Source organism: Papaver somniferum, chromosome 3 (genome assembly GCF_003573695.1).
Source record: "Papaver somniferum cultivar HN1 chromosome 3, ASM357369v1, whole genome shotgun sequence".
Lineage (NCBI taxonomy): Eukaryota > Viridiplantae > Streptophyta > Magnoliopsida > Ranunculales > Papaveraceae > Papaver > Papaver somniferum.
Window position 1 is genome coordinate 66,681,979 of NC_039360.1, and position 72,089 is coordinate 66,754,067.

Sequence of the window (72,089 nt, forward strand, 5' to 3'; positions counted from 1 at the left end):
TTATGGAGTTTTCGTGTGGAATCACCCAGATTATTTCTTCCATAAGTTTTTTGGTCTTCTGTAGAGACAAAATCCATTGCAGACAGATTTTTTACCTCTTTGATTGCAAAGTTAAGCAATTTTTGAAAATTAGAAATTTGTTTCTTTATAGAATAACAATTCAGAGCAATATGATTCTTCTTTCCACAGTGTGAACAAAGTTATAGAATAGAAATCTTTGTTGCATTGTTCTTACAAACGGATTCATTAGATGTTGGCAGGTTACATAAACGTTTTACCAGACATCTCCTCAGAAGTAACTTTCCCAATGCACAATGGTGTCACAGGAACTGTAACAACATGCAATGAGCTAATTTTACTTTTTAAAAAACAGAGTTTTCTTCTTTTAAAGTGTGGCACTGCTTCTAAGACAATAGAAGATCTGCACCAAGTTTCTCTTTTTCCACACGAAGAATGTCTGTTTCCAATTTATGAGACTTGAGCAAACATTCTTCTCTAGTTAGACTTTCTCTAAAGGTATCTTCAAGCATACTAATCTTTTCATTTTGATTAGTAATTTCTTGTTCAAATCTGCGCATATCCTTGGAGAAATTGTCAATATAACCAGAGAGTTCACACTCCCTTTTAAGGGACTTATCAAGCTCATCTGAAAACTGAGTACATTTTTCTTCAAGAACTCTAGTTCTAGAGGTTTGGAGGTCAATGAACTCAACGGCTTTTTTTAAACTTCTGGTAAGTTCCAACTCAGATTCTGATATTAACCCATTAGTAATTAAGGGAATCATATCATCAGATACTGATAACATGGTATATTTTCGTCTGGATTCAGAAGAATCAACTAAGGAGTTATCCTTTGAGGTAAGTCCCAAACACTTGATATAATCAAAACCGTCTGGCGACATGTTTGTACATGAATACAGATTCTACGATATTTCCAAACACAAACTTATTAGATATTAACGTGTTTGCCTGCTCTGATACCAACTAAAAACACTGGGGGTACCAAAATATACCACCAACTTTTTCGTAGGAAATATAAATGGACAAACTAAACATAACTCCGAGAGTAAAAACTCAATCAAGGAAAGTGCCTAGAGTTATCTCTCTCTCTCTCTCTTATCGTTAGAACGGTTAATTAAAGAACTGAATCCGTGAACCTAACTACAAAGAGAGTTCTTGGACGGTACCAAAGACCAATGTCCAAGGATCAATCAAGTCTTATCAAACGATCAAACGCACAACCTGTGATATTTCAATTATAAATATAAACAATATAATGCGGAAAAAGAAATAACACAGACACCAGAAATTTTGTTAACGAGGAAACCACAAATGCAGAAAAACCCCGGGACATTGTCCAGATTGAACACCAAATTGTATTAAGCCGCTAAAGACACTATCCTACTACCAATTAACTTCGGTCTAGACTGTAGTTGATCCCGAACTCAGTCTCCCACTGATTCAGGTACAATTACGCTCCTTACGCCTCTTGAATCCCAGCAGGACTCGGCGCAATTGATTCTCTTAGAAGGAGTCACGCCAACTAAGAGTTTCTTCAACTCAGTTGAAAACTTTAAACCAAATATTCCTCCTACAGGTTAAGCCTATAATTGGTTTCCTGATTTATGATCTAAACGGATGATCAGATCAATCGAAAGATCTAAGTGATGGAAATCGATAGCAACTTTGACCGAAGTCTGGATATCCTCAAAATGCGGAATTATGCAACCCTAAGTGCATCCTAGATTATTATTCCCTCACATATATAAAACTTGTGGAATCACAAAGTCTAAGACGAAGAGAACTTTGTGATTACTATCTATCTTGATTGATGGAGCAAGGCTCTACAAACAATCAAGATCAGGATACTCGAGTTATCGAGATAAAAGATAACTGGACCTAGCTTCACGACTCCCAATGAAGTCTTTGTAGTCTCTAAACCCTAAAAGGGTTTATGGAGAGGACGACTCTAGATACAACTAGGATACACCAAAAAGTAGTGTTAGGATTCAAAGATCCTAGTTGCTAAGAGTTACCCTTATATAGACTTCAAGCCTAGGTTGCTTTAGGTTTACGCTAAGATAGCTTTGTAACCAAGCAAACAATATTCAACGTTAGATGAAAGCTTTGAATCTTATTCACATATACAAGATATACACTATGTTTAGGTAAACCGTAACCGAACCGTGTATAAATACTATGTTCAACATGGTTAGCCGAAACTAGCTGATTTGAACTTTAAAAGCTTAATACTCATTTTCATGTTCACAAAGACATAAATATTGAGTCACAATAATGTGATCAAATGAGTCTTGTGTTAATTAGAGAATTGATCAAATGCAAATCATCTCATAGAAATAATTTAATCGCAATTGAATCAAAATCGACATAGTTTGTAAATGTACAAGGTACAAATACTTGAACCGTTCGTGAGTCGACTGAGTCACAGTACGCGGACCGGTTTGAAGACTTATACGCAACTACCGAGTTCTGGAGTCCACAGAACTTCTCAGTTCACGTACCGGTTTGTAAACTTTGATGCAACTCAAAGTTCTGGAGTCTATATAACTTTTCAGTTCACGTACCGGTTTGCAAACTTAAGACTTTTACCGGTTCCGGAGTTCACATAATATTTCAGTTTGCGTACCGGTTTGGGTACTAAACTTGTTCTAGAACGTAGAACTGTATTGCCTCGCATACCGGTTTGATACTTTAACCCGGTTTCTTTACCACAGTTTCAAAATGGTTTGTATATGAATATACATACCTATCTGGATCACGAAACAATTAGATTTTCCCATGATATGCGTATCACACAAATCTGAAAGTCGATAGATAGCTACTCCGCTACGTGTACAAGTACATGTAATAAGGCTTCAGACATATAACAATTTTCCTAGTTTGTAAGACTGATAAAACTTTCTTGTATTCCGAATATAGTAGTTTTATATTTCTCTAAATCATTTCAAAACATTCCTGAATAACATCAATGACACATACCATTATTCCATGCTATTTTTGAATGATTAACTTGAATCATGATTTGTTCCGAACAATAAATTGTTCTCCACTGAAATTGATCAAATATGAACAAATGTTCATTAAGCTTAGTCATTATATTTCGAGAAATTCGTAAACTAAATAATTAGTTCTCAACTCGAAATTCTTGTCTGTGCAAGCTAGTCTAATTAGTTACGCGACAATCTTCTCAAGGATATAAAAGTGAATATAACTTTAGAAATAGGTGGTTCAATCTTCACTTACCTTTTGTTGATAAAGTTCTCCAAAAGCTTCGGTTGATATTCTCCTTCAAACGGTATAACGCAAATGATGACTGGCTCGTTTCTCAACTACACTATCCTAGACCGAGACTTAACTAATTGTAGACTAGAAATCAAGATATAGTTTTGACAACTAAATTTGACAACAAGCTTGATATAGCAACATTTGTGATTTCGACCGAGCAATGTTCTAACATGCTGTATCTGAACCACTACATGTTTTCACAAAAGGTTGTTTCTGGACGACTATAATATTTTTTTGATCCCTCCAAAGTGAATGACTTGATATACCTAATTATTTTTCTGTTTTTGTTATATGTCTTTCAGAATCAATTAACCGGTCATTCTCAACTTTAATCAATTGAAATAAATTATATGTGATGAAGAAAAAGTGAAAGAGGTCGTTTTAGATTTCTTGGACCAACATAATATGGAGGAATCTGAACCTGTCAATGTTGTCAGCTTCAACTTTCCACTTCGATTCCATACACCAACTATGTATCTTCCACTCGAAACAAAATACTTAAACTTCCCGAAGATTTTGACGACATCTATGAGATTAATAAAGAGAAGGAGGCACATGGAATTTCTACCTCACAGAGATAAACCTAATGTGATCTTAACAGTTTTAGATAACTTAAATATCAATAGTTGTAAGTTAATGCTTTAATTAACTTTTTATCTTGTGTTATTCAGATTCTTAGACAAGGAAGCTATCCAAACATCACCAAACTTCAAAGATTCAATGTCAGCCTACCCATTGAAACTCTGCATGGTCACCCAAGTACATAATGCAAAAATTAATCTTAGGAATGATTCCAATATTTGTTGTACCATTATAATGAGTACTTATTTAGCTCAAATTCAAACCTCTTCAATTCAACAAGGAATAACAATGGACATAACCATTTCCCATAACTTTCACATACCACCTGCATCACTACCAATTATTCCTATCGGAATCATGATCGTAATAATTTCTCTTTACGATCAAACCATTGTCTCATTCATAAGAAAATACATTGGTCATCCAACAGGAATAATCCATTTACCAAGAATTGGTGTTTCTTTAGTTCTGTTTTTTGTTTCCATCGGTATCGCTGCATTAATCGAAGTTAAGTGGAAAAACGTAGCTCAAGCTCAAACACTCGTGCAAACAGAATTAACTTTTTGCCAAAACAACTAAGGAATGCATCTTTAGAGATACCAAAAAAGAGAAAGGGTGTTGTAGGGTCATCGTCCACTATCACTGCAGATGCGGAAGAATGGTCTCATGCAATCTTAGGAAAGCTCATGTATAAAGAAAAGATTCTGATGAGGGTAATCAGAGAATAAATCAACTCACTGTGGAGAAAGTACATAAATAATGAGATTCGTATTATGGGTTATAAACTGATGTTGGTCAGGTTAAATAATGAAGCAGAATAAGATGAAGTTATCAGAGATGGTCCCTGGATTATTGGAGAAGCTTTATTCGCAATCAAAAAGTTTGTAGCTGAACTTCTGCTAAAGACTATGACTTTACGCATCAAGTCTTCACTATTAAGTTCAAGTATCTCAGGTCAGAACATCTGAATGTTAAAGTTATTAATGAAGCTATTGGTTTTATGGGGAAGAAAATTTCAACTACGCCAGAAAACTGCAGGCCGAGAACTGGAATACTGTGAAAGCTAGAATAGAAATGGATCTCAAAAAACCATTACATTGTGGTGGCTGGTGGAAAACTGTAGGTGATGAGGATGTCTGGATTCGTTATCACTGGGAATTACAACCTAAGAAAATATGTGACAAATGTTGGGTTATCGATCACCAAAATGAAAAGTGCGCAGAATGGAATTGGCTATTATATCTGGACAGCCTAACAACAGCTGAATATGAGGAGATATTACAAAATGAAGGACATGTTTATGAAGGCAATGATGAAAAAAGTATGTCTACTTCGATGGCTGAAGAGTTAGCTGATGCTGAAGAAAGTGAAGATCATAGACAAAACAAGAGAATGGGAAACTCTACACTCGATAACGAATCCTCTATGAACCCACATAACATCCATGTCCACCCACCAGATACTCTAGGAATTAAAGCAACTACTAGTATGAACAATATTGCATCTCAAGAGATGACTTATAACAATCCAGAGGCAATGCATTCTGAATCCACAAATGGTTATCAAGGAGACATAGATCAGGTATCTTTCACTGTCTTACACTTAAGTGTTTTTAATAAGCATTTATTTTGGTATTCTATTGGTTTTTCTTCTAGATTAAAAATGAAAATAATTGCATGGAACTGCAATGGTTTTGCAAATAAAAATACTAGAAATTATATCTCTGTTTTGAATAGGATGCTTAGTCCAGACATAATATTTTTGCAAGAAACAAAAATTTGTAGTAATAAAATCCTCAGGTTCATAAGACCTTTAAAATTTCCAAACTCTTTTTATGTTCCTTCTATAGGATGATCAATAGGAATTTTCCTTATGTGGAAAGATGACTTCGATCTAGATATCATATACCATGATCGAAACTTGATACACTGCTCAGTGCATAGTGACCCTTCTAAGCCAGGATAGATGTTGTCTTATGTGTATGGATCCCCATACCCCCAGGAAAGGAATTATCAATGGAACTTTAAAAGAGATATTTGCATAACCTATGAAATTACTGCCCCATGGATTATTATTGGTGACTTAAATATCACCTTACATGAAGATGAAAGAATTAATAATAGTGGATCTTCATTTTTGTCTTCTAAAGCTAAAAATATCATTAATGAGGCTGGTTTGAGTAACCTAGGTTATCATGGAAATTCATTTACATGGGCAAGTAATAAACATGGTACATGGGGAAAAAATCAAGACTAGATAGAGCTTTAATGAACTCTAATTTGTTATTAATTTTTCCTGATACTTGTCTGAAGCATTTACCTTTCTTATCTTTTGACCATTGCCCTATACTGCTAGATTTGTTTGCTAACAATGTTTGTAGTGCAAAGAACTGAAAGTTGTTTGAATGTTGGTTAAGGGATGCTATCTGCAAACTTCAAATCCAATCTTCTTGGTCCAAACATCATAGAGGTTCACAGGCTATGTACTTGACAAGAAGTTAACAGAAATAGGAAGAGATATTTCACTCTGGAACAGAAGCAAGTTTGGTAATATACATGAAAAACTCAAAGAACTTCAGCAACAATTATCAAAGCTTCAAAAACCTGGTTTACGTGGCGTGGACAATACTAAAGTTGTGCAAGAAGTGGAAAAGGAAATTGAAGAGTGGCATTAGCGTGAAGAGATCTTCTATAAGCAGAAATCTAGAGGCATTTTCTTCCATGAAGTAGATCAAAATAAAAAGCATTTTCACCTCCAAGCCAATAGGAGAAGATCGAGAAATAGAATTGAAACTTTAAAGAAGCAAGATGGAACGTGGTGTAGTGGCAAAGAAAAACTTGAATCCTTATTAGCTGACCACTTTAAGAAGATAATGATTGCATGTAATCCAGACATAGATGATCAGCTGCTAACTCTCTTGCCACCCTGTATCACTGAAGAAGATAATGTTTTTCTCACAAGAATGCCAGATGAAAATGAAATCTACGGCACCCTGAAGCAGATGCATCCTTGGAAAGCGCCGGGACCGGATGGTTTTCCACCGGGTTTCTTTCAAGCAAATTGAAGCACGATAAAAGATGACGTCATCAATATGATACAGAGTTTTTTCCGTGAATGAAGATTGCTAAAAAGATGAACAGAACAAACCTTTGCCTTATACCACAATGAAAGCTACCTCAAACCCTGGAGATTATCGACCAATAGCTTTATGTAATTCAACATATAAGCTTATTTCGAAGATTTTGGCAAATACACTAAAGCAACATCTAGAGAAAATTATTTCCCCTGTGCAGGCAGCATACGTACCTGGCAGACAGATTAGAGATAACATCACATTAGCTCATGATCTTATTCATTGCATGAAGAGGAAGAAGACAAAAACAGGGTTATATGGCACTTAAACTCGACATGTCCAAGGATTTTGATCGTGTCGAGTGGACTTTTCTCAACAAGGTTATGACGCATCTAGGGTTTAACAGTAAATGGTGTGGTTTCATTTAGGAATGTGTGAGCACTATTGAAATACAAATTCTTCTAAATGGTTCACCGTGCAAACCTTTCAAGCCAACAAGAGGAATACGGCAGTGTGATCCCATCTCACCGTACTTATTTTTACTCACCATGAAAGTTTTCACACGTGCTTTGGCCAAAGTTGAAATAGATGGTAAGATTCAAGGTATTAAGATATCAAGAAAAGCCCCTCAATTCACTCACTTGATTTTTGCAGATGACTGCCTTGCTTTTGACAGAGCTGACATCCATAATGTAACAAACCTACTTCAGGTGATAAAATCTTTCAGCAATATGTCGGGAAAACAAATTAACTTTCAGAAATCTGATATCTTTTTCTCAAAAAAAATGCATCAAAGGCACTGCAGAATCTTACTCAGAAGCTTGAAAATGAAGGAAATGAGTCTTGAATAAAAGTATCTTGGAATCCCATTATTTCTTAATAGGAAAAAAACTACTTCTTTTTCAAACCTTGTTGTCAATACAAAAAGTAGACTAACAAAATGAAAAGGAAAGTTCATTAATCAATCAGGAAGATCAATTCTCGTGAAGCATGTTCTCAATGTCATGACATCACATCACATGGGCATTTTCAAAGTTCCAGATGCTACCATAAAAGAACTGGATAGTATACAAAGGAATTTTTGGTGGAGGAAACAGGATTCTAGAGGTTTCTTTCTCACTGGCTGGGCAATCATCAATAAACATAAGCAAAATGGAGGAATGGGTTTTAGAGACTTAAAATGTTTCAGCAGAGATCTTCCAGCCAAAGTTGATTGGAGATTACTAAAGAATGAAGACAAGTTTTGGGAAAAGGCCTTAAAAGAAAGATATTTCCCAACTACATCAGGACTGCATGAAAGGAAAAAGAAGAATTCAACTTGGTCCTGGCAAAGCATTCAAGGGAGTATGCAGTTCATCTTCAAGTTCAGTCTCTGGCTACTTGGTGATGGAAGAAAAATATCCATTTGGTCTGGCATATGGATTCAAGGCACACAAGCACCTCATATTCCAGTTGTGGAGTTGGAGATTGCATATACTTACAACGAAGTTTCTGACCTAATTATCAAGATACCAATACATGTAAGGTGACATTGATCCAAGAATTATTCAACCAACAGGATGCTCTAAAGATCATGCAAATGAGAATACCACAAAGAGAGGAGGATAAACTTATCTGGACACTGACAAGGAATGGTGACTATACTGTAAAGTCAGCTTGCAGGAAATTGGTTTAGATGAAAAATGGAAATACTGTTATAGATGCTGCAGCTGCAAGAATATTGAAATGTATATGGAATTTCCCAACCTTACCAAGAATAAAACATTTCTTGTTGAAGTGTATGGTAGACATTGTACCTTCTAATGAACGAATGACAAGAGTTCTGAGCTATGTGGGTGAGCAGTGAAAAGTGTGCAGGCAACGCATTGAAACTACAAAACATATACTATGGGAGTGCTCTTTTGCAAGAGCCATTTGGTCTACAACTCCAGGAGCTAGAAGAAGCATGCCCAACACCGATTCAACAGTTCAGGAATGTATCTAAAGTTGGTTTTCTAATGAGTTCAATTATGTAATTGAGGACTGGACAATGCTTATGGAAAATACACTATGGGAAATTTGGAAAGCAAGATGCAGATGTTTCTTTGAGGATGTCAAACCAAATCCTGTAGAAGTAATCAGATTAATTCAGATGTTGAACGTATCAACGGGAAAACAAATGTTGAAACAGAATCAAACCAACCATAATAGGATGCATGATACTATAATGATATGGAAACCTCCACAAGATCCATATTTCTCCTTTTGTTATGATGCATCTTTTAAGATTGTTAATCATATTGCTTACTCATGATGGGGACTAATTTGTCGTTCTTATGCAGGAGAATTCATCCAAGCAAGATGCGATCATGTCGATGGACTCTTGAGTGCAAAAACAACAGAATGCAGGGGATTTCTGCAGGCTATGTGGTAGGCTTCTAAAAAAGACCTACAAACTAATACCGCAAGTGCACGATGTCGAGGTGTAGAACAATGCAAATACGGGTCGATCCACAGGGACAAGGTGTGTGTAGTTGAAGCTTAAGGTTTCACTAAAACTGAGTTGTAACAAAGAGTCTTGGTTGTGTTAAAACACACTTGAAATGATGGCAGTGACTGAACTAAAAAAAACAGTAGAATGTAAAGCAAGTAAACAGGAACATGCTAGGGCTTTTGAATCCACTTCTTGATCCTAAACTAAGGCAGATCCTAATCAAATCATGTTCTTGCTTCATCTCAGGGAAGATTATGGATGATTTACTTAACTAATCTTACTAACTTACCCCTAGCATCAACTGTCTTCTCACAGTACAGCTGATCACAGGCTTGTTTGCTCAACCAGTTATCTAGCAATCCGCATTGGTGGAAGGTTAATCCCCTAAGTTCTCTAGTTCACCCCTAGCATTGAGTGTCTTCTTACAGCACACTCAATCACAGGTGCATTTGATCACTAAGTTTACTAACTTCCCTACTTCAATTAAGCATAGTCCTTCAAATGGACTGAATCCTTAGCTACTCTCACTCTTACACCCCTAGAATCAGCTGTCTTCTTACAGCACAGCTGATCACAGGTGCATTCACTCAACTAGCCAATTATCAATCCTACTTAGTTTCAGCACTACAAGAACAGTGACATGAACAAGGACTATCCTAGCTTACAATTCAAGAGTATCATCTAACCCCTAGCAAATGGAGTTAGAACATAATGAAATTAAATGACAATGGAATTGAAATTGTTTAAAACATTGAACTGAACTTGAACTGAAATTGAAACAACATTAACAGTTGAGATCCTAGCTATTCCAGGCCTCTTGGTGGTGCTCTGGCTAATCCAGGCATATCCCATTACAACACCCAAAGACCCCTATTTATACATACAATGGAAATCCCAAAAAATCCCCAATTAACAGCAAAATTAGGGTTTGTAAAAAAATACAATTAAACCCAAAATTGGTTCACCTAACCTACTGATAACAACCCAATCAACCAACCCATGCTTCAATTAGACGTACAATCATGTTCCCCCAATTATCCCCAAATTATGAAATTAGGGTTTATAAGAAATAGAAATTAGGTTTACCTAATCACTGCAAACTCTTGATAGCTCTCACCCATGCTTCCTTACGGTCTTCTGATGCTTCCCACGCCTCCAATTGATCTATATCATCAACTAATTTCACCAACTCACTCCTAGGGTTCAGAGGTGAGAAAATAGGCGAAATTAGTTGTTTGAGAGAGATTAGAACGTGATATTGGTGACGGGTCGAGTGTGTATGATGATTTGAGAAGAGATGGTGGTGGTTGTGGTGGTTGAGAAGGAGTTGGTGGGAGCAGGTGGTGGTCGTGGAGTTGCAGAGGAGAAGAAAGGGGGAGAAGAAGGAGAAGCCGATAGTTTTAGGGTTAGGGTGTGTTTGGGTTAGGGTATAGGTATTGGGTACTCGGGTGTTGAGCGGGTGTAGCAAATGTTGATGCGCAGCAAGGATGAGACATTGGATGCGAAGATGATGGATCGATCTAACGGCGAGACGGAGGCAGATCTTGAGCGACCGTTGGATTCTAGATGCAACAATTCTGACGTTCCAGATGAGAGTTAGGTGCTATGATGTTTGACAGGAGCTTCAGAATTTGATGCACTGTGATGAAGCGACCGTTGGATGCATCTGTGGATCCAATCTGACGGCTACGAGCTTAGGCAGGCTTTGGGCTTGGGCTTGGACTTAGGTTAGAGTTTGGGCTTAGACAATTCTGAGCCCGCTTCTTCTTTAAGAACAAATTCTTCCTTCCAAGCCCACTTCTAGTTGGTCCGGCTCTTGCAAACATCATTCTTCGCTGCCTTTTTACGGGAGTCTTTGTCGTTTCTTTGCTCTTTTCACTCCGTGAGTTAACCAGGCTTTATTTAGTACCTAAAAATGCAAAATTAATTAAGAAAAGTATTTATTCTTGAAAACAATGAAAATACAGAATATGGGTTAAAATGGAGAATTAGAACACAAAAGATGAGTTAATTGCCAAGAAAAATATATATAAATATGCACTTTTAGCACTCATCAAATACCCCCAAACCTGAATTTTACTTGTCCTCAAGTAAAACAAAACTAAGGAAATCCTACCTATACCACTGTCGCTGGTTTCTCGAATGCATTTAGCGTATGCACTAAGCCTTTTAAACCACTAAGTGTCCCTAGTGGACGAGTGAAGTCTCGTGAAGGTTTGCTTAGAACGTACCTACAAAGTTCTAGGCCAAAATATAAGCTCAGATTCCATGAAATGTGACATGTGCAAGACAGTTTTAGCTCACAGCAAAATGGAGATGTCAATCTAGCTATCAAAGGCACAATCCTAGCACTGATAACAAATAAAGACACGTGATAAGAGTGTAAAGTGTATCTACACATGTTTCTAGAATGACCTGAAGTTATGACTACTAATCACCAAGAGATAGTTTTTAGGCTAAGAACCGAATTCTAAGCCAAGCTAGTTGTCCGGCTTTACGAGAATTGTGAATGTTCACCCAATGAGTTGGTGATATTTCAGTTTACCCGCGTTATACATCGATGGATGCACCCTCCTTGCTTATTACAAGACTATTTACAACAAAAAGATAACTCTTTACATGACTCTTATTTACATTGATTACTCTCTTTTATTTTTGGACAAGAGAGAATGGAATTGATAAATACTTGATTTTTTTTTTTCATTTTTTTCATTCTTTTTTTTTTTTGACTTTTTTTTCTGAATATATACATCATTTTTTTTTTGAAATAACTTTGATCTTTACAACATAGTGACACTTTTGATACATGAACAAAAAAAACATAATTACATGACTCTTAGCAAGAGGTGGCCCTTATCGAATGCATCCGGTCAAATTCTATGGTTGCTTTTCTAATTAACGTATCCTCCAACTTCTATCCCAGCCAACCAAAGAACAAGCTAGTCAAGCTCATTCAGTATTAAAGTGATTGGCAATCTAACTTCCTATCAAACACCTTGAAGATCGAGGCTATACATGTATTGGTAGATCGTGCGTGTGCAAGTTTCTTATCACTATGTGAATTGTGCTAGAATCAGGGTGCCTAAATATCTAGACTAAGAATCCTTATGTTTACATACATGCACAAGAGTCAACATTTCAAGGTAAATGAGCTCCATTTTTGATTTTTTCATTTTTTATTTTTTTTTTTTTTTTTTTTTTTTTTCATTTTTTTTTTCAAAAAGAAAGAGTTCTGTTTTAATTATAACATGTTATCGTGGTGTATACTCTATACCCCCAAACCTAAACTAAACATTGTCCTCAATGTTTCAAATGAAAGAATTATAACATACGAAGAGATTATGCTGAGTAGAGAAAAAGGAAAGAGAATACCCGATTTGACGGCGAAAGCAAATTAGAACTCCGTTATTCAAGGCAAAAATCCAACATATTTTTAGAGTCACATTGGATTAGCAAATATGTACAAAAGAAACAAAAGATTTAACTAAGAAACTATCTACTAGATTCTACAAGAAAATTTGGTTTTTAATGGGATTGGACTTTTAGGGAAAAGTTTGGTTTTGTCGGGAGACATTTGGTTTTGGCGGGAGACATTTGGAAACTTTTGGTTTTTTAAAGGGAGCAAAGAGCTTTGTGTTTCTTGGGAATTTTGGAAAAGAAATTTGGTTTTTTATGGGATGAGGAAAAATTTTTTTTAAAGGGAGCAAAGCCTTTTGGTTTTTAATGGGTTAAAGAAAAAACTTTTGGTTTAAATGGGATGAAGAAACCTTGGTTTCTATTCGGGAAAAAGCCCAATAATGGGTAGATCTTTTAGTGCTTTTGGAGAGGCCCAGCTGTGAGTTTTGAAGAAGAAGCCCAGATGACGTTTTTGAAATAGGCCCACTGCTCGCGTGTAAAGCCCAGCTGTGAGTTTTGAAGAAGAAGCCCACCGCTCGTGAGTAAGGCTCACTGTTGGTTTGTGGGAATTTGCACGGCCCAGCTGAGAAATTTGGACGAAGCCCAGCTGGTTTTTTGAAAAACAGGCCCAGCGTTTGAGGGTTTTAAGTTCGTTTTGGCCCAGTTAGTTAAGGTCCAGAGTTTGTTAGGAACTGAGCCCAGTATTTGTTCAATAGGGCCTAAGGTTCAGTTCTGTTAAAACTACAAGCCCATAAACAAGTTAGATAAGCCCACAGATGGTTACCAGTTCAGCTGAGTTTAAGCCCAGATTTCAAAAACACAAACTTATTACAAACCCAACAAAATGGATAAGCCCAGTGTCTAAAAAAAAAAAACAGTTGTTGGGTTTAGGCTTACACTCTTAGCACAGCCCAGCTGCTCAGAAATTTCAGTTGCACAGCCCAGTTGGGCTTGGTTTTCAGCAGCAACAAGCTTGGCCTGGCTCACAGCAGCGGCAACAGGACAGCAAGGGAAGGAAAGACAGCAGCAGCAGGGGACCAGCAACACAGGCTCAGCTCAACAACAGCAGCTGTAGCAGCTCAAGGCAAGTTGCACAGCACATCAGCCTTTGAACAGCAGCACAGCAAGGTACCTGGACAGCTCAAGGAGAAGATTAGTTTCTTGCTAGAAGCTAAGAAGTTCAGCTGCACTACACAGCAGCTACTAAAACAGCAAGTTACACTAAAATGCAAGAATGCAATGCATGATGAGTATGCTAGAATGAAACAATATGCAAAAGAGTATGCAATGATGCAAATGAACTAACATGCAAAAACAGCCAAGAAAAATTCAACACAACACAACCAAGTCCCCGGCAGCGGCGCCAAAAACTTGGTAGGCTTCTAAAAAAGACCTACAAACTAATACCGCAAGTGCACGGTGTCGAGGTGTAGAACAATGCAAATACGGGTCGATCCACAGGGACAAGGTGTGTGTAGTTGAAGCTTAAGGTTTCACTAAAACTGAGTTGTAACAAAGAGTCTTGGTTGTGTTAAAACACACTTGAAATGATGGCAGTGACTGAACTAAAAAAAACAGTAGAATGTAAAGCAAGTAAACAGGAACATGCTAGGGCTTTTGAATCCACTTCTTGATCCTAAACTAAGGCAGATCCTAATCAAATCATGTTCTAGCTTCATCTCAGGGAAGATTATGGATGATTTACTTAACTAATCTTACTAACTTACCCCTAGCATCAACTGTCTTCTCACAGTACAGCTGATCACAGGCTTGTTTGCTCAACCAGTTATCTAGCAATCCGCATTGGTGGAAGGTTAATCCCCTAAGTTCTCTAGTTCACCCCTAGCATTGAGTGTCTTCTTACAGCACACTCAATCACAGGTGCATTTGATCACTAAGTTTACTAACTTCCCTACTTCAATTAAGCACAGTCCTTCAAATGGACTGAATCCTTAGCTACTCTCACTCTTACACCCCTAGAATCAGCTGTCTTCTTACAGCACAGCTGATCACAGGTGCATTCACTCAACTAGCCAATTATCAATCCTACTTAGTTTCAGCACTACAAGAACAGTGACATGAACAAGGACTATCCTAGCTTACAATTCAAGAGTATCATCTAACCCCTAGCAAATGGAGTTAGAACATAATGAAATTAAATGACAATGGAATTGAAATTGTTTAAAACATCGAACTGAACTTGAACTGAAATTGAAACAACATTAACAGTTGAGGTCCTGGCTATTCCAGGCCTCTTGGTGGTGCTCTGGCTAATCCAGGCATATCCCATTACAACACCCAAAGACCCCTATTTATACATACAATGGAAATCCCAAAAAATCCCCAATTAACAGCAAAATTAGGGTTTGTAAAAAAATACAATTAAACCCAAAATTGGTTCACCTAACCTACTGATAACAACCCAATCAACCAACCCATGTTTCAATTAGACGTACAATCATGTTCCCCCAATTATCCCCAAATTATGAAATTAGGGTTTATAAGAAATAGAAATTAGGTTTACCTAATCACTGCAAACTCTTGATAGCTCTCACCCATGCTTCCTTACGGTCTTCTGATGCTTCCCACGCCTCCAATTGATCTATATCATCAACTAATTTCACCAACTCACTCCTAGGGTTCAGAGGTGAGAGAATAGGCGAAATTAGTTGTTTGAGAGAGATTAGAACGTGATATTGGTGATGGGTCGAGTGTGTATGATGATTTGAGAAGAGATGGTGGTGGTTGTGGTGGTTGAGAAGGAGTTGGTGGGAGCAGGTGGTGGTCGTGGAGTTGCATAGGAGAAGAAATGGGGAGAAGAAAGAGAAGCCGATAGTTTTAGGGTTAGGGTGTGTTTGGGTTAGGGTATAGGTATTGGGTACTCGGGTGTTGAGCGGGTGTAGCAAATGTTGATGCGCAGCAAGGATGAGACGTTGGATGCGAAGATGATGGATCGATCTAACGGCGAGACGGAGGCAGATCTTGAGTGACCGTTGGATTCTAGATGCAACAATTCTGACGTTCCAGATGAGAGTTAGGTGCTATGATGTTTGACAGGAGCTTCAGAATTTGATGCACTGTGATGAAGCGACCGTTGGATGCATTTGTGGATCCAATCTGACGGCTACGAGCTTAGGCAGGCTTTGGGCTTGGGCTTGGACTTAGGTTAGAGTTTGGGCTTAGACAATTCTGAGCCCGCTTCTTCTTTAAGAACAAATTCTTCCTTCCAAGCCCACTTCTAGTTGGTCCGGCTCTTGCAAACATCATTCTTCGCTGCCTTTCTGCGGGAGTCTTTGTCGTTTCTTTGCTCTTTTCACTCTGTGAGTTAACCAGGCTTTATTTAGTACCTAAAAATGCAAAATTAATTAAGAAAAGTATTTATTCTTGAAAACAATGAAAATACAGAATATGGGTTAAAATGGAGAATTAGAACACAAAAGATGAGTTAATTGCCAAGAAATATATATAGAAATATGCACTTTTTAGCACTCATCACTATGCAGTATGCAGAAGATTTAGACGTACAATTTGCAAGTTTTGAAATGAATGCAGACTTGGTAATCAAGGCAGTTAATGGAGGAATTCATCATGCTGCATGGGAGAATCATACTATGATACAAGACATTAAAACTAAGCTAGAAAATCATCATTTTTGGATATGCAAATGTATAAGTAGGAAAATAAACAAGCCAACAGATAGGTTGGCTAAACATGCTAGAATTCATAACATTTCACAAACTCGGTATGAATATCCTCCAAGTTTTATTGCAAGTGCAATATTTGAGGATATGAATCTTTTTGTTCCAGATATCAGTACAGTCATCAAACTACCATTGCCAATAAGGAGATGAAGGAAGTCGTTAAAGATTAGATATCGATACTAGAAAATAAACTATGAAAGAAGTTCATATACACATGTTGTTGTTTACTTGTTTTTTGGTTGTTGTTTCATTCCTTCATGTTGTAAAATTAGTAGAATGCGGAGACTGATGTGGTAGTTTCTTGTACTTACGGTAAATTTATGGTTTAATACGTCCTCTTTCTCTCCTTCGTAAGAAAGGTAACCCACGAATCCAACTGTGATACTACAGATAGGATTTGCACTCAATTTGCTGGCAATCGTTGTGGAAACATAAATTTAGAATTTGCGGATCAAAATTTTGTGCAAAGATAATTTTTGGGACGAGTTTTTCCCGCTCAAATGCCTTTAGCAATATTAAGAATGGCTTCTTTATGGAATCAGTTTGATTTTGGTATCCTATTATGTGGCGTATAAATACCAAATGTTGAAGCTAATACCGAAAGTTAGAAACAAATTGCATTCCAAAACAAATTTGATTGTTTGCTTCTCAAAGTCATTTTCAAATTGCATTCCAAAACCAACCTCTAGTTTTTTAGTGAAGTCGATAGGTTACTTCTCAAAATGAATCCAAACACAGGAAGCTTGTTTCGGTATCAAGTAGAATCAATCTTAGAAGTAAGAAGTAAAAACAATTTGCTTCATGAAATGTTAGAGGGTGTTTGGATACACCTTGAGAAGTTGCTTTTTGACTTCTGGAAGCGAAAAAGTCAGAATTGTTTGAATACCAAAGGTAGAAGGGCTTATGCTTTTCCAGAAGCAGAAATCAATCTCAGAAGTCAAAATCAAAATATTTTGCTTCACAGTTATTATTTTTCTTTAAAAAATTATTTTGAAATTATGTACCCAAACTATTTTCGATTTATTTATTTCTAAAAATCAAAAAGTACCTACTGAAATAACATTTCAAACGCTAAACTGGTCAAATTTCAGGATGACTTCTAGAAGCAAAAATTGCTTTTGACTTCGCGAATTAATTTTTTTTCTTCTATAAGTCATTTCAAAACGTGTTCCCTTCCTAACCTAATTTATTTCTGGGTTTTCGACTTCTAGAAATCGAAAAGTCGGAAGTCAGCTTGGCTGTCTAATTTCAAAATGGCTTCTAGAAGTCGAAAAATTAACTTTTTATAAAGCAAAATAGTTCTGCTTATGACTTCGACTTGTGGAGAAGCGGAAATCAGAAGCAGATTTGTATCCAAGCGGGTTGTATCCCAAACCCATATTAGGGTTAGCCCGAGTATATATAAAACTTTCTTGGTTACGGTATCTCTCGTCTACTACTTGGTCGCCTTAGGTAAAAACTAGATTGAAACTCACAATTCACAAACCAGTTTAGAGAAGTTCTCGTTGATAATTTAATTGCTCGGATTTCAAACTACACAAGGAAAGATGATGAAGGCTTCAGCAAAAGGGAGTTACGACACTAGCATCGTTGGTACGGTCGCCTTTAACGCCGGTGATGTTAATCTTAGAGCTTCTTTGGATAATTTTACTGTTGCTAATGGACACTTAGATGGTTCAACTCTTCTTACTGTTGAAAAGCCTGGATGCTTCTCCATCGATTACGATGTTCCTAAAATGGATGCGACGTTTAGATTCATGAATACAGTTAGGGTTATGGAAAAACCATTGAGTTTGACATATGTACATGAGCACGGAGAAAACATGACATCGTTAGATGGGACAATCGCACTTAATCAAGAAAATAAGGTTTCAGCTAATTATATGTTTGGTACTGGGAATTGTAAATTGAAGTACAGTTATGTTCATGCTGGAGCAATGATTTTTGAACCGTGTTATGATATATCAAGAAATACTTGGGATTTAGCTATGTCTCAAAAGGTTTATGAGGATAATGTTTTGAAGGCTACTTATCAGACTTCAAGTAAGGATTTAGGATTGGAGTGGTCGAGGGATTCAGAGATTAATGGTTTCAAGATTTCGTCATTAGTTAATTTGGCGGATGAAACAAAAATGCCTAAATTGAGAGTTGAGACAATTTGGAATCTTTAGATGTGTGATAATGATTCTTCCTTCTCTGCACTTTAGAAATTTCTGATAAATTTGTTTAAGCAATTGTAATCTTTTCACATTGATTCTTAAAGGTTTAATGTTTCTTGAGCCTCTTGTTGCAGTTGTATTTTACATTTGGAACAGCTGGGAATATTATTTTTTTTGATGCAAAGGACTAATATATTAAAACATAACAGAGTACATACTTCATAACTTCTTAGTTATCTTCCTTTATTCCCTTACTAGATCAACTATGTCTATGGGAATGTTACTAGCAAAATCAAAGGAAGATTTACATGCTCTAGATTTGTTAGCTATTACATGAGCCACATTATTTGCCGTTCTTTTTACATGATTAACATTAAAGGAAGAGAAATCCAATAACAACTGCTTTATTTCATCTACATGACTCTGATTTATCCAGTGGACTGCAGAGTTAGCTTTGCTGATAGAACTAGTGACATTTATACAGTCTGCTTCAAAAAGTAAGTTGCTAGAGTGAAGATTGAGTTCTTTTGCCCACATGATTGCTTGTTTCATAGCCAAGCACTCTGCGTTTTCTGGATCTATTCCTCCATGGTAGTACCTGCCTCTGATTCCTTTAGTTGTTCCTGCAGAGTCACAAATAATTAATCCAATTCCAATCTCCTTTGTGTACAGCTAGGAATATGACAGTTCTCATTATGCTTAGACCCCGCACCACTAGTTTTAGGAGCAGCAATGAAATCCTAAGACTTAAGAAGGATTCCCTAGCCATAGAATGCACAAATTCTAGTCTTTATAGTGGCCGCCTTTCATTAAGTTTTGGGAAAAGAACGGTTTAGTCCAAAAACGCATCAAAAAGTACGGATCAGTCCATCTCGAGTTAACTAGGTACAATTTAGTCCAAAAGTTATTTAAAATATGAAAAATACACATATACCCTTCTTGATTTACAATTTAATCCAAATATTTACGGTTTAGTCCAAAATGACTCATGATGATGTCAGCAATTTTAAATAATAAAAAAATATTTAAAAACAATTTATCTTTTGAGCCGTTGGCCCAAAATTCACAAACTTTATATATTCGGAAAGCTCTTTCCGAGAGCTACAAAAAGAGTACACATATGACTATATAATTCTCATTTTTTAAAAATCTTAGTTTACATGAGTAACACATCTACAAAAATCCAAAAAATCCTAAGACAAAACAAGGTACACCAGTTTGTACACTGCATATACAACTTGAATCGTGCATCTAAGAACCAGTAACACTATCCATATTCAATAAACATAACATGGAAACTCAAATGGATTTGAACCATCAACCTCCGAAAACCTTGTGATAGGCTTGGGCGCTCTACCATTTTGAGCTTATGAGTCCCTGAAATAAACAACAAAAAGAATCGACATGCGCACAATAACAAATAACATGTATACCCATGTGTACAAGTCCGTATCCAAAGATATTATCGACTAACATGTGTACAACTATATATGTGCACATTAACAATTACCAAGAACAATTATAGTATACAATAATTTACATAGGATTTTGCTAGATATCATAAGAAACAAAAGTAGAATAAGGTTCTACCAATAACGAAGATGTTTTATCTCAAAATAAACTTTTTGCAGGCATTGTCCAACCCCCCTGAATCTAATAATCTACTACTTCATGAACTCACGATTCTATCAAAGTGATTACTTGGAACTCACGATTCTAACAAAGTGATTACTTGCACAAATACGTATGTAATATTCAAATAAGTATTATGCATGACCAATAATTTAGAAACACATACATGCCACTATGTATAAATCTGACATAAATATGTGGCTTGTCCTTCTTGTGACATGAGAGCTACTTTAGGTGCACTGCTGTCAAGCAGATTACACGTGACATTTCACAAGTTTTTCTAGGAATTACCATGGTGTACAACTATGTACACACCTACAAAAATAAACTGAAGTTCGGAATGAATTTACTAACCAAATGAAGAAGTTCTTTTGCTTTAAAACCAACTGATATAATCTATCGCCTACAGTCCTTTAAGCAATAATATATCACATCACCTCGTTTAAACCCTGCAAAATCATTATAACAATAAATACTAGGCATACATAAAGGACCACGATGACTATAGATATGCTCCGGTTCATAGTATGATACAGTTTTAGCAACTCATTACTATAAATATCGGGCACACGTAAAGGGCCACAATGACTCACAACATTCTTATAAAAGCTTAACCATGATGACGAAGAATCAACCAAAATCAATATGCTGCAAATTATTTTAGCATTAATGAGAGAAGCTAATCTTTTATAAGATTGCTTTATATGAAAGAGACTAAATTGCAACCTTGTGACTGGGAAATTACCTTCATGTGTGTGGACATCGAATAGGAAACACAAAAAGAATCAACAACGCACTGCATATAACTGGTGTACAAGCATATACACCTCGTATAACAAGCACAAAAAAACAATACACTTTTATGTACATGACGTGAAAATACACCTGCATATGCACCTGTATATAACTGGTGTACTTGAAAATACACCAGTTAATTCCTACTATTAAGATTAAGCATAATATTGACGTGAAAGATAACAAGCAATCAGTTGATTAAGGGATGTTATGCCATGGTTATTTATAAATGTAACATTTTCACTAGTGTGAGAAGTCCTCCATAGACTTTTGACAACCATTTCAGTATCATCTTGCAATCAGAGTTCAAGCAGCTTCAGCATTTGGGATGGACTGTTTTGTTTTGTGATGACGTCGAAGACCTGATGACAACCACACTGGCCTTTTCCTTCTTAAGAAGCTCAGTTACTTCAAATCTTATCCACGGTCTGATTTTCACCTATATCTTATGCTGTAAAATATCATGTCCAAAAGGTAAAATAATGCAATTAAGTTATGGATGGAGTATGACATGCAACCCCGATAAGCATCATTTGTTGTTAATAATGAATACTACTGATAACAGTATAACAACTATGTATACATTAACAGTAAACAGTTGTACAACTATGTACACATTGACAAATAAATATGTGTACGATCATGTAAACATTAATATTCAGCATGTGTTCAACTATGTACACATATGCAATATGCATCGACTGTTTCTAGTTTGAGTAAGACATTTCAATACGAAACCTTAACCAAAGAACTAAAGCATTTTCAAAATTCTTACTTTAGTTTAGTTTCCCTGCATTTAGTTTATTCTCAAATTGTATACTAGAAATAATTTTTCATTTCCTATTGTTGTCATTTGTGAAAATCGTTTTTTTTTATCAAGATGAGAATCAACTTTAAACATCACAAGTGCCTCAGTAAGATGTGACCAATAATCATTACAAATTAAACTTAACATATAAACTATATACATAGATAGGAAAGACATACCATGTGAGCATTCAATTCCTAAAAAGCATCTTGCAAGCTTTTATCAATACTTTCCCAAGTCTGTTGTTTTTTCCACAAAATTGCAAGTTTTTATTAGTACTATCCCAAGCTTTTATCAGTACTTTCTCAAGTATCCTGTACTTTCCCAAGTCTCTTGTTCTTTCCTCAAAATTCCAAATACTCCAGTCATTCTCAATCCACTCGAACTTTCCACAGATCCAAAATCTCTTGAAACTCAATACTTCCCATGATCTAGGTCTCCAAGCTTCCCAAAATTTAGTTAAAAATGTATCAGGATCTGATTTTGATCCTCTCAAAACAAGAGTAATCACCATTGATCTCGAACCTTTTTCTTCATCCTATAAAGAAGCATGAAGATCAAAAATTCTTAATGTGTAAAACTATGTATACATCAACAATAAATAAGTGTACAACTATGTACACATTAACAATAAACATGTGTATAATTATGTACACATTAATAATCAGCATGTGTACAACTATGTACACTTGTATTACAGGTTCACTACTGTATATCATTTTAGAGAACCACTCATTTATACATAATTAATCACAAAGACGCAACCTCCAAACCCAGATTACAAACTATGATAAAAATGGAATTTATCAAACTAAAACACGAGTTGTAAATGCTTAAATATGTATTGATATATACACGCAAACATAATGTATTAAAATTTCCATGCATCCACTAAGCACCTGAATTACATAGCCATGCCATCCACAAATCCTAATAGAATATATTCCTTCATTGTGAACTTGGCCTTTTAGCACCATAAGCTAAGATCATTGCGAAGAAATCAACTGCCACAGGTTAATTAATTCTGTAACCCAACATCATTGTACGCAAACTAAAATAAAATCGATGAAACCAACAATAGATTTAGCAAAAAATAAACACACATTTCCCAAAATTATGCTTCAATTTATCATTGTACACCAGTTTGTACGCCCTTGTTGTTTACGCAAGCATAAGCATAAGTTCGGATTTAATACTTTAAATATTATGGGTACTTTGTTTTCATTGAGACTTAATCGAATAAAAGTAGTTTAGGGCGTCTTTATTTTTGCAATGCTTAGAAATTAGTTAAGGTTGTGATGCTAAAAGTAGATAAGCACAATTAGTTGAAACATTACACTGTAATCGGTGAAATCAAAATAATTTGTCAAATAATAAGATGTAATCACATATACCCAATCTACTGAAAGTGGTTGATGAAAAAATCTATATTAGCAGGTGTACCAAGTCATCTATATACCATAAACCAAAAAGGTAAAACATTTCAAGGGAATAACATTGGACAAGATGTGTGTAATTGAATACACTATCTACAGTTAGGAATTATAGAGTCAAGATATATAGATTCTATCCTCGCTGTTTTGGGAAAAATGGCCGTGGGCATTGACTAGAGTCAAGATACCAAAATCTCATATCAACACAGTTTTTGCTTTTGTGAATTGAAGAACTGGGTAATCCAACTATACGAACCACTTAATAGATCCTTACAAGTATCTGTAAGTTATTGGAATCACAACTGGGACCGTATTTTTCTTCTCCAGGCAACTTTGTGGATGAATTACTGGATTTGTTTATCACGTTTCTGTTCCCACCGTCCTCCTTCTACAATGAATTCTCAAGCACCGCCCTCACCCACCAATACAGCTTCAAGCTCCTCGACAAACTCACTGTATCAACCAATTTTACACAACTGCTATGAAAAGTCGCTTCGTAAACACCATCAAACCCCATGCGATACCCCTCATGCAGTTTTTTCTTCTGATTCCCCAATGAAGGAATTAAAAAATCCTTCTGCCTCTGAAGATTCAAACCCAACCTTTTATTCCTTCTCCTCCGCATCTGTCTCGAGCAAAAACAACACTTTTATAAAGAAGGATTCTCCCACTCAAACCCCTCTTGAAAAGCCATCAGTTCAACAACAGAAGAAGAAAAAAGGTTACAAATCTATCCACCCAAAAGGTATTTCTGAAAAAACCAATCCATCAACTTTCCCCCAAAAGAAAAAAGAAGCTCAAACACCAATCTTCCAGCTAACGGAAAGAATGTAGAGCCTTATGAAATCTCATAACGAACACAACTTGGCGGTTAAAGTGATAGGAGGTCATAATGATTTTGCTCAACTGAAAAAGGCGCTATCAGGTAGACTCTTTCCAATCCAGATACATCACATCGAGACAAGGTCATCGTTGAATATCATCCAAATGTCACTAGAATATAAGAATGATAAGGATTTTATCATGGCTAACCAACCATGGGTCGCAGGACAACATGTTATTTTGTTAGAAGACTGGAATTTTTTTCTTCAACACCCCAGAGACTGTTTCAAATTTGCTCCTTTTTGGCTTCAAGTTATACACCTACCTAGATTCTTTGCGGAGGAAAAATCCATTTATGAGCTCATAGAAGATTCAAAAACAGGGACGGTACTTCAGATTGACCTTGATAGCTCGCCTCCCAGAGTCTATGTTATAATAGATCTTTCAAAACCCTTCACACCAGGAGTCATGCTAAACATAGGAAAAGGTGTGTGGGTTCAGTTTGCTTATGAGAACATCCATGTTTTATGTTTTCTATGTGGATTTCCAGGGCATGTTTTCAAAGAATGTACAAAATTTCCGAGCCTTGATCAACGCGCAGCAGCAAACAATTCCCCGACTTCCCTTATGGCATGATCAATTCTAAGATCAGAGCTCCTTCATCCAAAATACCAAGGATAAATTACATGCACCAAGCCAGGACTTTGAACACACACATGGATACTGGAGAATCATCAACAACTCGACTTGACAAAGGTAAGGAAGCCATTCAAGAACAGCAACCACCACAACAACAACAACCAAAGGTGGATGATACTGTTCAGGAGGTTCATGTTTTACAGCAAGGTCATCCTGGTGGTAAGGCTAACGATCCAAAAAAACCAACCTACCCAACACAGTGTCCGACTCATCTTTCGCCTGAAATGACTCGGAGAGGTTTAGTTTGGAACCCGGTTTCGAGCCAACAGAAACCTGACAGAGATACTGCAACAAACCAGCCATTACAGCCGCAAAACCTGGGCGTTAAAAGCTGTGCCCATGCAAAATCACCTATCTTTAATTCTTCGGGTACAGGGAATGTCGGAATGACAGCATAATAAAGGGTCCCACCTACAGACAAGTCATCAATGCCATCTCAAAACCCTAGCCGAGTCACTGCACTGGTGAAAACCCAACACAACAAATCCAATCAGGCCCATCATAGAGAGGAAGAAAAATGTAAAGGGAAGGCCCATATTAAGGAAGCCCAGACAAACAATTCAAGGACCCGCGGACCATACTGCAAACCCGAAACCACCAGCACCACTGCAACCAAGAGCAGACCCAGGTGTAAATAGAATGCTTGCATTTTTTATACCTGAATATACTAAAACCTTGTTGAATGTGTTACATAAGAAGGATGCAAAGGTGACCCTATTTGTTCATAATGTTAACGGAAAGCCGGAGGTTATTGTCACCACCAATACAACGCCGGACAAACACTATGATGTCATGAAACCACTCTCCACCTAAAAGAGAAGAACAGTCAAAACTCCGACGAAACTGCCGGAACATCTTATGCTGCCAAACACACCTGACTTTGCGGCGCAACCTCCACCACTAAAAGAAACAAAATATCTGTCTTTGGAACAGTTAGAAACACAACAGGCCACCAAACCAAAAGCTTTGGCGTTTGAGGTACCAACCACAAGAGCTAGGAAGTCGAGAAGCACCAGAAGCTACAACAAACTGCCACATGACCATACAATCATTGTTGGTTTACCTGCTTCAAAGAACATTGCCTCTACCTCAGCTCCAAGAGAGGAAGGATGAGACCGATCCAATGCACCGGCTAGACCAGCTTGGAAGCTGTCACTGGATCAAGAGCTTGAACAAGAAGAGACTCATCCCGTTTTGCGAGGTGTTGGTTTGAACCAACACCCGCGCAAACAATGAGTTATTTATCCTGGAACTGTCAAGGTATACACAATGCCTTGATAGTCTCTAAACTGCGAGAGTACACTCGCAGATTTAGACCTAATTTACTTTTTTTGTCAGAAACGCTTGCTACTTCTTATCATACGTCTTTTTTAGAAACTTCTCTAGCCTTTAATGGATCTTGTATTGTACCTAGTGTATGAAATAAAGGTGGCCTCTGCTTGATGTGGACATCCCACCTTAATGTCTCTATTTTAGTAGCAAATCAAAATGTTATTCATGCTTACATTAGGCCAGCAACTCTACATACTACTCAGCAATGGATGTTCATTGGAATCAATGGACCTCCACAACCAGCACCAAGGAAAGCTTTTTGGAAATCGTTTGATGACTTCATACCAACTCCTACAGTCCCATGGCTACTCATGGGTGACTTCAATAATGTTGTAGCTCAACATGAAAAGAAAGGAGGCAGACCTGTGATGAACAGTCAGGTCAGATTTTTCAACCAATTCATTAATAATAATGGCCTCATTGACCTAGGATTCCAGGGAGATGAATACACTTGGTACAACAACCAAACTGATGAAGGATTCATCATGGAAAGACTAGATAGGGGATTGGCGACTCAGTCTTGGCTGGACAAACAATCCCACTGCTCTACTCCGATATCTCCCAAGAATAGGATCGGACCATGCTCCAATACTGATGATGGAACAAGCCATGCAGAGAAGAAAAGCTAAACTTTTACGTATAGAGCACCTTTGGTTCCTACATCCTCAAATGAAAGAAATTGTCATCACAACTTGGCAGCAGCATCAGGCAACAAAGGTGGCACAAAACCTTCTCCTAAGAATGACGGAAACAACAAAAGCTCTGCTACATTGGCATAAACAGACGTTTGGCCATCTTCTAGAACTAATCCGTGAAGCGGAATTCCAGATACAACTGGCACAAGCGAAGTGTGCTACAACTGTAGGAAATGAACTTCTGTTCTGGCTTAAACACGAAAACGAAACAAGAAATTCTCATCTCATGTTACTACACTGTCACGACAACTATTGGAAGCAAAGATCTAGGGTGGAATGGATTCAAAATGGTGACCTTAACACAAGGTTCTTCCACGCAAAAGCAACGATTAATGCAAGAATAAACTATATCTACCAACTACAAGATACCAACAACAGGTGGATATATAACCAAAGACAAATTGCTTTGATGCTGATACAACACTATGAGCACCAGTATATAGCCAACCCAACTCAAGTGGACATGCAATTGTTCACTCACATCACTCCAAGAATCTCTAACTTCCACTGCATGGAATTAATAAAGCAACCCATAGTGGATGAAATACGTGCAACTTTGTCTAGCATCGGATCGGAAAAAGCTCCGGGACCCGATGGGTACACAAGTAAGTTTTTCAAGGTTTACTAGGATACCACTCATACTCAAATCATTGATCTAGTGGTAAATTTCTTTGATAAGGTAGAACTAGCAAGTCAGTTCAACCATACCAATATTACCCTCATTCCGAAAAATGAAAACCCTTCAAACCCTAATGACTTTCGACCCATTGGGCTGTGCAATGTAGTGTACAAAATTATTTCGAAAATTCTAGTGGATAAAATTCGTCCGATTCTATAATTCATGATAAACCCATTTCAAAGCGCATTTATCCCCAATAGTGCCATTCATGACAACATTGCAATTGCAACTGAGATCTTCCATCACATTCAATCGACCAAACCCACTCAAAAACCAAAAATAGCCCTAAAACTAGACATCAAGAAGGCTTATGACAATATAGACTGGGGTTTCATTAGACAAACCCTCAAATCTCTAGGGTTCCCAACAAAGTTTGTTGAGTATCTGATGCTCTGTATAATATCAGTTACATATTCCATCAATATTAATGGATCTCCACAGGGACACATCAAGCCATGCAGGGGGCTACGATAGGGTGATCTGTTGTCACCATATATTTTCATTATGCGTGTTGAGATACTATCAACTAATTTGGCCATTTTGGATAATGATGGAAAGATGAAGGGACTGAACATCTCGTCAACCACACCGCCAATCTTGCACCTCATGTATGCTGATGACTTGCTCATTACATGCTTCGCTGATCAGAACACCTACGACAACCTCAAACAAATTTTACACACTTATTCAACGTCAGCAGGTCAAGAAATAAACAGGCACAAATCGATCATTATACACCATCCACATACAAGCCAGTCTACAAGAGATTGGCTCTCGAGCACCTTTGACATTCCTACCACTCACAAACCGCCTAAATATTTAGGAGTTGAATTCAAACAGGAAAGAAATTCTTCTCCCATATTTGCTCAACTGCTGCAAAGACTAGAGAGGAAGGTCAAAGGCTGGATGGCAAAATGGCTCAATCAAGAAGGACGCTGGCAACTTATCAACTCGAGCGTCAACCATGTAATGCAAACCCAACTGTTGCCAGCACATGTACATCAAAAGATTGACAAGATTGCGAGAAATTTCTTTTGGGGCCATGACAAAAACACGAGGAAACTACACATGATTGGAAAAGAGAAACTCAATCTACCAATCAAGCAAGGAGGTTTGCGAATCCTGAATTCAAGGAAACATAATTTTGCACTTTTATGTAAGAGGATCTGGCAAATACACGCCAACCCAAATACTATCTGCAACACTATGTACATGACAAAATATATGCAACAGGAGCATACACTGAAAAGCATCCCAAAACCACCAGTGGCAGGAGTCCGGCTCGGAAAAATCTTTCCAAAGTGGCGCCTTTTGTGCAGGCCAATCATGGAATCCAAATAGGTGACGGCGCTTCAACCACAATTAATGAGAAGTGGATACCCATGCAAACAAACACGGTTTCATATGGCATCACAGGAGACAATCTGGTTAGTACATTAATTGAACCTCACTCTTATACTTGGAACATTAATTTTCTCAACCAGATTTTCACACCCACAGTGAGAGATGTTATCATAGGCATACACATTTCAAACCCCCCGACCCCAGATAAACCAATTTGGCCTCACGCCAAAAAGGGACAATACACAGCCAAAAGTGGCGATGAGGTGCTAATTAAAATACAACCCAACAACATCAATGCACAACCTCAGGTCAACCACATGCTTCATGAAGAGTTTTCCAAAACGATTTGGAAAACAGACTGTCCCCAAAAAATCAGACTTTTCTTATGGAAAGTCAGCCATGATGGACTATCCACCTTGTCAGCACTGCAACATAGGAACATCACCGACAATGATTATTTCCCTATTTGTAACCTCCAAGCGGAGACAATCCAACATTGCCTTTTCACCTATCCTAGAGCCAAGCAGGTGTGGGAACTTTGGTGTACTCAGTACAACTCCAACAATGCGACTCACAACCCATGTGATGGCTTAGTACTTCCACCACACCCAGTACCAGATATTATTGTCAACAACAACAACAATGGCACTGCCCATAACACGACTTAACATCGTCATCGTGTCGTTGTGCAAGCACCATCAAACTTCAGCGAGTTCTTGAATCTGAAATCCACAAGACAACACTTCACAACGTGTTGCTTCATGATATGGAACATATGGCTAGCAAGAAATGCGAAGGTCTACAACAACATCACCCAAACTCCAAATCAGATCTTCCACATCTCGACCCTGTTAGCACAAGAGTACAAATGGGCAATTAAACACAAACTACTCAACCAGCCAAGAATACAGCAACCACTTGACCAACAAACAAGAAGAACAAGTATCATAGTTATCTGGGTTCGATGGGTAGCACCAACTACGGGATGGATTAAGATCAATACGTATGGAGCGAGTAAAAGCCAACCAGGAGGCCAGCCAGAAACTGCAAGTGCAGGATGGATATGCAGAAATTCACAAGGAGAGGTCGTAATGGCTATGGCAGCACCAATTGGGAAAACATCAGCATTGGTGGCAGAAACGTGGGCCCTACTGATGGCCACTAGAATGGCTCATGAAAAGAATGGAAGAATATCCTTTTTGAATCAGATTCCACGGTGCTGGTGGCGATGATCAGTCAGGACAACTCACAAGCCCCTTGGATCATTCAGACAATGTTGAAGGAAATCCACTACCACCTTCGTCAAATTCATAGGTACGTAATCGCGCACGCGTATAGAGAATCAAACCAGGCGGCAGATGGATTGGCAAACTACGCAACATTGAAACAGTTGCAAACAGGAAACAACAACAACACAAACTTGACCACTAATATATGGGATCACACATGCCCAAATTTCCTCAATGTAATTGTAATGAATGACTCGATGGGGACCTTGTAACCCAGAGAAATAATCTCTTAATAAAGTAGCTACTTCTTTCAAAAAAAAAAGTTAGGAATTATAGACAGTACATGGTTAAAGCATGTAATTTCATGAAAATATATATCCTACATGGTAATAATATTTTAATTAACTCATCTTTCCTCCATTCCAAACTAAAACTGTATCCTAAGATCAACCACAATATCACTTTTTCTACATCTCAGTTCATCTTTGTCCCTCAAGTAAAAATACTAATTACGATAAGATTAGATGAATTAACATATAGGAAAAACTGAATTTTCAACTATCTTTAGGTAATTCAATCTAAATCGAAAATTGAGCCATAATTTTGTCATCTGCAGAACTAAAACTCAGCTAAATTAGATGGATTATGAATCAAAAGAAAAGTAATAGCATCTTACCATTTTAAGAACTAGGATGCACAAATCCAACGCAAATTAAAAAAAATCCCTCCAAAATGTTATAATCTTTAACAACGAATCAGCCTATCTTCGATAATTTATGTGATACAGATTCTAAAAACTTCATTGATCCCCAAACTGAAAAAACTAACCCTAAATCATATGTATAACAACATAAAATTGTAAAAGCAATTTGGTGAATCAAGTAACAAAGTAAATTGAAAAGGTTCAAGCGAAACGAGATGAACCTAATAGTATCGCCTTCAACAACAGTAGATGGAAGCTTTGTTCGAATAGGAAATGAAGAAATAAAAACTGAACCACAGATAAACATTTGAGCTTGTGGGCAGTTTTGTCATGAAAAAAAGAAAATTTGGACTAAATCGTTTACAAATGGATTAAATCGTTTAAGATTTGGTATATTTGGATCTTCTTGTACCGGACTTGAGAGGGCAGGACTAAACTGTCTAAAGCCCAACAACTTTGGGACTGAACCTCAATTTCTACTTAAGTTTTCCTCTTTTTCAAATCGTATGTCCGCAATTTCATTCGAGTTGGGAAGGGCGGTTTCATGCCACGGCTTTTTAAACTTTGGAACGAGCTTGGGCAACTCCACAGCTCAACACCTAGTTCAACAAAATAAAATTTGAGACAAAAAGAAATCAATATTATGGTTCACAATTCTTAGATTTAAGATTCAAATTGAGTAGGCCTCCTAGTGTAATTTGGGGTGTGATTCTGGGGCAGAAAGTGCTTCTTGTAAGTGCCTCAGGCGAGTCAGACCAGCAATGGCGCCATTTTCTGTTTTCTGGAAAAAAACGAATATCAAATAACAGAACCAACAGCAACAGGCTCTTTGTGCCTTAATTGCTTTATATTCTCTCCTCTCTCTCTCTCTCTCTCTCTCTCTCTGTTTTCTTCTTTCTTGTTTTCGATCGATAAATCATTTTCTAGAGGTCTCCGTCCGCCTCTCCCTAAAGACTAAAAACCTCACCTACTTTTCTATTACTCTCTACAGATTTGTTAACAATGTCTAAAATCTTTGACGATTTCCAGCCAATATTTGGTAAACTAAACGCTGAATGGGAAAACCCTTCTAGTTCTCTCCCTTCACTTGAGTTACCCTTTCTTTTTCATATCCATGCTCTTAATTCTTCCACTCTTAGAATCCATCTCACTGATTTTCATTCTTACACTTGGGAGTCCACCAAATCCATTCGACAGCTTGAAGACCTGGTAACTAATCTCTCCTCCTTCTTTTCTTTAAATATTTTTTTTTGTATGGGTTTATTTGCAGAAAAACGAAACCCTAGAATTTGACTGTTGATTTTTTTTATTTTTTTTTGTCTTCTTCTTAGTTCTGTGTATTTGTGGAAGATTCAACAACTGAAGATCTTTTGTTGGGGTTAATTAAAGTCCGTTTGACTCTAGTTTTTTATAGTTGTGATGATGATTGATAAGAGTAATAGTTGAAATATTCGAAGTTTTAACTTCTGGTTTTTGTTTTTCAAGTGTCTAATAACAATTGATAAATGTACTGTTTTGATGGTTTCTTTATGGATTTCTGGAAACAAAGTTAGTGATCAATAATGGAGTACAAGTATAGTGGGAAACTGAAAGCAAAAAAAAAAAAATGTGATAATGCTAGTTATCAGAACTGATTTGCTGATGGACATTTCCCTTGCTTGTTGTTAAGTCAAACACCCAAGGGTTCATCCTCACAGCACCTTGATTTTGTTAGGAATCGAATGTCTGTAGTTGCTGGAATGTGTTCACTATTGGGTTTATGTGAATCCGTTAGGTATAATGAAAATGCATTTGTAGAATTGCTTACAGAATGCATTTATGTCACTTATTTTTCAACTGACACACCACTTGACCATTAGAGAGTTATACGAAGGATTTTAGGCTTTACCCTGCAACTTTAATTGCAGATTAGATGAAAGATGTATTGTTAATTATTGAGACAACTTACAAAGTGGGTGTACTAGATGGCAGTCCTGTTAGAAACATAGATGTAACCAGGGTTTCTAAGGTTATCTAACCGGGAATCTTCTATGCCTACCTAAGAATATCAGTATGAAACAAATGTTAGCCCTCCGCCATTTGCTAGGTGTAATAATATTACTAATCTTTATAAATGATATGAACAGGAGAAAAAGCTTGTTATTGCACCACCTGCAGCGCAGAGTTCCAAATTGTCGCTACCAAATACATTATTGATTTTCGATTATTTACTTCATCTCAACATATGCATGTTTAAAAGAACTGTTATCCACTTACTCAAAATTCCTAATCTAATCGATGAAACGGATTCTAGTTCTTCCCATGAATGAATTTCTGCAAACCTAATCCTGATGGATAAGTCTCATGATGATAGACTATTTTTCTATTTTAATTAGCACGTACTATCTGGTAGACCTGACTACTTGGGATTTTTGTTGCAGAGAGATGATGTTGGCATAGGTGGTTCATTGTCTGAGTTTGTAGATTATCTCATCACATCACTCAAGTCTGATAATGTTAAGCTTGTTCTTGGAGGCTATGCCACGTCTTCTAGATCTGAAGCTGATCATGGTGAGTGAGTTGCTTTTTAGTTTTTCCATTTATCATTTTTATCTGAATGATGCTTAGCAAGCATTAAGTATAAGATTGCCAAGGAATATTGAAAAATGCCAGGATGAATAAATATGAGGCTGAGGCACAGCCTGAGGCCTGAGTGAAATCGGTCTAAAAACTGTGGATTAGGGGGTATGGACAGTTTGCCCTCTAAATGTTGTATTACCTGCTGTTTCAGAGTTAGTATCTTAGAAGTTGTGATTATGGGAAGTCTAGTCATGGATGTTGTTAAAATAGAAAAAACCAATTAATATTGAATAAGGCTCTGCTCACAATGTAATTTTATAGCGTGGTTACATTGGCCCGTGGGATGCACATAGAGTTAAAGACTTATGTTGAGGTTGCTGTCCTAGCCATCTTGATCCTCCTAAAACAAATCAGTATTTAACACTTGTAATCTTATCATCCATTGATTGCAATTGATGGAGTAATGAATGAGTTAACACCATCAATTAGCAATCACTAAATGATAGGGATACAATTCTTGAATATATTGATTTGTGATGAGGAGAGTTAATGGTGACAAAGAGCTCATCTAATAATCAACTCTTTATCATCTCTGAGAGGGCCCTACATGTCTCATTTTAACCACGTCTTAGGAGTAACATTGGATGAGGATCCTTGATTAAGATTATTTATAATTCTTTAAGTAACAATTAACTATGCTTTTCATTGTTTCTTTCCTTTGTCGTGGTGAACACTTTGCAGCTACATTAAATGCTGAGACAGTCATCTACCTCTTTGTGATACAGTTCTAATATTTATCTAGAACAATATGGATTGCAAAGTTTAAATATAATATGGGCAAACCAATACATTTTTATTATAAATTTTAGTTATTCTATTATTCATACTTGATCTCATTTCTCTGTAGAAAGGTTGACCATGACTTTATGTTTCTCCAACTGCGGTTGTGATTTCTTGGTTTTTAATTTAGTTGTAATTACGAAGTGTGAATTTGAGACCTCAAGTTTTGTACTAACATGTAGTTGCGCAGTCGGTGAATGTTGAAAGAGGTAGGTCTTGACATCCATAAAAACCCAGAAAGTGATCCGTTCTCGTCATACTGACGCTTCCTAATTCTGCTTCTTCATCAAAGCACTTCTAGTAGATTTCAGATTGAGATATCTGTGTGGCTACTGGTTTCTGATTTAATTCTTTAACACCCATGTCTTTTTGGCTGCATTCTCATTCATGTTTTGTTGCTGTAAATACAAGTAATGCATTGAGTTTCACATCCATTGCATCAGTTGAATAACAATTTTCAGTCTTTTCATGCTCAATATATCTTGTTTCAGTCCTTGCCTAGAAATTGATACGATAGATGCTGTATATTAAATTTCTCTGTTTCAGGTGCCACTGTTGCCAAGTTGATTGCTCACAAGTCCAAGGGGATGCCACTTGTTACTATATCTTTAGTCAGGCTCATGAAGTCATCTGACAATGATGCTATGGCAAATCTATGTTTGGAGCTCTATGAAGCATTCAAAAGAAATCATCAATTAGTTGTACGAGGTTATAAATTCTTACAAACTCTGTCAAAAATTAATAATTTATCTCTGTATCGGTTGGCTCTCACTAGTACTTCTTTCTTGAATGATGAGTAATTTCACAAACCTTCAGTGAAATTTGATTCTGATCCTGCATCCTTATCCTGCATTTAATACTTGGTGTTTGTAAATATATGCTCAAATAATGTCACGAACTGACTTTACATGATTAAGTTTTCGAACTAGTTAAAGTAAAAGCACTTAGCTTCTCATTACATGCTGTATGCAAAATGTTTCTCTGCTTTTTCTTGCTTCAAACTTAAGTGAACTGTTTTAGATGGTAGGAAACAGGGACACGGGAGGTTATTGTCAGGTTTATGTTACATATTCTTCCTAACAAAATAACTTGGCTGTACTCATGCTTATACTGAAGAAAAAAGGAGCCATGTTTCTTCCTCTACTCTTTCATTTCTTGTTCCTTCTATTTCATCAAGCTTTATAGAACTAAGCTGCAAAATTATTTAAGTTTAACGGCTACCAGAACTGTCGCAGTGTACCCATGCGTCAGTCCGAGTACCAGTGTCGATTCATGTCCATACTGTAAAACGTGACGTTTATTGCACTCTTCGTATTAAGTTGTGCGTTCTTTATGGTACTAATGCATTTGACCCAAATGTTAGTCTTTTTGGTCAACCGTCTTATCTAACTGCCTTCTAATAATTCTATGTGTTTTCAGATATCAACTTACTGTTATACATGTAAATTTTTCCAATTTGTATGATCCATGCAGTGATTTTTAGCAAAGTTCACGTCCTAAAATTGTACTTGCCTCCATAGCCCATGTAAATAGAAGACTTCAATGTTTACAATCTTCTTTCCCTCTTAATTGTTTTGTACAGCTTTGAGTAGCTAGTTTGCTGAAACAATCTATTGCTTTTCTTCTCATATTTGGTGCAGAACAAGAGAGCTCCTATCAGTTGACGAGAAGGTTATCTGCAGAAAAGGTCTGATCACTTGCTCTAATCCTAAAAGATTAAAGCTATCAAGCTTCTTTCTTTTATAGTAGTTGTAATTGGAACTTCTAAGTTTTTTTTAAAATTTTTTTATGGAAAGGTTTTGTTAAAAAAAGATTTATGGGGAGGTAAAAGGTTAGTCATAATTAGGTTAGGTTTATGTGAAAAGGAAAATTTTGAGAAGCTAAGGTTTGAAGTGAAGAGGGTAAAAAGAGTTCTGAAACATTTGAAGGGAAAATCATAAATCCCTAGTATATGAAAGGCTAAACTGCAGAATGTACATAAATCCTATTTGAAACTTTTTCCATGTCGGAAGGCGTATGGGCTTGCAGCTTGCTGTTGGTTGTTAAACTTTATATGTTTGTTACAATTTAGATGAATACTCTCATTAGGAGTACATAGATAAACACTGTAGAATGACTATTATGCTCCTGATGTAATCGAGTAATTAACACCTTCATATTTAAACAATTATTGCCAGCGAACCTATATAAAGAAAAATCAATAACTGTAAGCAGTAGCAGTAACTAGCAGTTACTAACTTAACTTCCATCAGCTTATGAAAATTCATTTCAAAGGGCAACAACTGATCTTGTTTGCTCAGGAGTCTTTAGCTTATTAGGTCATTACTTGTAGAGCTGTTCATTCGTTATTTGATTCCTCGATTTTAATTAAGCTCTCAGTTTATGCCACAATTTAACTGAAGATGAAAAGTTCTTGTACATTTTGTTGCTTTGCTTGAACTAAGTATTTTATGTTAAGTTTACAGGTGTTTGTCGATTACATCTGTTTTCTTCAATCGTGTAATGTATAGTAGATATGTTACTTGACTTGTTATCTTGATCATTCAGGAGAAAAATGATAGTATTCAGGCCCAACTTGACCTCGCTTTGTTCTCCAAACACAAGAAGTTACGGGAATCAACAGTATCAGATAAAGCATTGCCAATGGCTATTCCTATAAGCAACTTCAACGCATCACCGGTTACAGTGGCACTTGGTTCACCGTGTGAGTACTTTTAGTTTATATCCCATGGCTATGCCATTGCATATTCCCAGTTACATGGTTTTACGTTAATTCGTTTGTTTGTTTTTCTTAAATGTTTTAATCCAAAACGTACAAAGTAGTTTTAAAGTTCATTCTTTGAGCTGCAGTGAACAAGCTGGCAGAAGATAAAACCCCCTCAAAAGTCAGTCAGCGGGTTGTGCCTGCTTACCACAGGTACTGTTGCTTTTCATAATTTACATTTTATTACTGCATCTCTATACTGCTTCACTTTCTTATTCTCTTCCGCTGTTTTGCTAGGTCGAAAGCAAGAGGAGTTGTCTTAGTTGATTCAGACGATGAGAATGGTAATTAGGAATTGGGATTTCTCACACTCGGCTTCATCTCTTAGAGTTATTAATGGAACAAGACAAGTAATGAAAGAAAGGTATAGTCTTACTACTCGATTCGAAAGTAAATCTAGAGACAATAGGAATAGCTATTTAGTTTTACCCATGAATGTAATCAAGGATCCAAAACTTGGATTACAAGGAGCGTACACATATGTTCATTTTGCAGTTTTCTATTGCTGTCATCTGCAGATTTTACTGAAAATGTGCGTATTATGCTAACAGCTTTTTGTGAAGAGCAGAGGCTACTGTAAAAACTAGAAACACAAACATTTGACGAATTAACCTCTGGTACTTCAAGGCCTATCCATCTTTAGATTCTGTCATTTTGTTGAGGTACTTTTATAGAGCTACCGTTCATGATATATTTGATGTACGTATTAATCCAGTATCCAAATTAGACACTGAATAGAATTGCACTAGTACACTGCACAAATCGTATACAGCTCTACATGCCAGCTGATCGTAGAATGAAAATGTTTCTGAACAAAGGCTAGCATTCACAAAATTTTGAAGTTGTAATGTTGTATACATATTCAGATAGACAGGAAAAAAGAAAAGCTATGAAACAGTACATTATCACAAAACTTCTGAATAATATACACATAGTCATACACTCTACTGCAAACTTTTCGATGTGGCTACTTCACTTATTTACTCCTAGTGGCACAGTAATAGTAAATGAGATGAGATTCCCAGTTAGTAGTTGCTCCCTTTTAGTGAGATGGTTTTTGTTTTTTTGGTGTGGGAGGACCAAAAACAAGTTAACAAGCCAGCCATTTTCCTGCAACACATTATAAAAAAAGCTCTGTCATTCAGGGAAGACATTCTTCTCTTTCTTGGTACATCATATTTTTCTTTTGTAGGAAAACATTGAAAATATCTGAGTTTCTTTTCCTATTTTAAAAGCCGCGTGTTGGTAATAGCACGAGAGTCTTGATTGTCAACCTACTCTCTTGACTTCAATGCACTTGATAATGGTACACCTGAAAGCATGTATACTAGTTTATGGTCTGTATTACTTTAGTGTTTAGGCCATTAAAGTTATTTTCAAATTAAAAGCGAATTGCTCTTAAAAAAGGAGGGAGAAAAGTAAGATTTAATAATCTCCGCCACATATTGTCGTAGAAGAAAATCAAGAAAACGTATTTAGAACTTCAGGAATAGTGACTTTCAAGAAAACTTTGGATGTTGTCGACTCATTTTCAATGGTTAAGAAATCTTTTACTGTCGGTAAGAAAGATGGTGGTGGTACCGTATAATGGATTTAGTATATACAAATCATAAAGGCTTTACTGAATTAATTAATAAAATATGCTTACCGGCTTCTATTGCTGCTGTTGCTGCTACCACTACTTTCACCCCTGCTGTCTAGTCCTCCATGGCTAATAGTAATTTCAGTCTGATACTTGTCTGCTGCAACTGCAAACCTCTTCTTCCACCATTCCTTATCAATGGAGGTATTATTAGTAGTGGTAGAATTCTTCTCTCCCTCTATTAGTGGAGTCGGCTTAGGTGAAACTTTAGCATAATAAGCACTCTTTTTGGAACCCTTGTTTTTCCTTTTCTTCTTATGCATTCCAAAATCTGAGAACGGTAAGAACATTTTGAGAAGAACAGGTCCATTTTTGCCATTACTTGAATCCGCACTTTTGCTTCTCTTTAACACTGGAATGTTGCTTTTCGTTTGATCTTTTGATGAGACCTTTGAAGTAGTACTACTACTATTATTAGTACTATTATGACTTGATTCCGTCTCTGGGGTTGCATCATGGTGATTATCCTTTGTCGGTTGTGGTTGCTGTTTATGTTCGATTAGATCTTTTAAAGAGAGCTCGTACGAGTTCTCCGGCATGGTTCTAATCATATCCATCAACTCTTGACGACCTCTAGCAATCTCTTGGGACCTGTTGGAAACAAAATCAGTAGTTGTAGTAGCTGTGGCGTCGTTAAAAGAGAAAAAACGATTGTAGTTTCCGCGACTTCTGGACGCTAAAACATCTGTGGAATTAGATAGACTACTGCTACTACGAGGATATTTCCATAGAGGTGGAGATGTAACACCATCTGTTTCATCATCTTTACGACCCGAAGCTGTAAACTCTATATTTCTCTGTTGCTCTGCAGCAGGTTCACCGGGATTTTGTTTGGACGATGATGCGGATTTTGGTAGAGATAGAAGCTTCTTCAAACCATTTTCGTCAGAATACTTTTCATTTACTACCGATCTACAACTACGACTACTCTTACCAAACAGCAAGGGACTCTCAGAAAAAGAAGAACTATCGTGTTCTTCATCACTAGGATGCTCAACTTGTTGTCTTCCAAAATCAAACATGGTTTAGATGAATATGATAACTAGAGAAGAAGTTAATTGTGGTTGTAAAATTTAGAAAGGATCTTGGGGGTATCAAGTCATTAAAGAGAGTCTTATTTGTAAAAAGATTTTCCAAATGTCATTTTCTTGATATTGTTTAAACTTAAAATTGATGGTCCATATCATATGTGGGGTTATAGAGAGAGAGCGAGAATTAAAAGTCAAGAGTTTCTAGATGGAGGACAATGACATAGTGCAGGACGTGTTGTGTATATATTTGTCTTCATCTGCAGAATTGTACGCAATTTTTTTTTGGATTTGTCTTGCTTTTGCCTGGTTTTCTCAATGGGTGAAAGAAAAACCTGCAGTGCACGTCCCTTCTGTAGGTATCTCGACGCCTAAATCGTTTGTGGCTTGGCCCCAACTCCTATCCTGATTGCTCTCTGTTTGGTCACTTTTAAGGTGGAGACTTGGAGTTTGGACTCCATGGGGACAGTATGACCGTCTAGTGCGAGTTGTATACCCTAAACTTCATTTTGGAGACCAGACCTTTCCACGTATGCTGATGACTGATGCGAACCCTATCGACATGAAATATCAGGAAGTGTCCACATATTGTTGTTTCCATATTCTGGAATAGTAGCAGGTACATTTGTCATTAAAACTACGAGGCCCATTTCTGCAGTAGTATAGGAGTTCTTGCCAGCGGCCGGATTGAGCAACATTCTTTGCAGTATTCACTGAATCTGAATGTGTTTTGGAAATTCCCGAAAGAAAACGGAAACGGGAAACCTAAGACTATCTTGGTAGCATATCCTATCAATGTCGTATCAAGGATAGAAAATATGGATGGGATACACATTGATGCGGATATATGAACAAAAAAAATTGTTTTTATTATTACGAATAATCTTTGTTCAATACTACTGACAAGTACGTAAATTTTAGCGTAAACTACGGTATACAATCAATCTAGAAAAAGATTTATATACAAAAGTTACAAACCACAAGTCGTGGATAACAAAACAGCATTTGACTTCATTTCCTTTAAGAATTTGGGACGTGTACAATGGCTAAACAAATTTACCAACAAGTTTCTCTATTTTATTGACACACTCGCACACATTAAAAGTGTATCGGGGTCTTCCAATTCACATTTTTCATATTTCTCAGAAATGGAACATAATGGTTCTTCTGCCGTTTCGTGGAGGTCTAGACTTTTTGTGTTTGTCGCCTAGTTTGGTTCTAGAAAGGGTGAAAGAGACAGATGGCATAATAAACTTATTAAACCTTGAAATCCGGTAGCTGACGGAAACACAAGAAAACAAAATATTGCGATATGTTGCTGACGGAATACAAATTTTCTTCCAATGAATAAACATGCAAGCAAGCTGCGTCATCCGGGGTTACAGAATCTGTCTGGCACAGATTTATCCACCTACCTGTGGAAGGATATCGTTTTTATTTCTGAAACACATTTGGGGAAATATTCTATCCAGCATAGCTTAACTTGCCAAACACGTTCATGGCACGTCCACTCACTTTCCTATTTCATCTCCTAGAGCAAGAGGTTGCATATTTTTTATTTGCCGTCTAGCGGTTGCATTTTTTTCTTTTCACGAAAGTTTACAAAATTACAAATTTATTAAAAAATCGGCCGATGTCTGTGTTGGTACGGAAAATACTTTCAAACATATAATATAATTGATTTGACGATGATGATATAAAACGTGGTTAATAACACGAAACAAGCATAAGAAAGAGAGACAGGAAGTTAACGTAGTTCGGTAAATTTTGCCTACATCCACAGACAAATCTTCGTAAGGTGAGATATTTTATTGATTTATCGATTACATTGATTTTTTGATTCCTTTTTAGTGTTTGTTGTTGTATTTTTTGTATCTCAAGGCGTATCCCTTTAAGGTTTATATCCCTCTATTTATACAATTGAATATATGGGTTAAATACTAATTTCGACATAAACTTCACATGCAAGTGACTTGATCAATAAATCTGCAATGTTCCAGAACTTTCTCCGCAACGACTTGCTCACCAAACAATACAGAAACTTCTAGAGCCTTCCCGGAGGATTCTGGCACGAGATTGGTGGAATCGAATCCAACTATCATGCACCAGCAGATTTGGGAATTGACTTTAACCGCGGTTGATCTTTTGTTGATGACTGCAATTGAGGAGCTTTGACTGGCAAGCTTGCTGGAAGACTGGCTTGACCGGTTAACGTGCATAATAGCTGGCAGTCTGGATGGCGAATATGGACGACAAACATGGCCGCCGGACCAGGTCGGGCGAACTGGATCTTGACCGCTGGATGTTGACTTTAATCGTTGACCCATGGTTGACTTAAACCATTGTCGACAGTTGACTTCATGATGTGCAAGGCAGGGTGGAGGGCTGTGTCAGTTTGCTGGATGACAGACTTCGATGACAGCTGAAAGGTGAGCCAAACAGCATTCTGGCCCAATATGTGGCAATTTTATCATGGCACAAACATCGCCCCTTCGTAACCTCGAACTTGTTGTGCAGTTAAGGAGTTCGTTTTCCCTTTTGTATTGACGATCAATGATAAAACTCTCCCCAAAGTGTGAATTAATATTGTTGAAGTGAATAGCAAGTTGTCCTCGTTCTTTGTATAAATCATAACTAAGACACCCCTAAGTGAAGTTGTTGTAGTTAAAAGACTGAATGGTAGCAGGTGTGCACGAACCATTGTTGTAGACAAAAACTAGACTATAAGCCAAACTGGCCTGCAACAGAAGCGTGAAATTGGTGCGAAATAGTTACATGAAACTGGAGTGAAATGGTTGCTGGCGAAACGGGAACCTAGCAGGTTTTTTTTTTAAAGGAATCAGGGGCTATTGCCCCAAACTTTTATTTCAAATACCTCATCTAATTGAGGTTAGAAGGGTTACAATGGACAATTGGAAATGGAACTGCAACAGTTCCGTAAAACTAGACTTATAACAGTTATTTGAAAAACTAGGCTATCCTAGCAGTCACTTAGCTAGAATCCGTGTTGATTGTTGTTGTAGGCAAAACTTGGTTAGAATCTTCAGGCTGACTGTTTTTGCTGGCGAAACAGGATTGTCATCAATTGCTGGCAAAACTAAATTTCGGCCATCACGTAAAACTGGGTAACAGTTTTCTGATGGTATTAGACTGCGCAACTACAAGCTAAAGTTGGATTACAACAGCTATGCAAAACTGGACTGTAACAATTACGAGCAAAACTGGACTGCAGCTGTTGCGTCCAACTTGACTACGCCAATTACAAATAAAACTGAACTGCCACAATTCTTATCAACTGGACTGCAACAGTTGTATGAAACTGCGCTGCAACGGTTATGAGAAAAACTGGACTGCAACAGTTGCGATTAACTGGATTGTAGAAGTTGCGTCCAACTGGACTGCAGCAATTGCGAAAAAAAATTGGGCTACAGTGGTTGCGTCAACCATACTGCAGCAGTTGCTAGGGAACTGGACTACATCAATTACGATCAACTGGACTGTAGCAGTTATATGCATGCTTCTCTTAACGTTGTTGTTTAATAATATTTGCATCAAAATATTAGTGTTTATACTTTCCCCCTCTTAATCCTGTAAATCGTTATAGGATTACGAAGATTGGGCTCCCCTTTGTTACGATTTCCAACAACTGAATTTCGCAACGCATTTAGGTGTTACGTAACTCGTCTCCAAGTGTGTGGAGTGTTAAAAAGCTCGCCCCAAAAGAGCTACTTTATATCATGAGTTGTTACATATCTTGTCCCCAAGCCATGATCATCGGTTGAAGTGATATGCAATTCTCCCCCAGAAGACAGTGATTGTCTTGCTGCTTAATGCTCGCACAAGGGTGAACTTCCTTGTTGCATCTTTCTCGCGCATGAAATTAAGTTGAAGGTGTATGCTATCTGGAATATGCGCAGGGGGCCAATCCCACTATTCCAGATGCGCACAGAATTGAGATGTGTGCATCTTCACATGCCTTAGCATGCGAAAATGCTCGCCACATTGTAGATATTTCAGATGATAAAAAGATGCATAATGCTATGAAGTGTTGGAAACATAAATAAATATATTCTGCATATTCCTCATGGGAAGTGCTATTGCGACCTTGTTGATGTTTTTCAGTGGTGTTGATTGTCGAACATTTTTTTTCTTTTTCCCGAGCATGTTGTTGATATTTTATAAGCAAAAGATCATTCGAACTGTAAATCAATCAAGTTGCTGGAGAATATCTTATACAACAATCTAGCAAACATTAAACTTCATCACGTTGCGGACAAAACAATCTACACAAAAAATTATCATGAACTTTGTAGTTGACAACGTTGCGGACAGAAAATCAACACAACAGTTTTTTGCGAACTTTAAAAATCGATCATGTTGTGGACTAAAAAATCAATACAACAGATAGCACAAACTTTGGAAATCGATCATGTCGTGAACTGAAAATTCAACACAATAATTTCCGAACACAGCTGTAAAATCTTGAAGGAACTTTGATCTCAAACGTGTTGTGGACAGATTGTCAACACAACTGTATTCATGAACGTGTTGTGGAGATAAAATCAACACAACAACTTTGAACTCAAACATGTTGTGGTTATAAAATCAATACAACAACTTTTACGAACATTGATGTCGAGCATGTTGTAGATATAACATGTTGTGGATATTAAATCGACACAAAAGCGTTCACGAACATTAAACTGAAGCATGTTGTGGATTAATAATCGACACAACAACTTTTAAGGACATTGAAGTCGATCATGTTGGGGACCGTCCATCCACGCAAAAAATTCCATGAACTTTGAAGATGACATGGATCTTTCACTTAAAATTGATCGATGACCGTTGGCCCCTTCGTTTCGGTCTTAAATTTGAGGCGATTTTCAAGCGAGCATCAGTTCTGACGAACATTTCGGTAGTGTTTTTAGATTAACTGTGAACTTGAATATGTTGCCTACGCATTATCTAGGAAAAAAATTTCTTTCATCTTCGGACTTAAACATGTTATAGATCAAACATCCTTGCAATAAATTGGATGATGTTCTCACTCTATCTTTTGCATGTGGAGCAAATGTCCTTGCAACAGTTCCAACCATCTTTGTCGTGATACAGTTTCAGCAAACTTCGAACTGCAGTGATTTCAGCGACTGCATCCAGGATTATTTTTTTTCACGAACTAAATTCCAAGTGTTTGCTAACTTTTCTCGTATGGCACATCACGTTTCTATTTCTCGTTTCCCCTTAGTATGCACCAATATTTGTACCAGAAAAATACTTTCAGGCATTGAACACAGTTGATTTGATGATGATAAAATAAAACATGGTTAATAACACGAAACAAGCATAAACAAGAGAGAAACGAATTTAACGTGGTCCGAAAAGTTTTGCCTACATCAACGGGCAAATCCCTGTAGGGTAAGATATTTTATTGATCTATCGAGTATAATGATTTTCTGATCACTTTTTAGTGTTTGCTGGTGTATTTTTTGTGTTTCAAGTCATGTCCCTTTAGGGTTTATAGCCCCCTCTATTTATGCAGTTGAATATATGGATTAAACCCTAATTTCGAGATAAATTTCATATGCAAGTAACTTGGCCAGCAAAACATATGGAATATTCCTTAACTTTCTCCGTAGCGACTTGGTCAACAAGCAATACAAAAAATTATAGAGCCTTCCAGACGGATTCTAGCACTAAATTGGTGGAATCGAATCCAATTATCATGGACCAGCGGATTTGGATGGTGGGCATTGACTTTAACCGACAAGTTGACATTTTTTTGTTGACTGCAATTCACGAGCTTTGACTGGGAGGACTTGCTGGAAGACTGGCTTGACTGGTTAATGGGCATAATAGCTGGCAATCTAGATGGCGAACATGGATGACAGACATGGACGAGGGACATGGCCGCCAGACCAGGTCAGGTGATTTCGATCTTGACCGCTTGATGTTGACTTTGATAGTTGACAAACAGTTGACTTTAACCATTGACGACAGTTGACTTTATGATGGGCTAGGCATACTGGAGCGCGTGTCAGTTAGCTGGATGACAGACCTCGATGGTTGCTGAATGGTTGTCCAAACAATATTGTGGCCCAATATGTGACAATTTTATCATGGCATTAACAGTTTGAACACTTAATCCACATAGTAGCGAAAATATTTGTTCAACTTGACATTACTTCATTTTGGATGAGATGAAGTACTCCATCCCTTACTCCAATAATGATCTATTTACAAAATTGTATGTAATTGATCTGTTTATGTAAAGAAAGATAAAATGATACGTATTTCGCTGAAGATTGATTCTTAAGAGATTAGTCATATATTTTTTATTTAAATAATAAAGGTCACGGTGTATATCGTAATATCTACTACATGGACACATAATTATTTAAATACTTTCCGCTTAGCCCTTTTTATATTTATTATTTCACTTTAATATGGGATGATATATTAATTTTATTGGAAAATCATAAACCACATTTTTTTTATAACCAAACCGGTGTTAAGAAAACTAAATAGGCTTTACATATCTAGAAAATGCCCTCCCCATAATATCCCCATGTAGTATGGAACCAAAAAAACTAGGAGGATATTAAACCCAAAAGTTAGTTAAAGACTCATTTGTTGCCTTTCTAGCTAACACACTTGCAATACCATTACCCTCGCAATACTTATTTACAAATACTACAGAGTTACAAGTAGAGACCAAATATAGAACCTTTGTTAAGATGTTTACGAAATACCAATGAGCAACTACATCTCCCTTATATAGACTTATGATATACTGAGAATCACTCTCTATAATAAGGTTTTATAGTTGAAGTATACAAGCTAGATGTAATCCTTTCTTGACTGCCCATAACTCAGCCATGTGGTTCACATTCTTAAAGAGGTATTGTGAGAAACCTGTAATGATCTTGCCTTTGGCATCTCAGAAGACTCCTCACATACCTGCAAAACCACCATAGTTAGATTCCTCATCAACATTCAGCTTTATGTAATCAAGATGGGGGAATTCGATCTGATGCAACACTCAAACTGATTCATGGCAGAAGTAGTAAGAGCATCAACATTGGTAAATTCAGTCGCCTATATATGATATGCAGTAGAAAGAATGATAGATTCAAGCCACGTATCATTGTTAAAAATTACTCGATTACGGGTTGACCAAAGCTGTCATAAAACAAAAAGAAACAAACAACCAACTAAAAAGGATTGATGAGGTGGATGTAATGATGCATGATCCATAAGCCAATGAAGATCAACATGATTAAAATTAATACTAGTCCCTCACCATTGATTACATAAGTCCCGAACTTTGGAAATTTTAGGACAATCTTTAAAAACATGATCATTGGTTTAGCTACACTATGACATAATGGAAAAATATTAGTAATATGAAGACCCTTTCGAACCAATGAAGCGCGAACCATATTTTTCCTATGAGCTAACACCTTAAGAAGTGATGTACATGAGAATAAGAACGTAGATTCCAAAGAGACGCCCATTTTGACTCATGTTCAAAGATTCCAAAGTTTTCTTTATACAAGTAATTGTAAGCACTTTTCACCATAACCTTCCCACTTTTGTCTCTATCCCAAACTTGTTTTTTCTTTATTAAAATAAGAGTAATAGTAGAATCTGGTCGATTAAGGAAGCATGTAAATGTTGCTGAATTTGACGTACATTCTCCAGTAGATAAGTCCATCAAGATTTGAATAGTTAGATGTTGAAGATAAACTGGAAAAAAAATCAACCAATGAATGTAATAGAATTATCCCCTATCCAAATATCATTCCACACATTAACGTGGCTAACAGAACTAATACACCATTTAAGACTAGTCTTAGGGATTTCTATACCTCTAACAATACTCTTCCAACATCAAGAGATAACTTTAGGAGATAGCAGAGCAATTCCATATACCATCGACACCTACATACTTAGAATCCATCATTTGACTTACTAAGAAAGGCTAAGTTATGTAACTCCAAATCACGAATACCTAACCCATCCATCCAAGTGGGTTTGCAAACACGATTCAATCTAATAACATGTATATGCCTCTCCATGCCCCTATTATTCCAAGGAAAAGCACACGTTTTTAGAGCATTGCTCAGTCGAACTCACAAGTGTTGTTCTATCAAGCTTGTTGTTAAATTTAGTTGATCAAAACTATATCTTGATTTGTAGTCTATAATTAGTTAAGTCTCGGATTATGATAAAAGTTGTGTAGTTGAGAATCGGACACCACTGCGTCCTACTATTTGAAGACGAAGATCAACCGAAGCTTTTGGAGAACTTCTTCAACAAAAGGTAAGTGAAGACTGAACCACCTATTTCTCAAGTTATATTCAACCTCCTATCTACGTGACGTCATCGCATGACTAATAAGACTATTGCAAGCATAACAAGAATTTCGAGTCAAGTTTATCTTGATAATTAGTTCTCGAAATATATATGACTAATCTTAATGAACATTTTTTCATACTTGATGAATTTCGGTTAAGGAAAATTTATTGTTCATAATCTAAATCGTGATTCAAGATTATCATTCGAAAATAGTTTGGAACAGTGATATGCGTCATTAATGTTATTTGGGAATGTTTCAAATTGATTTAGAGAGAAATATAGAAATACTGCAATTCTGTATACAAAAAAGTATGCATACCGGTTCACATACTGGAGAAAACTGTTATGGGTCCGGAACCGCAGTACATGTACTCGGTACACATACGGAGTAACTATACGTTGACAACAACTTTTTGATATGCATACTCGGTATCCATACCATAAAAATTTTGTTGCTCGTGAACCAGGAATGGTACGCATACTCAATATGCAAACCGAAAAAGAACTGTTGGTTTTAAAACCGGTGTGGTATTCATACCCTGCATGCAAACCGAAAAAGTTTTATAAGTTCCTGAAATCGTTTGTGTCTTAAGGGCACACATACCCGGTACATGTACCATGACATAAATAGTCACGAACAAAGGTAGAGTACATGTACCTGGTACACGTACTTTCCCTGTCAAATATTTTCAGATGCACAAAAATTAATTCTGTGAAATAATTGGCATTTGAATAAGTCTATAAAAACACTATATAGGCATGATTTATCACATTATAACTTATGGTTGTGACTTAAGTATAAAGTCTTAAGTGTTATATGAAAATGATTAAGCTTATAGTTCAATCGGCTAATCTCGGCTAATCGTCCATGGACAATTTCTTTATACACGGTTCGGTTACGGTTCATCTTAACCATGGTATATATCTTGTTATGTTAATATCATTTCAAAGATTCATCTAACGGTGGCTATTGTTCGCTTGGTTCCAAAGATATCTTAGCTTAATCCTAAAGCAACCTATACTTTGAAAGTGTATATAAGGGAGAACCTCAAGCAACTGGGATGTATCCCTGGCACTATTCTTTGTGTGTCCTAGTTGTAAAATAGAGTCCTCCTCTCCCTAAAAGGGTTTAGCGACTAAAAGGACTTTACCTAGGGATTCGTGAAGCCAGGTCCAACTATCTTTTATCTTGATAGTTCGTGTATCCTATTCTTGATTGATTGTTGAGATGCTCACTCGAACAAGATAGATGGAAATCGCAAAGTTATCTTCGTCTCAGACTTTGTGATTCCACGGGTTTTTTACTTGTGAGGTGAATGATAATCTAGGCTGCTCTTAGGGAAGCATAAGTCCGGATTTTGAGGTTAGCTAGACTTTGACTATTGCTAACGATTTCTAATCTCACCTTGATCTACGAACAAAAAGGAAATCACATATATATTCTTATCTGTGGTAGGAAAATTGGTTTAAAGTCTTCAATTAAGTTGAAGCAACTCTTAGGCTGTAAAGGACGTCAGTTAAGGGAATCATTTTCACAGAGTCCTGCTGGGATTCAAGAGGCGCAAGTAACTAAATTTCCGTGAGGGTTTAATTTTTTCTCAACTACATTCCAGTCTGAAGTTAATTTGTAATAGGCTAGTGTCTGTAGTTGTTTAATACAGTTTGGTATTCAAATCTGGACTAAGTTCTGGGGTTTTCCTCCATTTGCGGTTTCCTCTTTAACAAAATTCTGATGTATGTGTTATTTTTTTTCCGCATTATATTTTTTTATCTTTATAATTGAAATATCACAGGTTGTACGTAAATCAATCAAAGTAGATACATTCATCCTTATTTGTTGGATACGGCTTGATTGATTCTTGGATATTGATTTTTGAGATCGTCCAAGAACTCTTACACATAATCAGGTTCACTGATTTGGTTTTGTTAAATTTTCTGATTATGAGAGAAAGAGATATGACTCTGAATATTATTCCTTGATTGAGATTCATTAAGTTGAACTCTCGGAATTGTATTTAGGTTTTGTACATACAGGTTGCCTAAGAAAAAGTTGGTGGTGTATTTTGGTACCCCCGCATTTTCAATTGGTATCATAGCATGCAAACACGCGAAAGACTTTAAAAGTCTGTGTTTGAAGAAATCTGACTATATATATGGACATGAGTGCAATCTCGATAAACATACCACCAGCCTTTGATGGAACAAATTACTTGTGGTGTAAAATTACTATGCATTCCGTGACTTTCAGACATGGAAACTTGTAGTAACACGATACGATCCTCCGACGGTTATTATAGATGAAACCACTGTTGCGAAGCCATTAGGAGAATATAGTGAAACCGAGATAAGTGCTGCAAAGCGTAACTCTTACGGGTCAAATGCTATTATTGATCATATTTTAGATAGTGGTAAGAAAGGTTGTCGTTCACTCAGACTTGATGAGGTGGATTTCAGATTTAATAAACGAAAATAGTAAAAAGAAAGAAAATATATATACAAAAGTTGACAAGATGAAGAGATGATCGGGGCTCAGGATTCCACCAGACTTTAATTTCATGCAGTTCAAATACCAATTCTAAACAATAATAGCTCATAATATAAAGTTTCATTGACTCTAATTCATTTCCTAAAGTAGATTCCGAAAGTAATAGTTGTAAATCTAAAGTATGGGATATCAAAACATTTAAGCAAGCATAACCCATCAATTCAAATGACAACTATTCAATGATAATCATAATTAAATTAAATAACTGTGCAATTAGTCATAAAAGAATTAATATAATTACCGGATTCGTGAAATTTGACCTCCTCCGTTGTCCCGGTGATCGGTTAACTCATTATCCTCAAAACACTCTCAAAAGATAGAAACATGGCTTAAAATGTGTTTTTATTGAAGAAAACTAATAAAATAGAGGTTCGCAACGCTTTCTAGGCGTCACATAATCCACTGTTACAAGTACACTTCTGAACAATTGTTGCAAAGAACTGTTACAGTATACAATAAGAGAATAGTGTTGTTGTCACTTTTTATATCCATCATGTTATAGGGGCGGCGGGGTTTATTAGAGGGGCGGCAATGTGATAATAATGTCCCTCTACTTGGTTAGGGGATGTCCTATATGGGGTGTGAATTGACTAGATTACCCTCCCCATTTTTTAACCTAAATCAAAACTGAAAATTTGTTTTCTTTCTTCTTCTCTTCTCCTCCTCCCATCAACCGTAACCTCCATTAAAACTCAAAATTTCATCGTCTTCGATTAGTCGACGATTCAAAAATTAATCAAGTGTAGTGTAATGACTTATATGAGGTATGTTTTGAAAACCCAAATTAGGGTTTAGTTTATTTTGTTCGATTTAAGTATAATCTCTATCAAAAATTAGGGGTTTAGATGAAAATTGAAGTTTCTGGGTTTATGTGAGTTACGGTTGATTTTAACTCTATTACGAACCGTAACTGGAGATTTTGATGTTGTTGCGGTTGGTAATAGTTCAACTACCAACCGTATGTTCTTACATCTGAGAATGTTCTTCAGTTACGGTTTGTATCGAGCATTTGGTTACTAACCGTAACCCAGTTACGGTTGGTATGGAGCATTTGGTTACCAACCGTAACACAACTACGGTTGGTATCGAGCATTTAGTTACCAACCGTAACTGGTTTTACGATTGGGTTTTCTTCAAATTTAACCAGCTACGGTTGGTAGTTCATCTTTTACAAACCGTAACTAAGATTTACGGTTGGTTACGAGCAAAATTCCAACCGTAATTAATTCTGAAAATGTAAAAAAATGGGATTTTTTTTTAAACTCTAAAATATGATTTTGTTTTGATTTAGAGTTAATTGAAGTGAAATTTAATCATTAACACTAAACTAGATTATCAACACTAAACTATGTAAGGGTTAATTAGTCATTTTCAGTTTATTTTTGGATAAGGGGCACTTGAAATTACCATGGAATGACCCCTTTTGTCCTATTACCCGCCGCCCCTCTAATAAAATCTTCCGTCCCTATAACAGGATTGGTCGTTGCAAAGACTGTTGCAAAACCGTGAATAAACCACGGTTTATTAACGGCAGGCTTTGGCAGCTTATTGTTCTTCGTCTTCTTCCCTTCCTGCAGGTGTAGAAAGCTCTGCAATTTCTTGTTTTTCGTTTTGTTCTCGCCCCTATCACTCCATAGTCTCTCCAAGACATCCTAGCATCGTTTATATACCCGAAGGATCAAGAAAATCTTCGTCATAACTCCTAATAATCTTCATTTATTTCTCGGGAATATTTTTCATGTTTATCTATTTTTCAGCCAACCACGAGTGTAATTCATCTCTGCACGCGTCTTCTAGTGGAGTACATAGTCCATTCACGTAGCCAACACTATTTGGATTGAGTCAAAACTCTTTTATCACATGGAAACCCACCGGAAAATACCCGAGAATATTCACTTCCCCTGTTTTGCTTCAATGTGGTGATTTAGCTCTATTGTTTCGAATCTGGAAGATGTACTAATCCTGTTTATCTGTAACAGGCCCGTGCAAGTCCAAAACCATGATTGAGTCTCACCCAAACTCCTCCAATTCTCTAACAGAACTTTCCCGGGGAAAATAAACCTGAGAATGATAATTTCTCCAAATCCATGATTACAGCCAATTCTAATCGAAACCAACAATCTTACCAGCCATGTATATCTTAGTAGAGAAAATCCATTTGATTTCAGCCGTTGAATCTCCCTCTAACTCTTCCAAAAGTCCAACCCTAATTTTTCCGGTGACTGGTAGGCTTTTAAGGATGTAAGAAATAAGAGTAAGAGGAAGCCTACTTGTTAACCGCAAGTGCACGGTGTCGATTGTAGCTTGTGCAAGAACGGGTCATTTCCACAGGGACTAGGGTGTGTAAAGTTGAAGATTCCTAAGCTAAGATTATACTAAACAGTGACAGTAAACAAGAATGTGAAATTCAGTGGCAGTGAGCCAAAGCTAAAAACCTAAAGGGCAGTGATGGAAGCTAAGGGATAAGGTGAGAACTAAGGCTTCAATTCCACCCCTAGCTGCATATAATTCTCTAAGATGATATACTAGTCTTCTCCTATCACAGCGATGCCTTAATCTCAGCTATCATATGTCAATCCCCTAGCATTACTTGTCTTTCTAAGGTACAAGCAATCTAAGATTATACTACATTCAGTTCATATAGCCTTTTCGGAAATTAAAACATGCTTGTCATCAAACTGTCATGGAAAAGAAGTGCTCATACAATAGGGTTATATTTATCTAGAGTTTCATCTCTGCCTTAGTAGTAGAATTAAAACATGATGAAGTTCTTAAACATGTTGTTTGTCAGACAACAATGTACAAAACTATCCTACTGATGCTAACATAAGAACATAACATAAACATGAACATGAGCTTGATGTAAATTGTAACAATCACACACTCAAATTCAATACATGTTGGAGTTCTGAACAGCTGATATTAACAATGCATTTGAATTGAGAATCATGGAATTGAAAAGATTGATAAACCCTCAAAGCTAACAGTTCATGGAAATAACAAAACTAAACTATTCTACTGATGCTCTGGCTAATCCAGGCATGGTTAAAATTACACCCCAAGCACTCAATTTATACATGCAAGCATAATCCCCAAAATTCCCAAAAATTAGGGTTTCACCAAAAGTGAAATTAAAACTCACCAACTCTCTGAAAATTGATTCTGACTTCGACCCATTCTTCTTCTGACTCTCCTGATGCTACCCATGCCTCCAATTTGTGTTATTTCTCAACCTAATTTACCAAACTCACGCGCCTAGGGTTTCTGAGAAGAGGCGAATGAATTAGGTGAATTAGGTCTCTGAAATTAGAAGGGAATAGGTGATGGATGATGGGGTTGTTGGTGATTTGAGAGCTCGGTGGTGGTTGAGGCGGCAGGAAGTTGGTGGCGGAGCAGGTGGTGAAGGTGAGGCTGTTGCAGACGGAGGTGAGGGAGGTGAAGTCGATAGTTTTAGGGTTAGGGTGTGTTTGGGGTTAGGGTATAGGTATTGGGTACTCGGGTGTTGAGCGGGTGTAGCAAATGTTGATGCGCAGCAAGGATGAGACGTTGGATGCGAAGATGATGGATCGATCTAACGGCGAGACGGAGGCAGATCTTGAGCGACCGTTGGATTCTAGATGCAACAATTCTGACGTTCCAGATGAGAGTTAGGTGCTATGATGTTTGACAGGAGCTTCAGAATTCGATGCACTGTGATGAAGCGACCGTTGGATGCATCTGTGGATCCAATCTGACGGTTACGAGCTTAGGCAGGCTTTGGGCTTGGGCTTGGACTTAGGTTAGAGTTTGGGCTTAGACAATTCTGAGCCCGCTTCTTCTTTAAGAACAAATTCTTCCTTCCAAGCCCACTTCTAGTTGGTCCGGCTCTTGCAAACATCGTTCTTCGCTGCCTTTCTGCGAGAGTCTTTGTCGTTTCTTTGCTCTTTTCACTCTGTGAGTTAACCAGGCTTTATTTAGTACCTAAAAATGCAAAATTAATTAAGAAAAGTATTTATTCTTGAAAACAAAGAAAATACAGAATATGGGATAAAATGTAGAATTAATGCACAAAAGATGAGTTAAATGCCAAGAAAAATATATAGAAATATGCACTTTTTAGCACTCATCAGTGACTGCACAATTCTTCCCGCCAAATTCTGAAATTCAAAATGTTGAAGATGGTTACCCCTTAACCAATAGCTAGGGGTGGCGATAGTAATTTGGGTGCCCCTTATCCAATCCTATGGTGAAAATGATAAATTTCTTGGGTGCCTTTATCAACTCCTCTGGGTGCCTTTAACACATTTCTGTGGTGCCTTTAGCACGTCTCTGGGTGCCTTTATTAATTTTCTCCCTTGGGTCCAAATACCACTTTTCGAGCCAATTTTTCCGCAAAAGCTTATTTCTCCAAAAATACTTGCGAAGACATAAAATACCAAAATAGGTACAAAATCGAGAACTAACAATATACATAATTGAGATCAAAATAGACACATAAATGCGTTTATCAATTATCCATGTTGTAAGCCAAGATCTTCAACACCATGTGATATCGTGCACTAGGTACAAAGATGCTTGGGATATCTTAGAAACCGTATTCGATTGAGATACCTCAGAGAAAGAAGCTAGGCTTCAAACCAAGATTCTGATTGGGAAAATCTTCGTATGTCTGATGAAGATTCGTTTGATGAGTTTGATCAAAAAGTGTCTGAAATTGTTAATTAAAGCATGTTATGCATTAGGGAAGACTATTCCCCAAAAGGATATTGTGATGAAAATTCTCTGATCTTTACCAGCAAGATACGAGTCTAAGAAACATGCCATCATGGAAGGAAATAACCTGGAAACACTTTCCAGAAACACATTAGTTGGAAAGTTAATGATCTTTGATCATGAACTGCAATCCAAAGTCGTAAAGGATATTGCGTTCAAGGCACTGAAAAACACTGGAACTCTTAAAAGTGAAAGTGTTGATTAATCTGTGAACAATCTTGTTGATTCTGACTTTCCAGATGAAGATCGTGATAACTCAGTTTCATTGATCACAAGACAATTTAAAGAACTTATTAGGAAGAAAAATAAACGGTTCACTAGAGAAAAGCCTCATACGTCAGCTGAGCCACATAATTCTATTTTTTTCAAAAAAAAAGAGACTCAACGATACTGGCGATGTGGATATGCCACAGTGCTTCAAGTGTAAACGGTTTACCGGTTTAGTCACTTTGCCAATGAGTTCCCAAATCAAAGAAAATACACTGGCAACAAAATTTTGGCTGTAACACTTGATGAAGCATTTGATCATTAATTTCGAAGAGGATGAAGGGTCAACTGTAGCGCTCTTGGGTGAAATTATCAACTTTGAGGATTGTAGTAATACTCATATCAATCTTGATAATTATTCTAAATTTTGATCTATATGGAAACTTAAGGAAGGATAAAAGTGACATTTCATTCTTCTTAGGTTTTATGTATCTTCTCTAGTACGTGAACGGTGAACCCTTGTTGTTCCGAAACCCTGCATGGTAAATATCTTCCACTTTAAGACTCATATCTATTTCACAAAAAGTCTTTCCTGTTGAGCAATATATTTGTGTTTTCACAAATCCATTTTATTCTTACGAATTATGGAGACTCCAAGAAAAACAACTTCTTGTGAAATATATGCTCCAATGGTTATTGATACTCATCCAAATAGAAAGGAACAAGAGATGTCCTATTCTTTTGACTCATCTCTTAAGAGAAAAAGGAAGAATATGAAGAAACCTAAAGAGGATCGCTTCAATCATAAAAGGTTTGAAACTCTTCTTAAAGAACTTAAGAAAACAAAGAAGGAGGTGCAGGGATTGAAGATGATTCTGCAAAAATCTCTTAAACTACAAGAAGCACTTGTTAAACAACAACCTAACAGGTTTGCAGGAACTCACTCTTTCATTCATGAACCGTATGTTCCTATGCCCGTGGTTGATAAGGAGTTCAGAGATGATAAATAATTTTTCAAAGACTTTAAGTACTAGGAAACTTCTTATGAGAATTTATTATTGCTTTTCAGAAGGATAACTAGTGTTTCGTATAGAAATATTGCGATTACACAAGCTATTTCCAACGTTTTTCATCTTGCATGTTTTTAGATTTATTTATTTAAATTTTAGAGTTTTTGGAAGATGAATTTGTAGTATGTAATCATTATTGGTTTAATTATTGCAAAGTCTTATGAGATATATGTGTCCTTTACTTTATGTGAATTGAAATTATATCTCATATATGCTCAAAAGTTAAATCTATTATGTTTTCTAAACTAAAAATAAAACAAACTTTTTGGGAAATTTTTCACAGTATCGATCTACTTGTGATCACACTTTTGTTTTATTACTGCACTATACACTCCGTAAGATTTTCTTATGTTGACTCATACCGATTAAAATTATCTCCTTGTTCGTAACTGGTGTTGAGATTAATTTAAGTCGATGTTCAGGATACAAATCTATGTGATTTGTTAATGTCCGACAAAATTCTTCTTTTTCATTAAAGTAAGGTCACTCATGTTTTTCTCTTGGGAATGACATCAAATGGGGGAGATTTCTTAAATGAATTTGGGGTGTGTAGATGTGGAATTTACAGGGATGCTTGTATATTAAATCTCATATATGAGCGCTAAATATTTATTACTATGTGATATCATCTAAATAAAATTTGATATGTAATTTCTTTAAGTCTTAAAGTATCTTTTGGTTGAATTCATTACGATCCCATGATTTTCGCACTTTTGCCAATTTTTATTGACAAAAAAGGGAAGAATTAATTAGCAGTTTCGAGACTACATACATATGGTTTACAGATTATTATGTAAGGGGGAGTGAATCAATAATCTATAGGTTTCACCTATTATGAAAAAGATGTAAGTATTGATTAAGGGGGAGAAACATATCACCGTAGTATTACTTCAAAGTTGTGATACAATTGAACTTTTGAGAAGTTAATAATATTATGTTTCTGTATAACGACGATTGAGAATATTTGTTTTCAAAGTTGTTATCGCTACAGATCTTCAACAAAAGCCATGTTCAGTTGAACACGTTCAGAATCATTGCAACTTAAAGTAACGAAGAATTCAATGAGTTGAAGAAACCAAGGAAATCAAGCATGATGGATTCAAGGAGTTTTTGAATCTTTATATTTTAATCCATGTGTATTGATAGTTTTGTCAATAATATTGACAAAGAGGGAGATTGTTAGAGCATTTCTCGGTCGAACTCAAGAGTGTTGCTATATCAAGCTTATTGTCAAATTTAGATGGTCAAAACTATGTCTTGATTGCTGGTCTACAATTAGTTAAGTCTCGAATTAGGATAGAAATGTGTAGTTAAGAATCGGACATCAGTACGTTCTACCGTTTGAAGACGATGATCAACCGAAGATTTTGGAGAACTTCTTCAACAAAAGGTAAGTGAATACTAAACCACATATTTATCAAGTTATATTCATCCTTCTATCTGTGAGACGTAGTCACATGACTAATTAGACTATTGCAATCATAACAAGAATTTCGAGTCAAATATATCTTGATAATTAGTTCTCAAAATATATATGACTAAGCTTAATAAACAATTGCTCATACTTGATGAATTTCGGTTAAAGAAAACTTATTGTTCATAATCTAAATCGTAATTCAAGATTATCATTCGAAAATAGCCTGGAACGGTGATATGTGTCATTGATGTTATTTAGGAATGTTTCGAATTGATTTAGAGAGAAATATATATAGAAGTACTGTAATTCTGGATACAGGACAATATGCATACCAGTTCACATACTGGAGAAAACTTTTATAGGTCCGGAACCGTAGTACATGTACTCAGTACACGTACCGGAGTAACTACATGTCGGCAGCAACTTTTTGATACACATACCCGGTATCCATACTATAAAAAGTATGTTGCTCGTGAACCAGGAATGATACGCACACCTAGTATGCAAACCGAAAAAGAACTGTTGGTTTTGAAACCGGAATGGTATCCATACCCGGTACGCAAACCGAAAAAGTTATGTAAGTTCCTGAACTCGTTTGTGTATTAAGTGCACACATACCCGGTACACGTACCATGACATAACAGTCACTAACAAGGTATACTACACGTACTTTCCCTGCCGAATATTTTTAAATGCACAAAAATTATTTCTGTGAGATAATTGGGATTTGAATAAATATCTAAAAACACTATATAGACATGATTGATCACATTATAACCTATGGTTGTGAATCAAGTGTAAAGTTTTCAGTGTTATATGAAAATGATTAAGCTTATATTTTAATAGGCTAGTCTCAAAATGTCTTTATACACAGTTCGGTTACGTTTCATTCTAACCAGAGTGTAGTATGTTAATATCCTTTCAAAGATTCATGTAACAATGGATATTGGTTGCCTGCTTCCAAAGCTATCTTAGCTTAAACCTAAAGCAACTTATACTTTGAAAGTCTATGTAAGGGAGAACCTCAAGCAAATGGAAATTTTGAATCCCTGACACTATTCTTTGTGTGTCCAAGTTGTAAACTAGAGTCGTCCTCTCCCTAAAACCCTTCTAGGGTTGAGCGACTAAAAAGACTTCACCTGGGGATCCGTGAAGCCATAACCAGCTATCCTTTATCTTGATAGTTTATGTATTTTGATCTTATTTGATTGTTGAGATTGTAGATGGTGGATTTTCGACAAAGGCTAAAATTGTAAACTCATAATTATACGAAGCTCTGATTCAGCAATCAGACGTAAGTATCGAGACACGGCTCTCTCATCAAATTCTCAACGGAGAGTACTTTCTCTCAGAATACATGTGGATATGTAGTCTCACGACCGGACAACGGCATATCTCAGGAATACTGAATACTTTCAGTGATTATTTCTATATAGCATCACGTGATGGACGGCTCCTAGACAGCTTGCTCTGCTAGTATAGAGCGATAACGTCTTCAGGAACGAACAACGAGTTTACCCTGACTATATAAAGGATATGACTTACCGACAAGCTCATACCGGGATGATTAATGCTCCTAGACAGCTTGCTCTGCTAGTATAGAGCCACAAAGTTAATTATTCCTAATTGCTCCTATTCCATGGTCGAATCCGCGACTGGTCCCCTGGAATGGCAATAACAATTGTTCTGATTCTATGATCGAATCCACGACTTGATCTCATAGAATAGCAATAACTATATTATCTCATTACTCTGATTTCATGATCGAATCCACAACTGGTCTCATAAATGGTAATAGATAAATCTTAATTACTCTGATTCTATGGTCGAATCTACGATCCCATGGAATGGTAATGTTCACTTTATTATTCTGAATGCGTAGTCGAATCCTCAGCTGATCCTATGAATTAATAATAAACATTTTATTACTCAGTTTTGTGAATTATTCTCCACTGGATTCCACAATTAGTAATAAATAATCAACAACCGGGCGTCTGAGCTACCTCTAAGTAAGCCCCGATTCAAATGGTGAAGGTGTATTCAACGATGATACACTAACAGTCACCGCAAGAACGAGTATTTCAAAAATACAACGAAATGATGAACCTATGCAAAATAGAGAAGAAAATAATAAATAATTAAAAATATTGACCAGGGTGCTGGGAGCACGGACACACGACCAGCCGACCGTGTCGTGGTCAATCCCACACCAGTTTTATATTTTTAATGCATTTTTATTATTTTTTATGATTTGATGAAAATTCTCTCATTTTATAAAATTTCCTTCATCTCGAGGAAACTCCTCGGTTTCATGGTACTTCCATAAATCCATAAAAAATAATATAAAATTAAGGAAAGGAGTGTGGGGCATGACCATTGGCCAACCGGCCATGCCTTGGTCTCAACCAGCCCACACCCACGGTTCCTTATTATTTTATTATTATTATTATTATTATTTCTCTAATTTCATGAAAAAACTCCTTGATTTCATGGTATTTTTGCACAAATCATCAAATAATAATAAAATAAAATAAATTATGAAAACTTGTGGGACCGGGCCTTGGCCGGCCGGTCATGCCCTAGCCGGTCCCACACACCCCTTTGTTTTATTATTTTATTATTATTATTAGTTTTCCTTGAATTCATCAAATTCCTTGATTTCATAGTATTTCTCTCAAATTAGGAAAAATTCCCTCAAATCATCAAAATACTTAAGAATATTAAAAAATAGGGAAACTCATGGGACCGGGCCCTAGCCGGCCGGCCATGCCTTCCACGGTCGCACACGCCCTTGTTTTATTATTTTAATATTTTTTGCTTCATTGAACTCATAAAAACTCCTTCAATTCATGGAAACTCCCAAAATTCATGAATTTTTCATAAAATCATCAAAATATTATAAAATTAAGGAAAAGGCACCACGGGACCGTGGTCATGACCGGCCGACCATGCCTTGACCACGTCGGTCCCACGCCTCCTCATTCCTTATTTTATAATTATTTTTCATCATCTCATGGTGTTTTCCTCAGTTTCGTCGAAACCCTAATTTTGGCATATTTTCTCGAATGGATGCTCAATTGCACGCCAGAAAATATCAAAATTCTCAGGACTGAGACGCGGACGCCTTGGGGACACGAGCACGCTATCTTGACCGACCAAGATTGGCTCTTTGGCTCACGGAAGCCGGTCCCATCAATTTTCACAGTTTTGACCTAATTTGCACAATTGCTCGTATTAGGTCCAAAACTCTCCCAAACACTTTGGATTTTCATGAAGTGATCGTCAGGCGGTCACGGGACAACCCAGGGCCGGTTTCATGACTCCATGGTCGGTCCCTCGCCTCGTCATAATTAATTAGGTTTTCTCACCTAAGGCTCAGACGAGCATTTTGAATAAATGATTAAGCCAGCATTTAATCATTCTTCCACCAACAAATCGTCAACTCTTCAGGAGTTCTTCGTATTTGCTCACGTGAGCATATGGACACTACATGGTTGATCCACGGTCCCATGTAGTCGCTCCCTCCTTCGTCCCATGGTTGAAATTCTGACGAACCATGAATTGATCATCAATTGATCAAATTAGGGTTTCTGAATCCAAGGATCATCATTCCAGATTCTAACCTTAATAATTTTGACGACCTCATGGTCATTAATTTTATTAATTATGCTCGGTTCAACGACCAGTATTCTAATTAATATTTTTGGTACGCTGCCAATAATCCATCAGACGAGCAACACATGCTCAGACGATCAAATATTCAACAATTCATCACATGAGCAACACTTGCTCAGATGATAAATATTTATTCAAACCAAGGAATATTGGTTCAACAATCAATATTCAACGATCCATCGAATGAGCAATACTTGCTCACTTCATCGTAAGAACTATACCTATGTCTCATGACATGTTCAATTCATGAGTTTCAGAACATCATGTTCAACTCAACGACTACATGGACTCATCGTCCCATCAAACCACGAAGTCATCAATTGACTAACAAACCACGAGACGTCAATCGTGTCACTTGGGGGGATATCACTTAGGGTTTTGGTCTGGCGGTCTACGGCACGTGTGTTCAAACACACGATGGAATGTGAGCAAGTCGTGCAATCAGTTGAAGGAATTCACGAGGTAGTGGGTGGAAAATCGACCAAGTCTCCACACGTTAAGCAACTGGTTTCAAACACGATCTCCACTTCTCCACTCCTTGATTCCACCAATTGTCACACTTCATGGAATCATGGTGTCTACAATTCCAGCAATATAAATAAGTCTCTGAATCATGATTGAATCATCAACAGTATCATCAATCTCACGTCTCATCGACAACACGAGATCATAAACTCATCAATTGAGCAACTACTCTCAATTCAGCAATTTCAATCACTCAGAGCTTATCGTATTCGGAATTCACACACCCACAATCTTTGATTACCATTGATTCCACACATTTCTCATCTTCCCTCCTACAGATCAACCCATCCTCTCTTGTGGCCGAATTTACTCTGGAACGGTCATTGTCTTGATTTAGGCCGGAGTACTACAGATTGATATCTCGAATCTAAAGCACCCCCTTTGCAGCGGTGCGTCTGTGTGAGGTTTAACATTTCGCTCGGTTCGAGGAGTCTCCTCCGTACGGCCGTCTCCTCAATTCCTTAAAAACCAGCAAATCATTTTTCCCCATCTACAGATTGGCGACCACAGTGGGAGATCATTCTCTCGGTTGCAATCTAACAGTTTCACAAGATGGTTGATCTCAGGTCAGGTTCAGTTACGAATCCTAACACAAACCGTGCTAGCAGTAGCAACAACAAAAATCGGAATATCCCGGAGACAATTTCGACCTCAAACACTGATGGTGGTGACACTACTCCTCCTCATGCTGAAGGTCATCCACTGTACGGACGACACCCTGAAGAAGTCAGAGGAGATCCACCGCCTACCATTGCTGATCTTATCAAAGCGCAGGAGACTCTTGCAAAGAACCAGACTGACATGGCTGCTACACAGAAGGAGCTGTGTAATTATCTCAAAACTCTTACTGACAAGATGTCAGAGAGAAGGAGAAATCCTCGGACGACGGCCCTGAAGTAATTCCAATCCATACAGTATAAGACGACGAAGTCCACAAAACTGCTGCAGACAACTCATCAGCGAAGGGATCACCAAATTTCATCACTCGCGAGTATCTGGAGCACCTCTTAGAGAACCATGGAAAAGGAAAGACACCGCATGACCATCGTCATCAAACTCCTTATCCTGCCGCTACGCATAGGATTCCACTCCCCAAAGGTTACGTTTCTCCAACTTTCACCTTGTATGATGGAACTGGCAATGCTCGGGAACATGTCTCTCGTTTTCTCGAAGCCTTGGGAGAACATGAACATAATAATGTCTTCCGTCTCAAGGAATTCTCAAAATCTCTGAAAGGCAGGGCATACACCTGGTATAACATCATCACACCAGGGACCATCAACAATTGGGAGAAATGGTTAACGCATTTTACAGGAAATACTTCTTCGTGTCAGAACAAGTCACCCTCTCCGACCTTGGAAGAATGTTTCAGAGGGTCAGTGAAAATCCCAATGATTATGTGAAAAGGTTCAAAGTCCAAGCCCTGGATTGTCATGACCCAAACGTCACAGAGCAACAACTGGTGGACTTGTGCATCAATGGCATGCTCCCGGTTTACAGGTACTTGATAGAAAACCTTCGATTCCAGACTTTCTCAGAGCTTCACGAAGCTGCGAAGAGGTCGGCAACCACTGCACCCGCTCTTTTGGAGAGAGCAAAGTCTACAAAGACTGAAGATTCAAAAGACACTCGAGGAAGCAGGCGTCTGATCAACAAGCAGTATAACCTGCAACCTTCAACAAATGCTGTCGCGGAAAGGAGTAAGCGAAAAGCAGAACCACAACACAAGCAGACTTCCTCCACCCCTTCAAAGACACACAAGAAGGAGAATTCGAAAATCCCTCCTCAGCATACGGAAGATCCAGAATCACCTCATTTTCCCTGTTCAATGGAAGAAGTTAATGAACTACTCGATGCCTGGATTCAAGACGGCGCAATCAAATTGCCTTATGTCAAGAAGGAACCAACTGAAGAGGCCATGGAAAATCCTCAGTATTGTCGCTTCCATAGATACGTAAGCCATCCCACGAGTGATTGCAAAATTTTGAAGCGTATATTCAAAGAAAAGGTCGAATCAGGAGAGCTCAACCTGGAGACTGAGGGGGTGCACAAAAACCCCCTCCCAGTCAGAACTTTTACCATATCCGAACCTCCTGTCAAGGAAACGGTCCAATCTCTGATCGAACATGTCTGCGAGCTGTTGTATCTTTCGAAAGCTCAAAGGAAAGACATGTTTGCTGCACTAAACCACATCGTGTCCGGAAGACGTCCGCTGATCCAAGAGACTATCACCGGACCTTCAGCCACTGACACAGAAATGTATGACTGGGGACTGCTCACCACAGTGCACATTAAAGGAAATGAGTTCAAGAGGGCGTTCATCGATGTTGGTACTGCCGTCAACATCATCCATTTGAAAACTCTCAGAGCTGCTGATATTACTCGACGGGAAGCCACCCACGCTCCCATAGAAATCAGGTACCACAAAGGAATCTCCAGAAACGCATACGGCTTCATCACTCTCAAAGTTACGGAAAGATCGATCTGCACTGAGGCCAAGTTTTTCATAATACGGGAAGACCCTGGATACGACATGGTCCTTGGGAGAACTTGGATTCATGCTGAAAGGACAACGATGCCTTCAACACATCCTGTCATCGACAAGGATTCCGAGTCGGAAGATGAAGCAGAGGACGCGCCACCGTTTGAGCATCTGGAAGAAGTAAAAACTCTGATGGGACTTACACATGAACTTGGAGATAATCCGCACACCTTTGTCAGAAGGTTTCGAGCTCAGGCAAGTCTTATTCCTCCTCCTGCTCCAATATTACCAATGTTCAAATACGCTACTATGGTCCAAGGACTTCTCCCCATGAATAATTTAGCAGTCATCAAAAGCTACGAGTGGGTGACTTCACCTCAGCAACATTACACTGAATGGTTGGGTTCAGAACTTCTTCAAATCGGTCACTCCATCGAGAGGTTTATTGCTGAAGACTTGGCTAAGCATGATCAACATTATGCTGGATACTCTCTTACGCGCGAGTGTCCATACGGGCCAAAATCGAGGAATTCCATCAAACAGGGAATTCCGAATCAGCGGAAGATATTCAAGGCACGATCGACCAAGCCTAACAAGTTTCATGAAGGGGACCTGGTTCTCAAAGCAGTTCAACGCGGTCTTCATTCTATAAGGAACTCCAATTGGGAAGGACCATTCATGGTCACTGAATCCGTGGCCGGAGGATACTACAAATTAACCAACACAGATGTCAGAACCCTACCAGTAATTCACGAAAATTGGCTCAAGACGTTTATCTGAAATTATTGGACATTTAAGGTATTGGGCGTTTGAAGCACTCATGGTGTTGGGGTTTAACATTTAGGATTTTCTTTCATTTGTATTTCAATTCCTCCAAAAAATTTGCAATACTTGCAATCAGTATTTGAATTCAGCAATTTATCAAAATTCAGTTCATATTTCGTAAAAGAAAATCTCCATCAAATCTACAAGAAAATCCTCAACCATCAGTCAATCCAAAATCATCTAAATATCAAAAACCCAAGTATAAACCTCACATCTCTCAGAAGTTCAGAAGTTCAAGAGATCAGCAAGAAAAGGCTTTCGCTCATCAGCATCCTTCAAGATTTGCAAAGCCGCCCTCTCCTTGTTCAACTCCTCGGTCAGCTTGGAAGTCTTGTCCTCCTTCTCCTTCACATCATCGTTCGGAAAGGGTATGTTCTTCTCACATGAATCCTTGGTAACGTTTATTTGCTTACGAATCCATTTCACATTGAGGCCAAGTCTTTCTGAATTCTCCAAGTTAAACTCCCAATAAAAGAGTATATCTGGAGTCAAGTATTCCTGGGTCTCGTATGCATATCACTCACGACATGCAAGATAACGCCTACTTGCATGATTAAAGCGCAAGCACGCCCAGGGTTCCTGTCAACGATCATATGGCCGAACTTCTTCCATATCGTCTCATACAAGCGTGCATGTCCAATGGGAACGCTGAATCCATCGACCAGTTCATGATACGGGAGTGAAGTGTTAAAGGGAGGATCGAAAGCGACCCCTGCAGTTGGATATTCATACACTATTATAAGGTTCTCGGTCACTGGAGTGGCTCCCACGACTAAAGCAACAGTTCCTTCGGTATTCTCTGTTGCTGTCTCGGTTTCTTCTATCACTGAGGCAACAACCATCTGGGTTTCCATAACAGCAGTAGCGACCTTCTCATGGCCTTGAAATACAGGGATGGTTGTCTCCTCATCAATAACTCCGGAATGGTTAGGGTTATCATCGTCTGCTCCAGTATCCTCAACTTCGATATTTAGCACCTAATACGAAGATTACATGAGGTTAGAGTCACGAATCCAAAGGAGATTATGAAACACAGTATACCAGCAAGGAAACATCATCAAGTTTCATCATACTACATTCAATGCACAAGCAAATAACATGAAATTCATGAAAACACATTTTACGATGAGTCCGTCTGAAGAAACTGAACTCTGCCCTGTACTAGGAGACGAACTGGGAGCAATATAAAAGGAATCCGAGGATGGGTCATATGCCATTCTCTTTTTATTGATGTCCTCTATGACATGTCAAAATTTCATGGCAATCCGATGAAATAGCAAGTATATGTGGCCAAAATATTAAGTGATGTGCAATCTGAAAAGTTCTGGAAGTCTCCTGGAAGTTTACTATTTCTCCTTTTTCAGGCTCTGAACGTACTCAAAACTTAAAAAGATTCTTTGATAAAGCTTGGAAATTTTCCGTGCTTGAATTTGCACATGCAGATCGTCAAAATCCGACTCCGGACGAAGATTCTACAGCGTTTCTATTAAAAAGCTGGGTTCTGAATTTTCTGACGACGAAATTCGACTAAGTTTTCATATATTCACATGGGTTATCATTCATTCATTCACAAGTCAGCACTTTTATACTTCTATGCAGAATATACAAGATATATACTTACTTGAGGAGTCTCCAAAGTGTCCAAGGGGTTGGAATTGTCCACATCAACGAAAAGAGGAACATCACTTCCATCCGGCTCTGAATCTTGGGAATTACCTCCATTCCTATTCCCAGATGATGATTAAGTTCCAGAATTCTCCATATCCATGACGACATCCTCCTTTACACGTCCTTTACAATCAATATTTTCATCTATGAAAACCTCATTTGAACATGTGAAGAAATACTTACAGTTTCTTCGTCACTCAAATCAGCGATTGCTTGTTCAGTAGCAGAAAATTGAAGACCTTCAAGACTTGATGGAGTAAAATTCTGCAACAAAATTAACAACGTTGGCTTCATGATTCTAATGCTAATAGTAATGAAAGTCACAGTGAGAAATATTGGGAACTCACCAAAGCACCAACTGGGGACTTTACGGTATTAGGTAACAGCTTATAACCTTTATGCCTGCCTTCTCCGCCATGAATAACCGCCTCAGTCTCTGAGAAATCTACACCGATCCGAGGTCATATATTACGATTGTCCTGTGGTGAAATACAGTAATATAATCAGAATATAGTTCTTATAATTTCGTGAAGATTATATGAAGAAACATACCTGAGAGCATCCTGGAGACGACTTTCGTTTATCACCAGAAAGATACTTCAATCTTGGTCGACTGGAAATCATCTCAGCCGAAGGAAGATCCTTGAATGGAGGTCTGGGAAATCTTACAAAGCCACGCAAACGCCCAAGTTGTTAATCCCAGAATTCTACATAACCTGGGGTTACATAGGCGAATCTATCAGAACCAGGAAACCAGTAGCTACTCCCTTCCACGTGAGTATGATCCAAATGAGTCCTGAGTTGCTCAACTGATGGCTTCCTTCTCCGTATGGTTGGAACAGACTGATCCATACCCATTTTTCGAGCTGCTCTATCAATATTATACTCCTCCACTGAAAGCTCTCCAAACGTGACTGATAGCAAATGACCAGGAGTGCAACTCACCATGAAAGATCTTTCGCCATCACTCAGATGCGCACCAGACGTCAAACTCGTGCCTTCTCCAGTATTGAAAGTCATCGGCTGAGAAACATAATCAGGGACTGACACCCACGGGCGAAAATTGAACTCAAATTCTTCATCTAACACATCAATAAAACGTATTTTAAAACGAGGTTGCTTGGCGGACCAATGCATGATCCTAGCATTATCTTTCTCAGGGAAAGTATGGCGCGCATCAGTATTCGATCCTTGTAGAACATTACATGGAGTAGGTGCATAATTCTTAAAATTCTCCCACATCAAAGCTTGAAGAAACATCGTCTTGGCATAACACTCAATCTTCATAGAGCCGTTCGACACACTGGAGTCTATAATCAAGGAGTCCAGGTTGTAATACAAGGAGCCTAAGAATAAACTACCTATCGGAAGTTGCTCACCTTGAGCCATCTTAATAGCAAAGGGAATCACAAAAGGCTTCAACAAGTTTCCACTGTCTTCAAAAACGTCTCTGGACAACCATAAACATAAGAAAGCAGCAATGGGTAACATACCGTCGATGGGTTTATCAGAAACCTCGTCTTTGGTCCACCAGTGTGTCAACCAGGAAGCATAGCATCCTTTACTACCAGCCTTATTCGCTTTATCCATTGCAACTGTCAAGACATGAGAAACGGCGGTCTCCTCATCTGAAAGATCCCCAGGAAGATTTCCCTTGATCGGGAGATGCATCAGAGACGCCACGTCTTCCAAGGTAATGGTAAACTCTCCCCATCTACATATGAAAGTGTGAGTGGGAATACACCAGCGAGCAAACAGAGCCACAATACCACTTGCATCATGATAAATGAACAACTCTCCAGAAGCTTGAATAGCTCTCGTCACCTGCGCCTGGTCGAGCATAGTCCTCACATGAGGAAAACCCAACATGTGCCTCGCCCAACCGGCAAATTTCTCCAAAGGTCGTCGAGAAAGCTTAAACTCTATGATTGATGAGGTGAAGACCCCTCGTTCAAGACAAAATCGAATCACTGTCTTAGGAGTCACCAATTTCTTCTGAGTAACAATTCTGGGATTTATCAAAAGACGAGACACTGGGGATTTCAAATGTTGCTCAGCTCTTGGAATATCTTTTTCAAAGAATGTATCATCTATGTTCGGGACATTCTTAATCCCAGGGATTTCGTCATCGTCTCCCCCAACGGAAGTTTCATACATGCATGTCTCATCTCTGGAGATACCATCATCAACACACATCTCTTCCCTAGAGGCGTCGTCAGCTTGGGAATTGGACATCTTTGCTAAGTAGCTGAAAAGGTTCACACTACATTCTACTTCAATATGCTGTCCAGGTATAAATCAAGGAAATACAAGCAAAAATGGTAACTCTTAACTCTTACCTTTTATACTTCCACTAACAATAGTGATAGTAATGCTAGAGTTAACACCTCGAAATCGTTCGTCTCTTCGAAAACTGCAAAAAACGAACGAAACTTTATTTAATTTCCGAAACTGATTTTTCATGAACCACGAACACAATTTTCATAATGTGAACATTCACACAACTGACCTATGAAGTTTACAACAATAAAGTATTTCATCATAAATATATTGTCTATCTTCGAAGGTTCCTCAAAACCCACGTTTCTGATTTTCGAAAAAACAAAAATTAATGCAATATTGCTTACATGAATTCTCAAGAATTTTATCTAATGAAAAAAAATTCATGAAAATAAAATATACCATCATATTTTACACAATATATGTCACGGATGCATATGTATAAAAAAAAAAAAAAAATTCCTTCGTATCGTCGTTATTTGTCTTTAAAACGAAGGTTTATTTCAAAAACTATTGTGAAAGCTCACATCTCATACATATGATAAAGTTTTGCATTTACATGAAAGATCATAAGAAAAAATTTATCACTGGACACATGTTCATCATACATATTTTCCTTCGTGTCATCGTTATTTGTCTTTAAAACGAAGGATTATTCCGATTTCATGAAAATTCACTTCTTTTATGATAAAACCTTGGTACACATGAAAGCTCATAGACTAAGTTTTATCACTGAACCTAGGTTCATATACTAAAAAAAATCTCTCTTAAATCAGGGATTATAGTTAGTTTACAAAACTAACGATCGAACGAACATACGTTTTCAAAAACGAAGGTTTTTCAGAAAACTCACACTAATATGCACACATGTATATAACTTCATCATGATCAAAGCATGAACAACTCATGAGGATCATAAACATCAGCAAAAAAAAATACACGTACCTGGTCGGCCGGAATTTGGCAGGCGGCGACGGACGGCGGCGACTGGCGGCGGCGGCGCTGATCCCGGCGGTCTTCTCCTGCTGCTGGCATGAAGGTGCTGAGACGGTGGAGATATGGTCGTGGGGAAAATAAAAAAAAAGGATTAATCCCTTTCATATCAATTTTATTTCCAAAACCTAATTTTCTAAGGATTTTCTTATTGGGCCCGACCCGCGAATCCTAACCGACCACGGACTCGTCGTCCAAACCAGCGGTTCAGCACCAATTTATGCTCATCAAGCGACGCTTCAATCATGACATTGAATCCTTCATCAAGTCGTGGTTTTCTCATGCTCTCTAAATCCGGTAACGTCTCAACTTATGACTAAGTTCAATCACTGGTATTATTATTTATGGCTGGAAAATCACCATTTAATGTTGACTGAGGAATACAGCTTTCCTCAGTAAGCAGGGGACTTAATGTAGATGTTGGATTTTCGACAAAGGCTAAAATTGTAAACTCATAATTATACGAAGCTCTGATTCAGCAATCATATGTAAGTATCGAGACACGGCTCTCTCATCGAATTCTCAACGGAGAGTACTTTCTCTCAGAGTACATGTGGATATGTAGTCTCAAAACCGGACAACGTCATATCTCAGGAATACTGAATACTTTCAGTGATTATTTCTATATAGCATCACGTGATGGACGGCTCCTAGACAGCTTGCTCTGCTAGTATAGAGCGATAACGTCTTCAGGAACAAACAACGAGTTTACCCTGACTATATAAAGGATATGACTTACCGACAAGCTCATATCGGGATGATTAATGCTCCTAGACAACTTTCTCTGCTAGTATAGAGCCACAAATTTAATTATTCCTGATTGCTCCTATTCCATGGTCGAATCAGCGACTGGTCCCCTGGAATGGCAATAGCAATTGTTCTGATTCTATGATCGAATCCACGACTTGATCTCATAGAATAGCAATAACTATATTATCTCATTACTCTGATTTCATGATCGAATCCACAACTGGTCTCATAAATGGTAATAGATAAATCTTAATTACTCTGATTCTATGGTCGAATCTACGATCCCATGGAATGGTAATGCTCACTTTATTATTCTGAATGCGTAGTCGAATCCTCAGCTGATCCTATGAATTAATAATAAACATTTTATTACTCAGTTTTGTGAATTATTCTCCACTGGATTCCACAATTATTAATAAATAATCAACAACTGGGGGTCTGAGCTACCTCTAAGTAAGCCCCCATTCAAATGGTGAAGGTGTATTCAACGATGATACACTAACAGTCACCGCACGAACGAGTATTTCAAAAATACAACGAAAAGATGAACCTATGCAAAATAGAGAAGAAAATAATAAATAATTAAAAATATTGACCAGGGTGCTGGGAGCACGGACAAACGACCAACCGACCGTGTCGTGGTCAATCCCACGCCAGTTTTATATTTTTAATGCATTTTTATTATTTTTCATGATTTGATGAAAATTCTCTCATTTTATCAAATTTCCTTCATCTCGAGGAAACTCCTCGGTTTCATGGTACTTCCATAAATCCATAAAAAATAATATAAAATTAAGGAAAGGAGTGTGGGGCATGACCATTGGCCAACCGGCCATGCCTTGGTC

General features: G+C 37.5%; 4 protein-coding genes across 4 annotated transcripts; 3 read left to right on the forward strand and 1 right to left on the reverse strand.

Annotated features, from left to right (window-relative positions):
• Window positions 1–7,965: 7,965 nt before the first annotated feature.
• Window positions 7,966–8,490, forward strand: LOC113359537 (uncharacterized mitochondrial protein AtMg00310-like). The gene has a single exon (XM_026603152.1). The coding sequence runs from the start codon at window positions 7,966–7,968 to the stop codon at window positions 8,488–8,490; it is 525 nt and encodes a 174-aa protein (XP_026458937.1).
• A 9,591-nt stretch (window positions 8,491–18,081) lies between these two features.
• On the forward strand, window positions 18,082–18,702 carry LOC113361329 (outer envelope pore protein 24B, chloroplastic-like). The gene has a single exon (XM_026604601.1). The coding sequence runs from the start codon at window positions 18,082–18,084 to the stop codon at window positions 18,700–18,702; it is 621 nt and encodes a 206-aa protein (XP_026460386.1).
• A 12,832-nt stretch (window positions 18,703–31,534) lies between these two features.
• On the forward strand, window positions 31,535–37,676 carry LOC113356380. The gene is made up of 7 exons (XM_026599491.1): window positions 31,535–32,070; window positions 33,282–33,411; window positions 34,807–34,968; window positions 35,901–35,947; window positions 36,808–36,964; window positions 37,111–37,177; window positions 37,262–37,676. Exons 1-7 carry the CDS (start codon window positions 31,864–31,866, stop codon window positions 37,314–37,316), a joined length of 825 nt encoding a protein of 274 aa, XP_026455276.1. The 5' UTR covers window positions 31,535–31,863; the 3' UTR covers window positions 37,317–37,676.
• A 153-nt stretch (window positions 37,677–37,829) lies between these two features.
• LOC113356379 lies at window positions 37,830–39,764 on the reverse strand. The gene is made up of 2 exons (XM_026599489.1): window positions 38,673–39,764; window positions 37,830–38,134 (listed from the first exon to the last, which is right to left on the reverse strand). The coding sequence occupies exons 1-2, from the start codon at window positions 39,686–39,688 to the stop codon at window positions 38,050–38,052; spliced, it is 1,101 nt and encodes a 366-aa protein (XP_026455274.1). The 5' UTR covers window positions 39,689–39,764; the 3' UTR covers window positions 37,830–38,049.
• Window positions 39,765–72,089: the final 32,325 nt, after the last annotated feature.

Bases quoted from the DNA above. Each gene is read 5' to 3' on its own strand.
- LOC113359537 (XM_026603152.1), top strand. From the start codon at position 7,966: ATGACATCACATCACATGGGCATTTTCAAAGTTCCAGATGCTACCATA.
- LOC113356379 (XM_026599489.1), bottom strand. From the start codon at position 39,688: ATGTTTGATTTTGGAAGACAACAAGTTGAGCATCCTAGTGATGAAGAA. The intron at 38,135-38,672 runs GTAAGCATATTT...AATGTGTTGCAG, and splicing joins AACAGCAGCAATAGAAGCCG to GAAAATGGCTGGCTTGTTAA.
- LOC113361329 (XM_026604601.1), top strand. From the start codon at position 18,082: ATGAAGGCTTCAGCAAAAGGGAGTTACGACACTAGCATCGTTGGTACG.
- LOC113356380 (XM_026599491.1), top strand. From the start codon at position 31,864: ATGTCTAAAATCTTTGACGATTTCCAGCCAATATTTGGTAAACTAAAC. The intron at 32,071-33,281 runs GTAACTAATCTC...TTTTTGTTGCAG, and splicing joins TTCGACAGCTTGAAGACCTG to AGAGATGATGTTGGCATAGG. The intron at 34,969-35,900 runs GTTATAAATTCT...TATTTGGTGCAG, and splicing joins TCATCAATTAGTTGTACGAG to AACAAGAGAGCTCCTATCAG.